The 72,089-nt window shown below is 36.7% G+C and overlaps 1 long non-coding RNA gene and 1 other non-coding gene across 2 annotated transcripts; both read right to left on the bottom strand.

The window, feature by feature from the left end:
• Positions 1-10,556: 10,556 nt before the first annotated feature.
• LOC114677260 (small nucleolar RNA U13) lies at positions 10,557-10,660 on the bottom strand. Its single transcript, XR_003728547.1, has one exon. It is a non-coding gene; the product is annotated as a small nucleolar RNA U13 (small nucleolar RNA).
• A 10,000-nt stretch (positions 10,661-20,660) lies between these two features.
• LOC106997398 (uncharacterized) lies at positions 20,661-40,240 on the bottom strand. The gene is made up of 3 exons (XR_001443565.3): positions 40,119-40,240; positions 22,848-22,919; positions 20,661-21,602 (listed from the first exon to the last, which is right to left on the bottom strand). It is a non-coding gene; the product is annotated as an uncharacterized LOC106997398 (long non-coding RNA).
• Between the last annotated feature and the right edge of the window lie 31,849 nt (positions 40,241-72,089).

Consider the following 72,089-nt stretch of genomic DNA (forward strand, 5'->3'; position numbering starts at 1 on the left):
AGACAAAGAGTTTGATAATTGATTTCTAACTCTCTTTAATTTCTCATATTGTATTTAAAAATAAACTTTTCCTAAACAAATGTTTAGCTAAATTCTACCAGTTTTATATGTTCTCTCTCTGTCTCTCTTTTTTTTGGGTTTGTGTGTGTGTGTGTGTGTGTGTGTGTATTAAGGTATATATGTTTTTTGAGTTAATATAAGTTTAGAATTATAATATCTCCCTTGTGCATGGACTCTTATCATTAAAATATCTATTTACTGGCAGTAGCAAAGCATCATGTGCTTTCTTTTGGTTAGTTCTTGTATGGTATAGTTTTATCTTTACTTCAAACTTACTTAAATTTTATAATCTTTACTTAAACTTTTGTAATTTTTAATCTTTATACTTAAAGTATGTTTCTTGTAAGCAGTGCATTTGAAAATAATCTAGCATGAAAGTATTAGTCTTCTAATTAAACCAGGGCATTTTATTTAATATAATTACTGATATATTTATCTTTTTATCAGCTTATATTATTTTATATTTGAACCATTTGTCTTTTTTTCATTTTTCTTTTCTTCTATTAGATTAATCAAGAGATATTTTATGCAACATTATTCCTCCATTAGATTGTTAGCTATATCTTTTTAAAGAAATTAAATATCTTTTCTTCTATTTTCTGAATGTGTAATACATAGCTTTTAAAGATCTTTGTTCAAAACTTCAATAACAAACTAGACCACTTCTGAAACTGTTTCTCTGAAATTGTTCTTTATACTTCTTTTTTGATCATTTGATCCTATTTATTGGAGTGATTTGTTTTCTAAATGCTGTGCATTATATTAGAAAAATTGTAGAGATTTATAAAGTGTTTTCTTCCTGCAGATACAATGGAGTTAACTACCCTAATACAATTCGACCCTGAGTTAAGGCAAAGTTTTATAGCACTCTGTCACTCTCTAATTTTCTCCCGTTTCTGGGGTTTTTCCCCTTCAGGTGATCCTGAATAATGCTAATCCTTTTTTCCTTAGTTCTCAAGAATGTCAGGTTGTTTCTTTAACTTCTTGGTCTTCTGTAACAAGCAGCTTCAGACATGAGAATGAGATTGTGGAGTGGGTTAAGTGTTGAGTTCTCTGAGCTTCCTCTTTGCTTCTAGAATCCTATCTTCTCCAATGGTTTTTATTCTAACCCCTCCCTCTAGCTCTGCCACCCTGTAAACGTTTTTCAGGTTTCTCTGGTTCTTGTCCTTATTTTTGGATCTCAATTTTTTTTCACTAGGCCTAGAATTGGCAAATGCCCTGAAGGAATACTGGCTTACCTCTCTGGAAGTTTCCTGTTCTGGAATTTTGTACTTTTAGGTGCTGGCTGGTTCAGTATCTCTCCAATGCCCTCAGACAAGTTTTTCTCTGTGTACTTCATCTGGATTTGAAAGTTGTTTTTAACAGCAGTATTAGATTGCAACAACCAAAAAAAATCAATATGGGTATTCTGATCCTGGAGGCTCCCAGGTGGACTTTTCATTGCAGTGTAACTTTCCTAACTCACTTCCAAGAAACTAATTATTGGGATGCCCACCTGTAAATATAAACACATAATGTGCTCCTGGTCATCATGGTTTTAAACAAGTCCAACCTTTAGAACTGCTGTGAGATTAACAGAAATCTACAGTCTGTATCTTTCAGATACTAGGTAGGGTAGAGGCAATTAGGCAGGATGACTCCCTGAAATCTTTGACTGTCTTTATTTGAATACTAAAATAAGCTGGAAACCAAATTAAGACTATTATTTATACAATTGAACTCCTTCAACCAGCTTGATGAACAGTACTAATGCGGTCCTGTGTATGGCATTTTAATGCATTTTTGAAAAGACATCTGGAAAGTTCTACTTATATTCCACTTCACTAACAACATACGGCCACTCAAATTAAAAGGAACAGGAAGAGAAGGATCTCACAATTTCTATGATCCACTGGGCTGCTAGTTTGACAGTACTTTTAGCACTGGAGCCTGTCACAGAAACACTGGAATGGGCTCAGTAAGAGAAACTGTGACAAAGTTAAGAAATGAAGACACTGATGAAAATATCAATGCTGGCCAGCCATATTATTGGTGTTGGAAAGTGTGGCAGCATCTATGATGATTTGTGTGACTGATGAAAATAGCTGAAGGGGCCCGGGCGCGGTGGCTCACGCCTGTAATCCCAGCACTTTGGGAGGCTGAGACGGGCGGATCACGAGGTCAGGAGATCGAGACCATCCTGGCTAACACGGTGAAACCCCGTCTCTACTAAAAAATACAAAAAACTAGCCGGGCGAGGTGGCGGGCGCCTATAGTCCCAGCTACTCGGGAGGCTGAGGCAGGAGAATGGCGGGAACCCGGGAGGCGGAGCTTGCAGTGAGCTGAGATCCGGCCACAGCACTCCAGCCTGGGTGACAGAGCGAGACTCCGTCTCAAAAAAAAAAAAAAAAAAAAAAAAAAAAAGAAAATAGCTGAAGGGTATGGTGTTATAAGCATTCTCTCATTTTACACACGTTCACACAGTGGACATAGAGGAAAGAATTATCATAAATGTATGGTAACTCACTTGTGTGAAAGAAAGCTACCAATCTCAACTATCAGATGAAATAAACCAAAAACCAAAATGAGTATGGTTGACAGTGTTCAATGTTATCTGAATTCTTTGCTCCTGGAAAGCAGGAGCAAAGGATGAGAAATTTTCTCACCCTCTTGTGTTCTGAGATGGCTAACCTAAAAAGACCACTCTATATTTTGACATAAGACCTGCCTTCACCATTTCTCAAGGCTCACTCATTTATCTGTCTCCACAAAATCCTAGATCTTCTTTCTTTTATTCTGAAAGATTCCTTATTAATGAACATTTTCTCTATTACAGTAGTCTTAATCAAGTCATCTCCTTAATTATCTGGTACATTTTTGACAACAGAAAAGCAGAAGCTTTAATGAAAATATGAATGTTTTTCTGTATAATGAATGAGCAGAGTAATATGCAAAAAGCAACCTAAGTTATTTAAGAAATCATAAGTAAAATTTCCAAAAGAATACAATTCAAAGGTAGTATTTACATGTTGGTGATCTGGATGATTAAACGGAAAGGTATTCAAAAACATAGTGTAAAAAGAAAAAGAGAAGAAACTGAATAATAAAAGTGAGGTAAATGGCATGGAACATCTATTGAGAACTTCAATATCTACATAATAGGAGTTCTGTAGGAAAAACCTTAGGGGTAGAGAACAAACAAAACTCAAAGAAATGATTGTTAAAACATTTCAAGAACTAAGGAAAGACAGACTTTTAGATCCAAAGGCTTATCAAATACCCAGGTGAAATATGTTGGGAGAAAAAAGATTCACGCTTGGAGCCATCCTAGTGAAATGTCTACGTTTCAAGAAAAATGATAAAATCTTTCCAAGTAGAAAATCTTGGAAAGGTTACTTATAAAGTAGCAATGCACAGAATAACACCAGCTATTTTAAAGAATAATGTCATCGAATAATAATGATAGCTAACATATTTAGCACAGTCTTTGTTCTAACTTCTTTGTACATGTTTCTCTTTGAATTTTCTTAACAACTCAATGAGGTAGATATTTATTATTAGCCTCTTTTTTCAGGGAAGGAAGTTTAGACACAAAGATGTTAAATAACTTGCCCACAGAAACACAGCTGGTAAGTGGTGGGAAAGGATTCAAGTTCAGAAAGCCTGATTCCAAAGTCTGTGCTTTGGACTGGCTTGAGGAAAATGCATTTATGTAGGTGAAACTATAATTCAAATGTGAAAATAAATATGTTTTTGGATATGCCAAGACTCAGACATTTTGCTGGATGAACTCACACAGGAAGAGCATGTGGACACAGAGAAAGGGTCCAGGACTGAGCCCTGTGCATGTGAATGTTTAGAGGTTGGGCCAATGACTAGCCAAGGAGATGAAGAACAGTGGCCAGAATGGAGAGAGTGCAGCTCCAGACACTAAGTGAAGCAAGTGTTCCAGGAAAAAGGAAGGATGCCAATATCAAACACACCTATCAGGCAGAATGTGAGGGGAAGTAAAATGCAACCATCGGATTTGGCAATGTTGAGATCCTTGGAGAAGCTGGTAGACCTGACTAGAGTGGATTCATGAAGGGGAGGAGAGGCCTTGGGTGAGCAGGCGTGACCTCTTCCTGACAGCAGGTCCACCTGGACTCATACATGGCAAAGAGAGCCACGTCCAACTTGATAAAAGGTCTAAACTTAAATTACAGGTTTTAAACTATTAGACACAAGTATGTAGGGATGTATGTATATCTTACAGTGGGACTTTTTTAAGCAAAGAATGAAATTAAGAAGCTGAGCTACATAAAAAGTGAAAAGAATTTTTAAAAAAAAGTAAATAGGCAACAATATACAGGTGAAAGTATTTGCCATCAATAAAGCAGGAAAAAGATTTCAATTTTCAGCAAAAGGTGAACAAATGAATATAAAAACTTCAAATAGTTGAAAAATAATTTAAAGCTGAAAACCTAATTTAAAGAAGATGAAATAAGAATACATAATACAAATATAAAACAAAGAATTTAAAAAACTAAGAAGAAAACATTGGTAGATTGAAAAGTATACAATTGATACTATTTTGTTCATTCTGAAAAAATAAAGAAAACTTTAAATATGCTGAATTGAGATGAGGTAGGAAAAAAGATTACTCTCATACACTATTGGTGGGAATGTAGGTTGATACAAATTTTTTGGAGCCAGTTTGGAAGTCTTTTTCAAAAGTTAATTGATAATTTAAATCTTAGAATTTAGTCCAGCATACATCACTGCATCTGTGTTATCGGGGGAAACCAGCCCCCAATAATTCAACGTTATTTCACATAGGTTCTTTTCTATTTCCCTAAGTGCCAGCTGGTCTGAGAAATAAAGGGAAAGAGTACAAAAAAGATAAATTTTAAAGTTGGGTGTCCGGGGGAGACATCACTTGTTGGCAAGTTCCGTGATACTCCCTGAGCCGTAAAACCAGCAAGTTTTTATTAATGATTTTTAAAAGGGGAGGGAGTGTATGAATAGGGTGTGGGTCGTAGAAATTACATGCTTCACAAGGTAATAAAATATCACGAGGCAAATGGAGGCAGGGCGAGATCACAGGACCGGGGCAAAATTAAAATTGCTAATGAAGTTTTGGGCACACATTGTCATTGAGAACGTCTTATCAGGAGACAGGGTTTGAGAGCAGACAACTGGTCTGACCAAAATGTATTAGGCGGGAATCTCCTTGTCCTAATAAACCTGGGAGCACTACAGGAGACCAGGGCTTATTTCATCCCTTATCTACAATGGTAAAAGACAGATGTCCCCAAAGCGACCATTTTAGAGACCTCCTCTTGGCAATGCATTCTCTTTCTCAGGGATGTTTCTTGCTGAGAAAAAGGATTCAGCAATATTTCTCCTATTTGCTTTTGAAAGAAGAGAAATATGGCTCTGTTCCACCTGACTCTCAGGCAGCCATACGTAATGGTTAGCTCCCTTGTTCTTGAACATCGCTGTCATCCTGTTCTTTTTTCATGGTGCTCAGATTTCACATTGTTTAAACAATTTGTGCAGTTAAAGCAATCATCACAGGGTCCTGAGGTGACATGCATTATCCTCAGCTTATGAAGATGACAGGATTAAGAGATTAAAGTAAAGACAGGCATAGGAAATCACAAGAGTATTGATTGGGGAAGTGATAAGTGTCCATGAAATCTTCACAATTTATGTTCAGAGATTGCAGTAAAGACAGGTGTAAGAAATTATAAAAGTATTAATTTGGGGAACTAATAAATGTCCATGAAATCTTCACAATTTATGTTCTTCTGCCATGACTTCAGCCAGTCCCTCCATTCAGGGTCCCTGACTTCCCACAACACTGTGTAAAATGAAGCATGCACAGAAATATTTTTTGCAATATTATTTATAATAGTAAAAAAAAAAAACAAAACTAGAAACAAATTTAATACCAATCTATGGCTGCACAGTTAAATTCACTATGATGTTGGAATATTATGTAACTTTAAAGAAAAATGAAATAAATTACATTGGAAACATGAAATGACCAAGCAAGTGTTAAGTATGAAAAAGCAAGTTACAGCAAAACTTATTGATCAAATTTGATTAAAAAAGAGGAGATCTAACTAGCTGCTACGATCTGATTTGTGTCTACCTAAAATTTATATGCTGAAACCTAATTCCTAATGCAATAATATCAAGAGGTGGGGCCTTTGGGAGATGAGTAGGTCATAATACCACTATCCTCAAGAATAGGACTAATGCCCTTATAAATGAGGCCCAAGGGCTCCTTCCACCACATGAACACACAGCTAGCAGGGACCATACCTGAAGCAGAAGGCCCTCACCTGATACAAATCTGCTGGGCCATGATCTTGGACTTTCCAACCTCCAGAACCATGGGCAATAAATTCCATTGTTTATAAGTTACCCAATCTAAGGCACTTTGTTATAGCAGCCTGAATGGTACTATGACACTAGCCTACTAATGAGATATAAAAGAAGAATGTCTGTAAGTCTACATGAAAAATGTAACCTGTAATGACCTCTGAGGGGTGGGTTTAGTGTATGAGGAAAGAGGAAACAATGGATCATCATCTCATTTTACCCAAAAGTTCATCAAATCACTTGATGTTTTTAAATAAGTAATATTTTATTTTAAACGTTTAAAGGAAGAGGTTTTTTAATTTTAAAAAGATAAAAAAGAAAGAATAATTATATTCTTTACATTACAGAATATACCAAAACCAGTAGTACATGGACACAACAGATAGATCTAATGGTGAAACCTAAAAGATCTAAAGGGTTTCTCACAATTAGAAAGATCACTATAAAGATAAAGCATCTGAAAAATCACTGACTAGAGTACTTGCCTTTTCGTTTAATGTATATGTTTGCATAAAATATGCATGTGTATTTTAATATATGCATATAAAATTAGACACACATGGGAAATATGACAACAGGGCCAATTTTCTGAATGACAACATTTTTTACCTTATATGTATTTGTGTAAAGTTTCTTTCTTTCCAAAGAACAGTAACTGTGTTTAACCATAAAGTAAAAAATTAAATTAATTTTATATGATTGCTACATAACATCTAACAATCTGGTGTTGGACAACAGCCTGCACATAAGGAAGTGTGTCTTGTTCAGCCTGACCAAGGACAGAAGAAAGGATGCAGCAGCACAGGAAGAATAGATTTTCCTTCTACCCTTGTTTGCTTTGGCATTATTAGATCCAATAATGAGAACCTGGACTAGGAGATTGGTTATTGATTATTTGCATTCTTTGTATTTAGCTGCTGGAGAAGGTGAACTGGGGAGAGAACTGTGTTTGGTCATCAACTTCGCATAGCCCAGTAAGTGGATTTTTAGATTCTGAACACTTTCCCTTGAATTGTTCGACTTTTCTGCCTTGGAATTGCATCTGTCCCATGAAGGGGTAGGGTATTGCCTTTTGCATCTGACTAGTCACCCAGTTTCTGGGGAGAAATGAGGTTACTGCTAAGCTGTGTGGATCACAGACATTTTGTTTGGTGAGTCTGTTTGGGAATCTCCAGGCAAGTGGTGGGAAAACTGGTTCCAAGTTCATTGTATCCTTGTTTTTTTCTGACTATGATTTCATTCGGTAGGAAACAAGTGAACTTTGACCTCTCCATGGGGCAGACACATGGCAGGTGCTGCAGACTCAGTGTTGAGCACCACAGTGGAGAGTGCAGGGAAGTTCAGCAATAACTTATTTATAATTCTATCTGATAAAAGCTGCAATGCAGAAGTGTGTTATGGACTGTATTTTGTTCCCCCAAAATTGATGTGTTGAAGCCTTAATTTAACCTCTAACACCTCGGAATGTGACTGTATTTGGAGACTGGGTCTTTAAAGAGGTAAAATTAAAATGGTGCTATTTGGAGGGGCCTTTATCCAATCTGATTGATGTCCTCATTAAAAAAGTTGATACAGACATCCTGAGAGACACCAGGGATGCTCACATGCAGAGAAAAGGCCATTTGGAAGCCAAGGAAAGAAGCCTTGGGAGAAATTAAACCTGCTGACATCTTTGATCTTGGACTTCCAGCCTCTAGAGCTGGGGTTCTTTCTGTATTTGAGTAACCCCATCTGTAGCACTGTTGTATGGCACCCCTAGCAAGCCAATACAAAGTTCAAGGTGCTCTTAGAAGGAGGAAGGACTGCTTTCCACCGGGAGATCGATCTGAAGAATGATTGATGGTTAACTGTAGGGGTCCTGTGAATGCAGTACAGTGAAAGGATCCTAAGTGAAGGGAGAAGTCATTCAAATATTTAAACAGGGCATTCCTATGATCTCTTTGAAATTTTTTAAGTAAATATAGCTACACCATGGTAACCAGTGAGGATCTTGGGTCAACAAAAGAGACTGAAAAGCAGTGCACTGGCATCAGGAAACGAAACAAGAAGAGTGTGCCTTACTGAGAGCCAGAAAGTCGAGTGGTCCTCAAGGCACCTTGAGATCAAGAGGTTAACTAGATGTTGGAGAGCTTGGTGACTCTGACTAGAACTTCTGATGCAAGTCCAAAGTTTAAACCAGATTCAAGTGGCCCGAGGAGGGAATGGGAGTAAGGAACTGGATGTTCTGTTATTAGACAGCCCTTTTGAGAAGGGCGACTGTCAAAGACAGAGGGAGTTTGAACAGCCGCTGGTTATTTGGAGGGTGACACAGCTAGCTTCAGAGTCCTCTAATACCGTACAATGGTTTTCAGTGTGCAGAAGCAGCAGCAGCATCACCTGGAAACTTGTTGAAATGAAAATTCTTAGGCCCCGCCTCAGACCTACTGATCAGAACCTGTGGGGGCGGAGCCTAAAAATCCCCTGTCCTAGAACAGTCTTTCAGGTTTACAGAAATAGGCTGACTATAGTCAGAAGAGCCCTCATCCCTGATGGAGTTTCCTTCCCAAGTTTTAATGCCTTTAGTTCATTTATTGCTGTTTCATAAAGGGAGATATGCAAAGTGTACCCACACTGCCATCCATACAAGAAATAGTAGTGGGTGGGCCGGGCGCGGTGGCTCACGCCTGTAATCCCAGCACTTTGGGAGGCCGAGGCGGGCGGATCACAAGGTCAGGAGATCGAGACCACGGTGAAACCCCGTCTCTACTAAAAATACAAAAAATTAGCCGGGCGCGGTTGTGGGCGCCTGTAGTCCCAGCTGCTCGGGAGGCTGAGGCAGGAGAATGGCGTGAACCCGGGAGGCGGAGCTTGCAGTGAGCCGAGATCGCGCCACTGCACTCCAGCCTGGGCGACAGAGCGAGACTCCGTCTCAAAAAAAAAAAAAAAGAAATAGTAGTGGGTGAGTCTAAGAAAGGTGAAGCTTCTTGCCATAATAGTTTTGGGAGCTTACTGTCTTCAGTTATATGTTAGAAGAAGTTTGATTTTTTTTTTTTTTTTTTTTTGGTGTGCTTGTTTCTTCTCTATCTACTTTCGAATCTCACTTGCATTGACTTAATATAACTTTTGTTATGTGCACTCAGTTTATTTGAGGCATTTTTTTTTTGCTTGTATAACCTGTCTCTCCCTCTTACATACAGTAATTTCTCCCTTGAATAATTGCTTAACACTTCTTTCAATTTTAAGCTCTGAAACACTTATCTCCTTTATATTAACATCCATATACCCATCATCTTTTCATACCTTTTATTAATTCAGACTTTTGGAAATTCTGGCATTAACCATTTATTTCTCCTATGGCTTTATTTTGTATTTATTTGTGTTTATCATATCTCTGAATTTAGCAATGTCTTCTTTACCCACATCACACTATCACCATCAGCACATGTGGCTGATGGTGAGGAATACAGAGAGGCCTCGTGCCTGTGTGTCAGTGCAGAGCTTAGCATGTAATCAGACACAATGCCTGTTAGCCGTTCTTATCACCATGAGGGGACTGCAGCCAATGCTAACAATGGCACCTCACCAGACTGTGCTCTGCACTGGAGCTTCACTGTTAATTGACTCATTCAGTCTTTCAAACAGTAGTTAGCTTTTTGATTCCATGAGCTTGATTTTGTTTAGCTTTATAGGTCTCATGTGCACAAAGGAAACACCCCTCTTTTGTTCTTTCTTTTCTCAGCAAGAACGATAAAATAACCATAATCTTTTCCTTGTGTATTCAAAATACTCTGACTGAAAACAAACTTAAATTCTAGAAAGCTTTATAATGATTTAAATTACAATGGCACCGGTTTTTTTTTCTGCTTGTCATTATCTTCCTAGGCTTTGTCACTTCCATGGCAACACATACTGTATTTTACTTTGTTTTTAAAAATTATTTATGCTGAGCCATAAACTAGTTTTTTATGAATATTCAACAATGCCTTCCAAGTGGCAAAATGTTCTGAGCCTTGTCTTAAATCCTTCCCACGCACAACTTTTAAAATAATGCTTTGAAGTGCAGTGCTGATCATGTCGCTCCTCTGCTCAAACCCCATCAGTGGCTCCCCACTGTAGAGCAAGGAAAGCCTATACCCCTTGGTCTGACCTCTGCCTCCTTTTTTTCTCATCAGATGAGTAATGCACCAACATCATAACAAGGTTTGAGGATGGCACTTCTCACACATAAGCATGAAAACCCAATCATCACGCTTAGAAACTACGAAAGGATCAGACTTCTGCCTCCTTCATAATCTTGTCTCAACTTGCCTTTAATGTCTTTCCATCTCACATCTGACCTCCTAATATACATCTGAGAATGCCTCGTCTATAAACTACAGACGGCTTATTAAAAGTGGCATCAACAATGAAGACTCTATTACATCACAGAAAGGAAGTATGAAAATAGGAGGGCAATGACTGTTTACTTTCTCTGCAATTCTCTTGGTGTTCCCTTAATAGTCCAGGGATGGTTGTTCCCCTTCTAATGGTCACCTGCTGAAGGGGCAGAATAGAGAAAACTCATCTTTTGTCTAATACCATGAATGAGACAAACCTTCTCTGAGCCTTCCAGCAAACTTTCCTTGGTATCTATTAGACAGAGTGTGTTTCACACAGACCACACACCTAGACTGAAGAAGGAGACATTCAGAATTGGCCGAAGCTAATGAGTAAGCAGCTTGTGGCTCTGGGCAGATTCCTGCTTTCCACAAAGGACATGAGTACTCAGAGGAAGATGAAGAAAACCAGAGTTCAGTTGTTGAAGAAGGGAGGAGATAGCTACTGTGTGAACAGCTTTGTTGACATGAATGACACAGTTGGTGGTCTACACCCTAGTTTTCAGACTAGGGCCAGGTGCAGTGACTCATGCTTGTAGTTCCAGCACTTTGGAGGCTGAGGTGGGAGGATCACTTGAGCCCAGGAGTTGAAGACTATCCTGGGCAACATGAAAAATCCCCAGCTCAACAAAAAATACAAAAGTTAGCCAGGTGTGGTGGCGCACACCTCTGGTCCCAGCTACTTGAGAGGCTGGTGGGAGGATCACTTGAGCTGGGAGGTCAAGGCCGCAGTGAAGCATGAGGGCGCCACTGCATCCCAGCCTGGGTGGTAGAGCAAGACCCTGTCTCAAAAATAAATAAATAAAAATAAAAATAAACCAAAACTAAGACTAAGAATCATGTATTTCTTTGTCACTACAGTTGCAATCCTGGGAGAAGGAATTGTACTCACCCCTGGAAAAGCCTGTATAATATGTACTGTATCTACTTCTTTTCGAAATCAGATTCCTACACTAGGCCTAAGATACTTGAAGCCACTTATCTCACCTAGGGTCCTTCTGACCTCTTTTGGCTAATGTCAGTCTCTTTCATGGAATCCACCTCCTGCAGGTTTCTGAGGCAGAGCTTATTTGTGACTGATGGGTCCTAGGAATGCTTCTCCTCTGGATGCTTTCCAGTGAGCAGATAGCACTCAGGCCATCCTATGAAGAGACCAAGCTGGCCCATTCCTTCCGCAGGCTTTGGAATCAACTGGCAGCCCAAGACTCCATGACAGTTATTATGCAGCAGCTCCTGGATGTATCTACCTGTATGCTCTCCTATGTTGTTGTTTATACAATTTCTTTTCCCTGGATTGCAGCTGTTACCCTTCTCCCCTCCTTAAATCCAAGTGTGTATCTGATTTGTGTAGCCAAGTAATATTTTATTTAACAAATTTTCACATGATAAAAACATAAAAAAGAGGTGATTTTTAGGGGATCAATGAAGTTGGATTTTTTTTGTCACAAAGTAGAAGTATAGGTATAATAAATTTACACAGAATTATTTTTTATTTTCTTTGAGGTAAATCAATGACAAGTATATGACTATAGACTGATATTTGTCTTTAAAACTGTTCATTTATATATGTAGAGGTACTAACTTAATAAATGCATTAATGAAGAAAAATATACAAGTTTATACATATTGGACAGAATAACTTGAATTATTGTTAATAGAAACATCTCTAGAAGTGTTTTCTTCTTTTGAGATGTTAGAATTTGGTCATATAACCAACAACATAGAGAATCACTCACATAGAGGAAATGTGATACTAGCCAAATAAATCCCTTGCATTATTTACAAGAAGCATTAATTATTTATCCACTAATTTAATTGATTTGAACTATAACCAGGAATCAAACATAAGGGCTTTTTGCAGTAGGTTTAGAGCTTGAAGAATTTAATCTCATGAGTATAGTAAATGAACTTGTTCTCCATATTACTCCATCTCCAGTAAGCATAGCTTGAGAGAAATTTCTATATTAATTCTGTCAATGTTCATATTATTTGAAATGGCATGTAAAACACACATGATTAAAGTTAAAATTATTGTTTTATTATATCATTGAATAATTGAAAATAAAACTATTCACTAATCTGAATAAGACTGAATACAATACCTATTCTCTTTTACTAGATACCCTTCCTTTTTCAACATAATTGTGTTATTTGTTTACTTGTTTGATTTTTACTCTTTAGAACCTGCCTAATAAGTAGTGTATTTCTTGCAAACACCTTTAACTTTGATAAAGTAGGCACCACACACAACATTTTAAAATGCTATCTTAAAATATTGATAATACTTCCAGGTAAGAGGCAAAATGTATGTATTTCATGTTTCCAAATAAAGTCTATTTCTACTTGTAAAACGTTATTTTTTTTGAAAATTTTCTTTTATTGGGTACTCAGTGACTAATATATAACATAAAATATTGTAACTTTTTGCAAATTTTATTTTATTATAAATGAAGAAATTGATATATACTTTCATCTTCCTCTTAAAGTGTACCTTCCTAACTAACATGGCGCCCATAAAACCAAATGATCCAGTAGTCATTTCTAATGAATTATATGATATTCACATATTTGAACTGGTCCTGGGAATTTATAGTCTGTGATGACTTTTAATCCAGGAAGACTTGATTCACAAGCTCCCTGCCATTCTAGGAAGGTTCTTGTTTTAGTCTGCACTACAGAAGTGCCCCTGCAATCTCCCACTAATCGATCAACCTGAGCCTGCCTTGCCTCTACTCATATAATACAACCCAGGGAGTCTTCTGGGGCCAGAAAACCAATTTGCTTCTCTGTGAATCTGTACAATGTTTGGAATTTGTCTGAGTTGACAGTAAAACTACTTGACTGACAAGGTATGCTGACAGATCCCCCCACCCCCGCACACACACACTGCACACACACAATCTGATAAATGGGGGGAAAATATATAAAGCTGTGGTAAATTCACTAACGGCCTAACTCGGTAGGAGAAGAGATCAGCAATTTATAATTTTAGCAAGAATTTTTCACTTGCTATCTCTATATAAAGGAGGAAGCTTTCTCTATCTTAATTATTTTTCAAAATGTAGCCTCTGACAAGGTCAATCTTGACAGATGTCCTCTATAAAGAAAAATGGTTGCGGTATGTTCTCCCAGAACAGTGCTTTCTGTTGGGGAAGCTTGATAACAAAAGCGCTCGAGTGGAATTTCAGGGCATTTTCCTGTGTGCCACTGAGGAACACTGGTCCAGCGGCTTCCTCTGGTTACTGCAGCCATCAGTGTTCTTCTCTCTTTGTCAAGGAGGTAGTCTTCATCATGGTCCATATGTCTACCTCCCAGGGATATCAAGCATCTTCTTTTGTCTTAAATGATTTTTATAGCTTCCATTTACAACGATCACGGAGGCTTACAGTCTCAGCTGAGATTCTTCAGATTTGTGTATTCTTGTGGCATTTGGGGTGAGATATAGTTAGATCTAGGTCGTATTTAAGATCTATCTGAAAACTTTCTCACTATTAGTGGACAAATGCTGCATCTCATAAGATTCCCAGGAGCCTACAAGATCATGGCAAAAACTGTGGCTGGAAATTCCAAATATCATTCCTCCCAGTTGCAAGTAAAGGCTGAAGGCTTGTTCTGATTCTTCTGACTATCCTCCCACTGCCTCTGATGGGTTGTGGGTTGTCACAATGTTGGCTCAACAGTGAGGTTTGAGTGACTGAATACTGTAATGGGTATATGAAATATGGAACTTAAAGGTTTCCTCCTTTGAGCTGAGCTGGAGGTGTCTGGTAGGCTGCATGTCATGAGTAGGAGGTTCCACTATGTGTTCTGGCAGCACCATATACTTCTCTTTTGTAGCACTACTATTTATAGCACTATTAAATTACTGTCTCCATAATAAATCTGTGAGCCTTATGAAGGCAGAGAATGTACAATTTGCTCACCATAGCTTTTTTGGTACCTAGATACACTCCACTGAATCAATGTGTGTATGTATGAATGAAAGATTTAGTAGTTCAATGTCTTATATTTTAGAGACTATGGTATGCATATATGTACATTTTCAAACCAGTATATTAAGTCATGAAATAGTCCCCACTTATGCAGTCATATTTTAATTATTTGATTACTACCCTAAATACATTTGATTTCTAATAACTCAAATGCAGATATCTCAAAATGCTAATAATTACATTACATTTTCTTAAATATCAGACCTTGTGAACTACTTAGTAAATTGGGAACACAAAAATTCCAGGGGTTATTGGATTGCTTTCAGGCTACTTCATTTAGGCTACCTTATTCAGTAAATTATTTTATTTTGCACCTCCTTTACACTAAAAGAGATTAACATATCTTTATATTTCAACTTCTGTTTGGCCCCTTGTGTCAAACATGGCGCACTGCAAAATACTGGTATGATCTACCAGATTTGTCAAAGGATAGTTGATAGTGCTTTCAACTGAACACATCCTTTGTAACTTTTAATAAAGAGTAATAACATTTTATATGCAGTAAGGTACAATAGCCATTGAAAACACAATATTCTCCCCAGGATCACTGATATAATAGCACATCCCTTTTCAGTTGCTGAGATTTTTGTAATCGTCTTTTTCGTTCTTGGTTAGATAAAAACTTAAATGTTGTTTGCCGAATAAAAAATTATATATTGTTGATATTTCTCCAATACAAGGAATAATTTAAAATTATCAATCTTTTTTCAAAAATAGCAATGCAAGTGGGGAAGTAAATGTGGCCCTGAATACAGAATAGGTGAAATCATGTCATTACTTTTTTTCATAATCAAATGGCCCTGAAAAAAAAACCAAACACTCTTCACTGGTTAACATGATTAAATGAAGATAAGGTTCTCTCATTTCCTCTGAATGGGCAACAAATAAATAAAACACAAATACAAAACGCTCACGGATACTTTGTACAAGAAGTTAGAAGAATAGTAGTGGCTGTTTTAAGTGTAAAAGAGGGAGAAGAGAAACGCAGGGAAAGGGAAAGGGAAAGTAAGAGGGAAGGAAGAGGAGGGAGGTGAGGCCTCTCCCGAGTCATAAGCAGCCCTCTCTACATATGAGCATCCAGACACACCCATGCCCACCGGAAACAGCAGCCAGCCAGTCACACACCTAGGCAAAAAGCGGAAATGAATGGCTTTTATGGAGCTATTACTTCTAGGATGTATAATGCATTGTGAATAAGCAATTACTCGAATAAAATCCTAGTTCATTCCAAATGTTAATTATCTATTTTTCTAGATATACGAAAAACAAGCTTAGTCAATTCCCCTTTTTATTAATTAATGCATGTTTAGACATCCGGTTTATAATGTTAAGTAAAGCGGCTTGCATCTTTTTCCTTAAAGCTGTACTGACTGTGAGATGCGAATGTCCCAGGAGGCAAATAACTAGGCACTATCAAAACTACTGCTCCCATATTTCATTGGTAGGGCCAGAAAGAGACAGATACTCTGTCCATGCAAGTGAATCCCTCTTTCTATGTGTGTATCGCACATGGCCATGCCACCTTCTCTTTCCGTTTCTCCTAACCAGGCTCAGCCTGCACAAGAGCATCCCTGATCATGCAGAACTGAGTACAGATCTCAAAGGGAGGAAGGAAGGGGGTTAACCTCCCAGCTACCACAGCGCCTCTCTTCTCACATCTCCTTTAGGAGTCTTTCTTCTCCACAGTTGCTCCTTTCAGCTTCTTAGCTGCCAGTTCTGTCATCTTTCTGCCTCTGGATTCAGGGAAAAGCCGTCAAAGCCTTCTAGACCCATCTCTTTCATTTCCTAATCTTCCCTCACCAACTCCACGCAGATTTTCTTCTTTCCAAAGAAGGGTAATTTAAACTATGTTTCCGTCTCCAGCTCTAAATTTTGCATTCTTCCAGCCCTACTTAGGTATGTCTTTAAAAAGAGGGAGTAACTAGGAAATATGGGGCTTACTTATGAAGCCAAAGGACTTGGCCTTTGCTAGGGGATACCATTCTGAGTAGGCAGTGGAGCCATTTACATGAGGTAGAGCAAATAAATGAGGTTGAGTCACATGAAGTGACCAGTGTTGGACTGATTTTGACCTACAGTAATGGAAACTTCATATGATCAACCGAATACATATATTTTTCTAGGCACAAGTTTAAATTCAAAATGAAGAGTTTATTGCCTGCACTAAGCCATGGTGGGTCTGATAGAATTTTGTCAGCTTTAACATACACAGTGCTGTCTGTAGGAACTTGAACTGATTGTATCATCATCACAATGTTTATCTCCTTAGTTTTCCTTCTTGGTGAGGTCTGTTAACAGGAAAGCTATACTCTAAAATATTTTAGAAAAGTTTATTTTAAACCTCTTTTAAATACACATATTTAAAATATGGTGGTCAGATTACAGTTTGGTTTTACACATTTCAGGGAAGCAGGAGTGACAGGCAAGGATGTAAGTCAGTATGTGGAATGTATACATTGGCTTGCCCTAAAAAAGTGGGGGCTTACAGGTTATAAGTGGATTCAGAAATTCTTTAATTTTCAGCTGGTTAAAGGAGTACGGCTCTCTCTAAAAATTGCTGTCAGCAGAAAGGAATATCTAAGATTAGGATGCTATGTCAGAGTCAGCCACAAGATGCTGGGTCAAAATGCCCTGTTTAGCCAGATTGATGGCCTGCAGGCAGGACTTACCCTGGTCTGGCATCACCTTACATCTTGGTTTTAATTTGGTATCTTATTGTCCATGAAATCCATTCTATTAGTCTTATAATATTTATTTTAACATTAATTCTGGGCAATTTTGTCTAAGCTCCTTAAGGGAGGGGTTATAATGAGCTGTATCCAACCTCCCTTCCCATCATGGCTGGGAACTCAGTTTTTAAGGTTTCTATGGGATCCCTTTGGTCAAGAGGGAGCCCATTCAGTGGGTGGGGGATAAGGGTTTTATTTGCAGCTCACAAGTCCTCCTGACTTCCGTGGTCCACAGTCCAGAGGACACAGGCTTCACTTAACCAGACGTCCTGACAACAGCCCACAAAGGTCAACACTATTTGCTTTCTGTATTGGTGATATTCTTTGAGTTCTCCTCTGCTATCTGCATCAAATTTTCACTGTAAGCTGTAACTTAGCAGGTAGAATTAGCCTTTTAAAAATTATTTTAAAATATGTTATTTAAAACACTCTTTCTCAATGCCTTTTAGTTCTCACCTTATCACCACGGAGTGATAATGGCCCCTGAAACCATTTCCTTCATGACCTTTGCTTGTATCTAAAATTATCTTGATTGTTTTTATTTACTTTTATTCACAGTACTCACTTGACTTAATTCTCAAATAAACTATCTGAACAAAGAGATTTTTTGTCTTATTCACTGCTAATTTTTTAGCATAGAGAACAGGACTCAACAAAGATGTATCAATGGATAAGTGGAAGATTAATTGACAATACACTGACTTCCACTGGGAAACCACAGGGAGATGAGTATCCCTGGGTGGCTGGTAGACCTGCCTGTGGTCCTCCCCACCCGGTGAGCCCACCACCAACCCAGTCACTAAAAACCAGAAGGAGACTTGCCCAACATCCACATTGAAAACGAGTTTCTCCTGCCTCAGCCTCCTGAGTAGCTGAGATTACAGGCGCCCACCACCATGCCCAGCCAATTTTTGTATTTTTAGAAGAGACGGGATTTCACCAAGTTGGCCGGGATGATCTCGATCTCTGACCGTGTGATCTGCCCACCTCGGCCTCGCAAAGTGCTGGGATTACAGGTGTGAGCCACTGCACCTGGCCCATAATAATTGTTTTTAAAAGCTTATGCAGAAATGTAGACAATATGCTGTTGGTGCACATACAAATATGCATGAGCATATACATATAATATACATGTACAAGATATGTACAATATATAGTACTCGAATGTGTATATATCTCTCATACATAGTATATGTAAATATAAATTGCATATGTGTAATAAATACAAATGTATAATGTGTATTTCATATGTACATACCAAATATATATACATATACATATACATACACATACAATTGCAATGAGATTTAAAATTAATCTAAAAACATTAAAAAATTGAAAATTAAAATTTTGTATTTTTATTATGCATTGAACATATGGCATCATGTAATGTAAAAACAAAGCAAAATTCTGACTTTTTAAAAATAAAAACTGTAATCTGACCTCAACATTTTGTGTTTCAGCAACTGGGAGACCAAGCCTGCCTCCCTGCTGGACTTTCTCCCTCCTGCAGTTAATGCTCATCTAGAGAGAAGACAGATATTGTAAATCACCATGACTTTATACCTCACTTCTCATTGCTGAAGGTTTAGCATTATTATTTCCATTGGAAACAACAGAGTTAAGGAAGAAACCAATGATTTTCCCCATAAAGGGGATCAAGGAAGTAACCAAAGGAAGTGACATTTCGATTGTTCCTTTAAAGAGAAGCATCTTTTTAACACGTAAAATGTAAGCAAAAGTGCAACTCAAGCGCTAGTATCCACATGGCTAAAAGCAAGGAGGCATACTTGTTTTTGGCATCTTTAATGATCACAAAATACTAATAGTGGTAACACCTTTGGAAAAATTACTATGGGCCAGACTCTGTAATGACTGATTCACTTTGGGTTTCACATAAATCCAGTCCCCCAACATGGTAGGAATATTTTTCTTCTTTCTAATCTCTCTTTACGTCCCCTCCCGCACCCTGCTTTGGGAAAACGAATAGTTGCATTTGGCAAACTCTGCAGAAATGTTAAGTGGGATGAAATGTCTTTTGGGTGGGGGCAATTGGTCAGTCTCTTTTTCCTTTCAAGACTCTGAGAGGTGTAGATCAGAGGGAAGCACTCACTGATGAGAGGGAAGGTTTGTTGAGGAAGCTTATGATTAAAAGCCTAAGAATAGTAGTTTTTCTATACTGAAATTTTAGGTGCATTTATTAACTACCACTATGGCAAAAAGGCATTAACTGAGCACCCATTAAGTGCAAGGAATACTAAGAAAATTCAACATAATCCTTGCTCATAGAGATCTCCTGGTGGGGACAGTGTGTTGCACATTGTTTGGTGAGCTATCTGTTAATATGCCTGGCTGGCTGACTGAATGAGGAGTTGATGCCTATGCACAGAGGAGTGCAGAATGCCTTTGTGGGCACCGAGCACAGAGTTGAGACCAATTAGAGCCTCTATTTGCAATGAAATGAGCAGATACATATGTTTTATATCTGACCAAAAAAACAAAAACAGAAAAAAGAATATTTAGAAAGCATGTCTGCAGGTGATGTAGTTTTTGTTTGTTTTTTGTTTTGTTTTTTTTTTCTTTTGATAGAGTTTTGCTCTTGTTGCCCAGGCTGGAGTGCAGTGGTGTGATATCGGTTCACTGCAAACTCTGCCTCCCAGATTCAAGTGATTCTCCTGCCTTAGCCTCCTGTGTAGCTGGGATTACAGGCACCTGCCACCACACCCTGCTAATTTTGTATTTTTAGTAGAGATAGGGTTTCACCATGTTGGCCAGGCTGGTCTTGAACTCCTGACCTCAGGTGGTCTACCCCTCTGCCTCCTAAAGTGCTGGGATTACAGGTGTGAGCCACTGTGCCCGATGTAGTTTTAATGCCAGTTTTTGCATTGCATGCTCCATTACTGCAGCCTGTCCCCAGATGAGTACCTGCTTGCCTAGAGCATGATTACAGGCGCTGCACTGCAAGGGAGACAGTAGTGAGGATGAGCCACTCTGATCATTTATTTTGGCCACATGGAGGTGAGAGGAAGGAAACATTGCAAGAGGGAACAAGATATCGCTAATACAAAAATGCTTCTTTTTACTTGTCAGCTGAGATTCCACACATAGTGAGGTTTCGTTTTCATCACACAAATGTTTGAGGAAGAAAAATTCCTGACAAGTCATATTAAGACTGTAAAATATTTTATTAAATATTAGTATTTCATTAAAGAAAGAAATGGTAATGTCAAACATTATATGAGAAAGAAAAAAATAGCTCAATGCAAATGAAAATTTGATCAAATGCATACAAATTAGAAACATTTTAAAATATGTTAATTAAAATTACAGGCTTTATTCCCATTTCATGATTTACTATCCTGGAATGCTGTTCACATGTAATGAAGGAGGTACTATTAAACAAAAGTATTGAAAAATAAAATCCCGTTTACTTATAGGCAGTGGTCAGAACGAATCGCTTTGCTCTGGATTCCCGACTGCAGTACTTGGCAGCTGTTATTAAGAGCCTCACATCCTTTCCTCACGTCTTCCCACAACTCAGTTCTTTTTCTCATTGTTCTCTGCATTCCAACCCATACACTTCATCATTCTTACATCTGAGGCATCGGCACAGAACAGGGCATTCTAGGTGCAGGTCAGCAGAAGTGTCCTGAAATGGAGCGTAATGTTCCTGCTTCATGACATTATGTCCATATTGTAGCTCAAAACTGTATTAGTTTCCTTTTGGCTCAAGTCTTCAGACAAACAAATATGTACATTATTTGGCCTCCAATAAAATCACGACTTTTAGAACTTTGCCAGTATATCTTAACATATTAAAATTTACATACTCTCAAATAATGACATGAATTATTTATTGTTCCAGGCATTTGAAATCATATAGGTTAGCAAGGAAAATATTTTGTATATTAAGTATATGACATATTATTATATACTAAATCAAGAGTATTATTGTTGCTGTTGGAAAAATGCTATATATGATGGGTGTATTAAACAGGGTAAATGCACATAAATTTTTCCTTTTCCTTCCACAGTATAGACCTCCCTTTGAAGACTGGCAACCTGGCAAGGGAGATTATTTTCCAAACTCTTGAAAACATGTGAGGACTCATAATCTGTTACATCAATAGAACTTGAAGAGAATTGAAGAATATCACTTCTGTGCCAGGGAGCCTAACGGAAAAGGTTAAGCTCTTCCGTTAGGCTCCACCCTCTTTCCTCATCCAACAGCTGTATGGAAGGATACCAAGGCTTTAGGAGAAGGTAAAATCCCATGATGGGAGAGGCCTGAGCACCTCACAGTGTGTGGAAACCAAGTCCTCACCAGGAACACATGCAGTAGGCCTATGTGTGCAAGGCATTCATCTCCATTGTTGGAGCTGACCTTTTGGGTTATTTTGTAACAGCAGTTAAAATTACCTTGTTAACACAACAGAACACTGTCAAAGGAATGCTCTATGGTGCCAACCCACTATTGCCTCGAAACAGAGATTACTTCACATATTGGTCAAAAGTCTCCAGAGAAACAGCAGCAATAGGATAGATGTGATTTTCATAGATAGATAGATAGACAGACAAATAAATGGACAGACAACTAGGCACAGACAGACAGACAGAGATATCAATAGATAGACAACTAGACACACCAATAGATAGACAGAGATAGATAGATAGTTAGACAACTAGATACAGACAGACAGATAGAGATGGTGGATGGATAGATAAATAGATATATATATAGATCTAGATAGAGATAGATAGAGATAGATATAGATAGATATAGAGAGATAGATGGACAGATAGACAAATAGACACAGATAGATAAATAGATTGATAGATATAGATGGACAGACAGACAAATAAACATAGAGAAAAACAGATAGATAGATAGATAGAGATAGACAGATAGACAAATAGACATAAAAAGACATAGATAGATAGATAGATAGACAAATAGACATAGAAAGATAGATAGATAGATAGATATTTTAAGGATTGGATTGGCTTATGTAGCTATGGGGCTGGCAAGTCCCACATCTGTAAGGTAACCTGACATCTGGAAACTCAGCAGGATTTCTGTGGTAAGATCTGGAGGCAGAAATCCTTCTTCTTCGAAAGCCTCAGTTTTTGCTCTTAAGGTCTTTGATGGGTTGAATGAAGCTCATCTGCATTATCAAGGATGATTTTTATTTTACTTAAAGTCAATTGATTGTAACATTTATAAAATACCTTCAGAGCAGCATTTAGATTAGTGTTTGACCGAAGAACTTGACACCATAACCTGGACAAGTTGACACATGAAATTAACCATCTCACCCCCTCCGCCACCAGCTCACACAGAGGGCCAACTCCATCCTTACCTTTGATCATGTAGGAATGGGCGCCTGACCCTGGGAAAATCCAGCTAGGGCCGGTGATGTACATCTTGTGACCTAAAAGGAAAAATATACGTTTTACCCAAAGTATTTTTTGCAGTAATTTTCAACTGGGAAATACGAAAGCTGGGTAAACAAACAGGAAGGCAAAAGGCAGAAGCCTGTGTAACTTTAAGACAGGACCAAGACAATCAAACTTATGTACCAATCGGCATTATGAGGAAGCAGCAAATACAAGGTGTTCAACTACTGGAAAGAGCCTGGCTTCAGAGAGCATCAGAGATGATGTAAGGTAAAAATGGAGATACCAGAAAGAAGGATGATGATGCTGTGTCAATGCTAATTGCAGCTTCCATGAAATCTATCATAACTGAAGCTTCATTTTCAAATAACCTGTATATCCTGAAAGCAACTGCTAGTGCCCAACTAGTGATGGCTTGGGTATCTGCTTTTCTTTTAAACAAAAAGCGCTAACTAAGAGAAGCCAATAGGAAAGCTTGGCTAGATTAAGTGTTGTTTAATCTCATGTTTGAGAAACAAATGGGTGCAGTAAACAGAGGCAAAAGTTCAAACACATTGTGCATTTTTCTCCCATTCCAGTCTGTGCTCCACTTCGCAAGGAAAAAGGGAGAGAAGGTCCAAAAAAGAATTCTAAGGATGGTAAAATTTATGCTGTCAGCAATAGGAAGCCACAATACTCTGCTGACACTGATTAATCTTGAGTGAGTACAGTGTAGAGGTCATTCAGTTTTCACTTAAAAAAAATTATTTATTTATTTGTTTATTTTATTTATTTATTTATTTGTTTATTTATTTATTTATTTAGAGAAGACTTTTGCTCTTGTCACCCAGGCTGGATTGCAATGGCAAAACCTTGGCTCACTGCAACCTCTACCTCCTGGGTTCAAGCGATTCTCCTGCCTCAGCCTCCTGAGTAGCTGGGATTACAGGCACCCCCACCATGCCCAGCTAATTTTTTGTATTTTTAATAGTAATGGGTTTTCACCACATTGTCTAGGCTGGTCTCAAACTCCTAACCTCAAGTGATTCACCCACCTCGGCCTCCCAAAGTGCTGGTATTACAGGCGTGACCCACTGTGCCTGGCTCAGTTTTCACTTTTAAAAAAAATTGTCATTGGATTTTCTGTGAAGTAAGCATGTATTTTTTAAGTAAATACAATCAAAACAAAAATTAGGTACTTATCTTTGTAAAATATGATACAAAGGTAAAAAGCAAAAAAGTCGAATGGTAAACATGTAAGCAATGCCTTTAGAATTAATGAATGTAGATTCAAAGCAACCAAAATGTCAGACTGGATTTGCTTAAGATCCTTCTGGAATGTGTGGCTAGATTGTGGGGGTGTAGAGATGCACACAAGCCAAAGCATGAGTTAGAGTTGGCACCACAGTCTAGGCTGACGCAAGGCCATGGAGAGCCAGTCTGCGTTTAGGGCTGGTGTGGACGATGACAGATACAAAGCATGTCAGGTAGGCTTCGTGATGCTTTCCGTCAGCTACAGTGTGGGAGGAATGACGAAGGAAAGCTAAACATGGCTTCCAAGTGCCTGACTTCAGCAATTAAGCCGATATTAATTATTTCTCTCAGAACATAAATGCAAATATGTTATGGATAGCCTGCTTTAAAAGAAAAGGCAATAGGGTTGTTTTGAATTGAACAAACACATATAAATTCTCAAGTAATTAGGAATAAGAACTGGAATTACAAACGTTTTCAAAACGTTTTAAAAGATTAAGAGAGTTGCCCTCAACGGTGCTCTAAAATTTTGTTTACGAGAGAGCATATTTGGGGGTTTATGGCTGTAACATGAAGAGGGAAGAGAGAATACCACAAGCTGCTCCTTGCTTACTCTTTATTCTTTTCGACAATTCCAGGGAATTACTGGATATTGAGTTGCTTGGATACTACCATGTGAAACGCAGACCTGCCATGACCCCCATTTAAGTAGTGGAAGTTGGAGAACTGCACCTCTGGAGTTGGCTGAACTTCAAATCAAACTGCCTGAAACCAGAACTCTAGTGCTGACTAGTTACGTATGTTCTGCTTGCTAGTGTCTTGATTGGAACACACTCCATTTTAAGTCATCTACATTTAACATAAATATTTAATCAAAGTTGTCAAGTGTGCTTTGAAGTATCAGGCAACAGTCATTTTTCAACTCAGGTGTCTAGACTAATCAAACTTTAAGAAAGAGTGCAACATTTGTAATGACACTATCATTTTATTGAATCATTCTAGTTAAATTTGATTTCAGTGCAAAAATCACAACATTTGCTTTTCTCTGATAGAAATGCAGCTCAGAACTACAATTTTCATTTTGATTGAAGGGTATACAGCTTGTGGTGTTTTGGGCTCCACATGAAATTCAAAACTATGTGACTCTCATTCAGACCCACATTCCATGACCCTTCCTCTAAATTGAGAAAGGAAAGGGGAAACTTTTTTGACATCAATTCTCTACCTCCCCACTTCTGTCAGGCTAAATTTCTGCTTTGCTGAAAGAGGTAAATCTTTTGCTAAAGCTGTTGAACTGCACAGATAATATCTCCAAAATATTATTCTCAAAATATCAAGAGAATGATGTTATTGGAGGTTATATTATCCTTCACTGACTCCCAGAGTTGAGGTGAAGATTAAGTTAGATGGTATACATGGATGCTATTGATGGAATCACTATTAGAAAAAAAGAAACTATAAAAATGTTCAACTTCCATTACAACGTTATTGAAAAGAGCATACGTTTGTTTGTTCCAGTAACTTTTCTAAAATTCTTTAAAGAACATATTTGATTATATTGAGATATAGACTTTTTGTTATTGCCTGACTCATGAAAGAGGTACCTTTGGACATTTTAAAAGTATACGAGTTTACAGTACTAACAGATTGTTAAAACTGAGTTGCTTTGGTTTGGAGCAGAATTATTATTAAATAGTGGTAAAAATGAAAATCAAAAGAATGTTTTCAAAGCCAAGTAGAGAACGTTTGGTGTAATTTTCCAGCAATAAGTCCCAGGAGAAAGCCTTGCCCAAGATTTAGCCAATGGGGCAATTGCTCACTCAAGGCCTTGGTTTTTTTCTAGCCCAAGTGTATTTCTGTGACCAGCGCACGGGGTAGTGTGACAGGAGGCAGCCAGCCAGATAAAGCTATGGTGGTAAAGTAATGACATCAGGTTCAGAGAAGGAAAACTGCATATACTCATATGGAACAACCAGTAAATAGATCAGATCCCAAACAGCATTCTTCACAAGCCACAGGCAGAGATCGTGCTTAGCATTGGGCCGCATGTTCTACCCTGCCAGGTACAGGCATTCCTGCTCAGTCAATTGAGGTTGGATGTTTTCCATCAGAGAGGAGTCTGGCTCTCAGGTCCGCAGGAAGTCGTATGAAATCAACTACAGAAAACAGAAAGTAAGCTGGTGGCGTCTGTGAGTTCTAATGTGCAAAACTCTAAAATCCAAATGTCTGAAAGTCCAGAATTGTCTGTGTAAGTTTGAGGCAAAGCTGAAGAGGAGATCGAGTGACTAAGAGTGGGTAAGCTGGTGTCACTAGGTCAGGAACCGAAGATGACATGGCAGTGAAGATGTGTCCTGCAGGGCTGGGGCTGGACAGACATGGAGAGGAGGAGTCGCAAAGCTGGAAATGCATGCAGCCAGAAGCTTAGGTTTCAAAAGGCAACATATTTTAAGATGTGGTATAATTTTGTTGGCCAGTTTTAAGCTGTTTTCTCTAAATTGTGTAAGCTTCGGCAGATCCCCTAAACCTAGATACAGCCCTGAGTACATGTGTCTGGAGAGGATTGAGTGTTTGCGGGATGAGAATAAAGCAACTCACATCAGACTGTAGCCTCTTAAGGGCAAGGTATCCCACTAGTGCCTGTAAACAGCTGGCTTCTACAGAGACATGATGTGGACATTGACTTTATCTGTAATGTATTCTGTAATTTAAGTTAATATTTACCATTTTTATCAACCTTGGCTTGAGGACTTTAGGCTACAGTGAAATGGCAGATTTAAAATAATGTACAACACTGGGCAATTTAGATGAAACATTTTATTTTCCATATTAAATTTAAAGGACAAGTTGACTGTCCCTTATCCAAAATGCTTAAGACCAGAAGAAGTATTTTAAATTTTGGATTTTTTTTTTTATATTGGAGTATTTGTATTATCCTTCCTGATTGGGCATTCTGAATCCAAAAATCCAAAATTTGAATTGTTCCAATGAGTATTTTTTTTTTTTTTTGAGAGCCTTCTTGTCAGTACTCAGAAAGTTAGAATTTTGTACCATTTCGGACTTGGGGTTTTTGGATTTGGACTATTCAACCTGTACCAATTTGTACCTGCTACTATCCTACAATCTCATGTCTCCTTCTCCCTTGTGTGGCCAGCAGACTGTGAGTAAAAAATCCATGGGGTATTTCTGTGTTCATGCATTTGTGGGATGATTCATCCCTAAAAGACAGCTCAAGGCCTCTTCAAGAATCCTCCAACTTTCTCATTTCCTGAAGTTCTATATATTTTCATTTGCTACTGAAAAAGCAAACTAAATTTCATGATTTGCTGTTCATTGAAGAGTGTATTTTTCTCTGGAACATTGTCATATGAGTGTGTGTGTATGCATGGATGTGCATAGTTTACATGGGTATGCATAGTTTACACTGTACAATTTGTTTGTTGACTTATGTTAGTGTATTTCTGTTTTAATAGTTCCATGGAACAGAGGTCTTAATTATATCAGGCTGATTCATACATTTGACATTTTGTATTTTACACAAACTTAGTGGTAATGGTGATCTATTTTTTCTTAATTTTAGGTCACTGAAAATTAGATTTGATTTTTGTAGTTCAGAGAGTAACTCCTTTATCAAGTTTGATATAAGATGTTTCTTGATATCAAACAAAAATTATTAATATTGACCTTACATGTTTAGAGAATTGGGTTTTGGAATTTAATAAATATTTTCAAAAATCATAGGTAGATTTTACCAAGTATGTATATACACAGCCCTATATGATTTTGTCATTGATGCACTTTCTGAATGGTTTATTCCCATGCATTTTGAGAATGAAAGTTTTAGAGACATTAAAAAAAAAAAAAAAAAAAAAAAAACTAAGCAGCAGAATCCTATTGACTTGTCAGCCAAAGATGAACTCATTTTCTTCAACTCCTAATGCTCACTGACTAAAATCCATTTTTTTTTTTTCAAAAAGTCGAGGACTAAGAAAAGATGTTTTTCAAGAAACACTGCAAGTTACAGATTAGAGAACATTTAATCAATCCGATGATTGGAGATAATCCTATTACAACAACAATCTTATCTTGGTTGTTTCCTAACAGGAATGAAAGAAAATCTGAGTGAAATAAACCCCAAAAATTTAAATGATAAACTTACATTTATTGAAATAGTAACTCAAAAAATAGATCGAACTTGATGAGTATTTTGTGCTAGTTGCTAGGGATACAAAGATGATTAAAATAAACTCATATTAAAATCTGTTAAACCTGTAAAGTAAAATGAATTAAAATCTGTTCTTTGAAGAGTTAGATAAATAAGCAAAATAACAATTAGTGTAGGAAAAGTGATAGTTTTGGGTTAGGGCAGGTGTGTAGGGAAGCACTTCTCAATTTCTTCTCTAAGATTCTCACTTACTCTCCAAATGTCAATGTGCCTTAGGATTTTATCCCTGGCCATTTTTCCTTTACAGACTATTAGCAAGTCTTGTGTGAGATTAGTCTTAATTGGCAGCTGTAAGCTGAGAGTGTCCATATCTCTATCTCCAGCCCAGATTCTCTGCTAAGGGCCAGTCTCACATATTCCACCTTGCATTAGCCATCTGCCAAGTAGACAGCCTAGACCCCTTTCATGTTCATAATGGAGAAACAGAACTCATCATGTCCAATTCTTTCTCTCAAATTTATGTCCTCTCTGGTCTCAATAATTTATTCATTCTACACACACACACACACACACACACACACACACACACGCACACATATATAACTTATGTCGGATCCAGAATAAGTTATTAAGAATAAAAGTTTAATAGAACAAAATATGCATTCATGGAGCTTATATTTTTTTTTTACACAAAACTAAATTATCAGTCACTTTTCTGATAAATAATTTGAATTGTGGAGTGTTCTAATCAAGCCTAATCAAGACAAGTAATAGTCATCCAGGTTACTTAGCAGAGATATTACTAGCTTTGATTGGGAAGTGCAGAAAGAACTATTTAGTAAGTTGTATTCCAGTGATCAATCATCCCCCATCATATTTTATTATAATTGCAACCCTTATCATATCTGTGATTATTTGGATAATTTATTTGTTTACTCCAATGGTTCTCAAAGTGTATCCCATGTATTCACAACACTTTCAACAAGTTTACAAAAATTGAAAACAATTTTTAATTATACTAAGCCATCGCACTCTGCGATGGCTCAGTGCATGTTGTGCAGTGGCAGCAAGCTGTACTAGCAGCTCATTGAACTCTTCATTTGCAATACTTGCAGTAAAACAAATAAATAAATACATAAAGCCAGTTTTACTTAAGAATGTCTGTTAGCTGTGAGTGGTGGCTCACGACTGTAATCCCAGCACTTTGGGAGGCCGACGTGGGTGGATCACCTGAGGTCAGGAGTTAGAGACCAGCCTGGCCAACATGGCAAAACCTTGTCTCTGCTAAAAATACAAAAATTATCCAGGCATGGCGGTGAGCACCTGTAATCCCAGCTACTCAGGAGGCTGAGGCAGGAGAATCGCTTGAACCTGGGAGGTGGAGGTTGCGGTAAGACGAGATCATACCACTGCACTCCAGCCTAGATGACAGAATGAGATTCTGTCTCAAAAAAAAAAAAAAAAAGTCTCATGATGAAGCACAAAAAGTTAATTTCACTGTATTTTGAGCTATTAGTACCGGTATTATTAATGTCCTGTGCTATGAAATAGAAGTCTGTGTTAAGCACTTCCACAGCATACCAGAGTATGACGGAATTCTTGAGGAAAAGTGCTCGTGAAATTAAGTTGTGAACTGGACTAGAGACTTTTTCATAAAGAATCATCTTTGCTTAAATAAATGACTGAAGATTCTTTATGTTTTTGAAAATGAATAAAGCGAGCCTATCATAAAACTGATGGTATTTTGTTGCCAATAATAAAATTAAAGCTTTGTATTTGCTACCGTTGACAGTTTCCCAAGATTTAAAGTCTTTTTGATGATATTTGAGATGATACTAACAAATCCGATTATATATATAGTGTAATCAAATGTGTCAACATTTGGAAGATCTTCATAAACCTGTGATTCACTATTTTTCAAATGACTAATACATGATTTTACAGAATCATGAATGGGTAAAAGATCCATTCAAAGTGCAAGATGAAAGGATTTGTATATAAAGGAGTCTGGAAATTTCGCTGATACGACTTCAGATCCCACATTGCAATTCATCTTTATGAAGCTACCCTTCAGTGTAGTATCAAATAATAACTGAAAGGTTATTAAAGGTTATTAAAATATGCCTACCCTTTCCAAGGTAGATTTTCTTTATATACTTCATCCAAAACAACATATAACAATATTTAACGCAGACACAAATATGAGAATCCAGCCATCTTCAATGAAAGTAGATATTACAAAAATTTGCAAAATTGTAAAACAATGACACTCTTTTCATTGTTTTAATTTCTTTAAATGGAGTTATTTTTTCTTTTTTTTTTTGAGGCGGAGTCTCGCTCTGTCGCCCAGGCTGGAGTGCTGTGGCGCGATCTCGGCTCACTGCAAGCTCCGCCTCCCGGGTTCCCGCCATTCTCCTGCCTCAGCCTCCCGAGTAGCTGGGACTACAGGCCCCGCCACCACGCCCGGCTAATTTTTTTTTTGTATTTTTAGTGGAGACGGGGTTTCATTGTGTTAGCCAGGATGGTCTCGATCTCCTGACCTCGTGATCCGCCCGTCTCGGCCTCCCAAAGTGCTGGGATTACAGGCTTGAGCCACCGTGCCCGGCGGAGTTATTTTTTCATAAAAATATTTTCATGTTAATATGTAATGACTTTCTTGTTATTTAAAAATAAATAAATAAATAAAATCTTAAAATTCCACAGTGTTAATTCTGACTACAGTAAATATCAGTGGATATAACTCACATAAACAAAAGTTTTTACAAGATCTCAATTTTTAAGAATATAAAGTGGCCCTCAGTCCTAGGAGTTGGAGCAGTACTCACTGGCCAAATACACTGTCTCTCCCCATTAGAAGGTAAGGATCATGAGAACAGGGACCTTGCCTGACTGCCACCTCTTTTATCTCCGCTTTGTGGAACACGGCTGGCAAATAGCACTGAGAAGAATTTCCTCAGCTGTCCATGCTTGCACATTTGGTTTTAATTCACCACACCCCAGTAAATACTGACCTGCAGGCCAGCAGCTTCTTTCCAGCTATTGGCTGAGTCATTTTTACATGCCATGTCCAGGCCACTCAAATATCTCTTCTTCTTCCCTGGGCTAATCAAGTTCTCACAGAGCACATGAAAGCCAGGAGAGATGAGATGATATTTTAAAGTTCTACAAATATTATTTCTTTATTTAGGAAAAATGTACTTGCGGATGATCAGCCACAAAAATGGAATCCAAACTTGATTGGAATACTTTAAATTACCCTGCAGTTTTTAAGCATAGGGTCCTGGCAGAACTTTTAAGAATTAACTATATCTGCCAATTTCTTTGTCTAATTATATTGAAGATCGTATTTACTTTTCCTATCTTTCTATATTGTGGATTTGTAAGGATTGCCTTTCTGAGAGTTGTCACTTCTTATCAGTTAAAACTTCAGAAATGATGCAGGCTCTCTTAATATATTCCTATGGAAAATTACTCTGCAGTGGTGTTGTAACCACAATTAATTGGTTGCAATTTGATTTGGGATCCACAGGAGGAAAAGGTGAAACATGATTTCCAAGTAGTTATGTTTACCATTATGGTTTAGTGACATGTGTTAGCCATACAAATGCAAAAGCGACATAACCTAGGGACAGGATTCTAGTACTTTATGCATAGAAGCAGCCAAGTGATTCTCATTAATGTTTACAGAAGTTAAACCCACTGTAAACCTTAAGGCAATGATTAGAACATATTGCCTGGTGTTCTTACAAGTAAACACCATCTAAGAGAGAGTAGTTTGGTATATGAATTTCAAAAATGACTGTTATTCATGTGAACACCCACTGGAGATCAAAGTGCATCTAAGCACAAATAAAAGTTTCTTAGTTTTAACTAGTAGTTAGGAGTTTTTAAAAGCTGTAACTCAGTAGAGAATGTCTAAGCAGAATGATGATCACAAAAGTAGTAGCACATATCTGCTGCAGTGACTAAATATATCCAGGACCTAATTTCTTTTTCCTTAAATCTGAAATATTGACAGATTTTCTACTATGTACTTCAGACTCAGAGTAGTACTACACGTAAGTTGCTAAGTGTAGGGTGATTATTTTTTAAATGTCTCTCCTAGAAAGCTAAAAAGAACAGAAAGAAAGCCACAAAAATAACTGTTTATAAACTGTGTACTTAAAAGGAAATTTGATTCTGGCCTTTTGCCTGGCTGAGAATAAGCTGGGAAGTTGTTACTCCATCCTAACAACAAGTGAAAAGCTGAATGAATTGAAAATCAACAGTCCTTCTTAGACTCACAGAAAAGTGAGGTCTCAGGACAAACTACTATGCCTAAAAGTGGAGAAACAGACAAACAGGTAATGAGAATCACAGCATAGTGAAGCAGAAATCTCTGCAGGAAACAGTACCAGACACTTCATGTTATACTTTCAACAAAAAATTACAAGGCATACTAAAAGGCAAAACATACAGCTTGAAAAGACAGAACAAGCATCAGAACCAGACTCAGATATGGCAGGGATGTGGGAATTATAAGGCTAGGAATATGAAAGAATAATGTTAAAGGCTTTTTTGGTAAAAGCAGGCAACATCCAAGAACAGATGGGCAATGTAAGCAGAGAGTTGGACATTCTAAGAAAGAATTAAATACATTCTAGAATCAAAAACATTGTCACAGAAAAATTTTAAATGCTTTTAATGGACTGGACATGCCTGCGGAAAGAATTTCCATACTTGAAGATATGTCAATAAGAACTTCCAAAATTTAAAAGTAAAGCAAAAATTAAAATAGAATATTAAAGTATCTGAGACAATTACAAAAGGCATAACATACAAACACAGGGAATGCAAGAAGAAAAAGAAAGAGAAAAAGGAACAGAAGAAATATTTGAAATAATAATGACTAAGAACTTCACCAATTAATGTGACACCAAACCACAATTTCAGGAAGTGAAGAGAACACCAAGTAGGATAAATGCCAAAAAGAAAAAAAAGGACAAGAGGAGAGAAGGAGAAAGCCCTACACTTATATTCAGGCATATAATATTCAAACTGCGGAAAATTCAAAATAAAGAAAAAATATTGACTGAAGCCAGAGGGAAAAATATCTTATTTATAGATGAGTAACTATAAGAATTACATCAGATGTCTCAGAAACCAGGCAAGCAAGAAGAGAAGAGAGTGAAAAATTCAAAGTATTGAGGAAAAACCACCAGTCTGTAATTCTGTACCGTGCAAAATTACCCTTCAAAAATGAAAGAGAAACAAAAACTTTCTCAGATAAACAAAAACTGAGGGAATGTATTGTCAGTAGACCTGCCTTGAAAAAAGTGGTTTTTAAAAAAGTTCTTTAGAGATAAAAAAAATTATACGGATCAGAAACTTGGAGCTACATAAAGAAAGGGAAGCTTTAGGGAAGAAATCAGTGAAGATAAAATAAAATCTTCTATTGCCTTATTCTCAATTGAGCTAACAGACAACAGATTGTTCAAAATAATAATAACTGATACATTCTATGATTATAGCTTATGTGTAAGTGAAATGAATGAGGGTAATGATACATGGCATGGGAAGGAGGAATTAGGAATATAATACTCTAGTACACATATAAAACATGTAAAATAGAATGTCTCTATAATAGTCCTTTAACATAAGAACATGTGCCAGGTGTTGTAAGAGAGTTAAACAGTGAGAAGTAATTTAAATTGGGTGGCTAGGGAGGGCCTCTCCAGGGAAGGGTATTTAGGATGAGACTGGAAGGATGCATCAGTTAGCCAGATGGAGAGCTATGAAGAGTGTTGTGAGCAGAAGCGAGAGAATGTATCAAGTACCATGCATTTTGCCTCATGAGAGACACCAAAATAGAAAGAAGCTGTGAGATATAGAAGAGGAGCCCAGGGCAAGCTGGAGAAGGAGGTCGATTCAGTTCCCGCAAGGACTTTTAGGTAATGGGATGCTGGTGTGTTGAATTTTATGAGATGTGTTGACCATGGGTATGACATGATCTTAGTTATGTTATAAGATAATTATGTTTGCTATGTGGAGGATTGATTAATTGTGACAAAGCAAGATTGAAAGTACAAAGAACAATTAAGAAGCTACTGTGTAATTTCTGTGAAAGGTAGTAGCTATTTGCTCTAGGTACTTACAAGTGGTATGGAAAAAAGTGAATAGATTTACAAACACATACACCTGACATAAAAACAGAATTGTTATTTCTTGGCTTGTAAATTTCTAGCCATATTAGTTTTACTATAACATCGGCATAGAAGAATCAGGTGACGAAGGTTAAATTTGAAGACTCTAGAGCATGCTCAGGCCCTATCACAAAGTAATGGTAAATAATACTTCGTTCTCGAACAAAATAAGTGGAACTTTCAGTTTGGTTGTAATTTCAGTAGCATAGGTTCTAAGTAAAATCTGTCTTTCTAGATAATCTCTGAAATCATCTTTTTCTTTCTCTGAGAATCTGCCTTTTAAAACTCTATTTCAAGGTTCTCTCTCATTTTCTTCTATTGGTGACATGGCCTCGTTTTCTGTCAAGGAACCAACTGTTCTAAATTTCTTGAATCCCTGCCAATATCTTTGAATCTTCCAGATTTAACCATTTACCTTTATCTTCATATGTTGCTGTTCCTACATACCTTCAATGAATTTTAAATGATGTAGTATTTTGCTTAAGTCCATGCTGCAATAAATACCCCGGTACATGCCCCCTGATGCACTTGTGCAAAACATCCCTAGGATATCTCATTGAGCAATTCTCAGCTGGCTCCAGGAATTCAGAAAATATTATCCTGCTGTCTCTGGCTTCCATTAGTATATGGGGAAGCCCATTGTTGGTCTAATCACCATTCTTTTACAGGAAATCTCTGTTCTCTTGGCTGTTTTAAATTATTTTCTTTGCTTTGCTTGTTTTGTAGTTTTATTCTGTACTTTCATGTACCTGGTGTGATGTTTGCTAGCTTTCCTGAATTTAAAGATTCATTTTGCTCATTAGTTTTAAACAATTCTCACATGTTACCTCTTAGACTATCATCCTGCTCCATCCCTACCTTTTTTCTCTCCTCCTAAAACTCGGATCAGTAGTATGTTTGACCTTTTCGTTTTCTCTCCTATACCTTTCCATCTCTCTTTTATATGCTTATTTCCTTATCTTTGGGTTGCGTTCTACATAATTTCTTCAACACTAACTTCCAATTCAGTAATTGTCTCAGATGCTGTTTATTATATTGCTAGACATTCTGCTATGCTCAATTCCTAGTCTGCCTTTTCATTTTTAGTCAAAACCTTTGTTTATTTAAAAATCATATTAAGGAAACTTACTGTATAATCTATAACTGATCACTCAGAGACCTTCTGTGATGCTCAACCATAAAGAAAAACCTATAGACATACTGAAAATAGAATATCCTTACAGTTGCCTCAGCGGAAAGTCTTGTGCATAATTTCTGCCCGCAGAATTAAATTCTGACCCTTCCACTTACTAGTGAGGTGATTTTGAAAAATTTTGTTGACCATTCTGAGTCTTAGTCTTAATATCTGTGTAAGATAGTATTAGTTTCTATCTCCAAAGAATGTGGTGATGATTAACTTAGCAAACATATATTCAGTTTTCAGAACAGAACATGGAAAACAGAAAATACATTTGCAAAAAGGAAATATGAGGAAAAAGAATCAGCAACTGATTTTTTTAAATGTCATTTAAAAGCTACAGCTTTCTCTAATGATGGCTCATTGGCTCTGTTAGCCTTTAGAAATAACTACATAGCAAATCACTAACAGAGGAACAATTAAGTCAAATTGTGAGTCACTCATTACTGCAGAAAAAATTAAATTGGAATTTTTAGAAAAAGCTATATGACAAAAAAATTACCCTTTATTAAAATGTGAGAATATCTGCAACATTTAGATGGGAAATCAATAGTACATGCTAAATCAAGCCATTGCTATGGCTGCTCACAATCCACGCTGAGGTAGAATGCCCCTATGTGGGTTCTGGGAAAGAGGTTTGTTATTCGGTAGTGATGACAGCCGGGGGCCGCAGAGAAGGGAGAAACATCAAATGAGAAATGCATCCTCCACTTGTGGGCTGGGAAATGTACTTCAACACTGCAACTGTTGTTGTTTGCCCCAATTTAGCTGTGCTGGACATTGGAAGCAGGGGCCAGACACCTCATATCCACAGGGAATATAACTGAGTCTGCTTTGCAAGAAACTCAACTTTAGATTCAAACAGCACAATTATCAAAATAGAAAACAAAGTTAAAATTCTTCCCAAAACAAATACCTTGCCCAGATGGTTTTATAGGTGATTTTTTTTTAAACCAAACATCCAATACACAAATACTTAGAATTTTATGTAAATTCTTCCAGAGAATAGAAACAAAAATACTCAGCAATTTTATGAATGTAAAAGATGCCACTCTTAGATAATTAGTGTGAGGGATTTATTGTGTCTGTGTCCCAGTGGAAATACAAAAGAATGTTTGTGGCAACATTGGTTGCCATGGCCTCAAGGGGAAACAGTTCAAATGTCTAACAACTGATGAATAAATTTTGGCTTATTGACATAATATATCCAGAGGGGAAAATAGTGAATCAGAGCTAGACATCAGCCTGGACAAACTCAGAAATCGAATGTTGGGGAACAGAAAAAGAAAGTCACAGAAGGCCTGGGCATGGTAGTCCCAGCACTTTGGGAGGCTGAGGAGGACAGATTGCTCGAGACCGGACGTTCAAGACTATCGTGGGCAACATAACAAGATCCCTTCTTTATAAAAAAGTATAACAATTAGCCAGGCATGGTGGCACACATCTGTAGTCCTAGGTATTGAGGAGGCTGAGTTGGGGAAGACTGTTTGAGCCCAGGAGGTCAAGGCTGCAGGGAGTCCTGATTGTGCCACTGCACTCCAGCCTGGCCTGGGTGACAGAGCAAGATCCTGACTTGAAAAGAAGACACACAAAATGACTGGTTTATTGTAAAGTCCAACCAGGCAAATCTGAACAACATATTGTTTAGAGAATCATTCATAGGTGGTAAAACCTTTAAAGAAATTCAAGGGAGTATTTTAGAGGAACCTAGGCTAGCAGCTATTTGCCCCACGGTGGGGGTGGGGAGATGATATGATGTAAGGTGTGCAGGGCAGGTTTTAAAAGAATTGGTGACTGTCATGTGCGTCCGTGTGAAGAGACCACCAAACAGACTTTGCGTGAGAAATAAAGCTTTTTAATCACTTGGGTGCAGGCGGGCTGAGTCCGAAAAGAGAGTCAGTGAAGGGAGACAGGGGTGGGGCCGTTTTATAGGATTTGGGTAGGGAAAGGAAAATTACAGTCAAAGGGGGTTGTTCTCTGGTGGGCAGGAGTGGGGGTCACAAGGTGCTCAGTAGGGGAGATTTTTGAGCCAGGATGAGCCAGGAAAAGGAATTTCACAAGGTAATGTCATCACTTAAAGCAAGGACCGGCCATTTTCACTTCTTTTGTGGTGGAATGTCATCAGTTAAGGCAGGGCAGGGCATTTTCACTACTTTTGTGATTCTTCAGTTACTTCAGGCCATCTGGGCCAATACGTGCAAGTCACAAGGAATGCTATGGCCTGGCTTGGGCTCAGAGGGCTCACAGTGACATCATTTCTTAAGATGGATACATTGGTTTTAGTATCATTCTTTAAGCTTAAAATACACTAGATAAAATATTTTGTAATTTTGATATGTTTAATAAATAAAAAATAATAAAAGCTAGAGGACATTTGAAGGAAACAATTTAGACAGTTATTCCATATGTCATTACAATATTATTAAGATGCCCCTTTAGTCATTCCTGTTCTGAAATTCAAAGCATTTTTAATTTCTTCAAAAGGAAAGACAAATAAAAAATATTTTGCTTACACAATTGGCTGAATGATTTGGAATACCTTTGCAGAGTGGTTTTAATTCAAATTCAAATTAAGTGGATTAACTGTGTCCTCTCTCACAGATAAACACTTCCTTTATTTCCTCCATGTTGTACTCTAAGCATTTAAACTATTTGCTTTCAGAAAGCTATTACCTTTCTTGGCTTGATACATAATTTCCAGATATTCCTGGTCATACTCGTAGATTTGAATGGGCCCAGTTGACATCCACATCTCATGTGTCTTCTGAGATACTAACTGAAGCTTGCTTCACTCTCTGACTCTACAGAGAATTCCGGTGGATGTCAGATGAATGAACTGGAAATGCAATCATTTAACAGTGAGCCAAAATAGGCCCTTTCCCTGAAAGTGATTTTTAGAAACAGTGTTTTCTGAAGCAGAACATTCTGGAGTATACGTCCCTCAAAGCATTTGGATCCTTCAGCTTAAATGCATATCTCTCCCCAAAAGCCATTACGTACTTTGAAATTCCGGAGTGCAAAAATTTGTTGCTTATAAATAGCATATTTATCTGTTAAATATCTGCAGCTTATGGGCCTTCATTCCTTTTTTATTCTTATTGCCCTGAAGACAATTTCTAAAATGATTTTAGAGATGTGGAGTAGTAAATGAGGTATTCCTGAGAGACAGCCTGAAGTGAAAGCAGTTTAGTTTGAAATGTCCCAAGTAATCATTTGGTTTTATATATGTGCTTCAAGGTAGGTTAAGGTGGGACAAGAGAATGAGGGTTTGCTCTTGCACCTGTAATTAAAATGGCAGAATCTCAGAGTTTCCTGGAATAGAATCTCATGTCAAGTTACTAAGAAACATATAGTGCACTTTTGGCGTTACAAGCCAACTACTGACAATGTGATGCAGGTTTTGAATGAACAATTTGTTTTGTATTTTGACCTAATATGCTTATAAAATCATAAACTATTTGTATTAAGAATTACAATATTAGTTTCAGAATTTATTCATTTTCACGTGTATTAATTTTTCAGTGATCAGCACTTAGCTCTGTTTCCTGCTTTCCGGCGTGCTAACTGGTTCAAAATAAAATCTAGAGTTAATGAAAACTATGTTCTTAACATAATGGTTTGAAGTATGTAATTTTCTTCCGGTTAAAACAAAATAAGAGAAATCTTATGTGAACAGTCTATGATCTGAAACATTTATTATGGCTTTATCTTAAAATAATTTAATGGGTTACTGTGTCTACTTCAACAGCTGCCTTGAGGCTTTGTTTGTTTGTTCAAATGGCTACCATCAGTCAAAGGAGACAGGCATAGTTAGCTCATTACAGCCTTAGCTGATGTACTAATATAACTTCTAAGTAGGCTTAACATTACAGACTTTCAAAATGCTTAGCTATTAAACAATAATTTTTTCTTAGCTGTATTTAGAAAAAAATGAGGATTTTGATCCTTTCTATATGGAAATGATGACCTTTAGTAGAAGAAAATTCTTTTTATGTATTTACAATTACTAAACTCTACTGCTTACAAAACTTTGATTAGAAAATAATGTTTAAATCCTGTAGGTGGATATCTATATGCATATTTCTGAATTTGAATATGTGTGTATATATGCATAATGACAGAATAAAGTAACTTACATTTAAAATGTAACATTGATATATAATATATAACAAACATATATGAATGTAAATATAGATACATAAACATATATGCAAACATATAAATATAAATATAACATATACATATAAAATATATGTAAATACATATAAAAGATTTTTTACATACAAAGTATCTTAAAAAGAGTTTGCTTCAAGCTAAATATTTTATATGTGTATTTATATTTATATTTCTACCTTTCTCACTTTAATATATTTAAAGTGACAGTTCCTTGCTATTTTTGCATAATGTTTGAGTATTAATTTACTATTAATGTGTTATTTTCTTAGTATCTGTAATAAGAAATATATATCGTTGTCTTTACCCTCAGATCTTTATCCTGAGATAGAGTTCTTAAAATCCTTGCAGTAGGGGTGCTGAAGGAATCATTTGTTCTGTATTTGTTCTTTAACCCTAGTTTCTGACACAGAGCTCCTTTGTAATGTCCTGAGTGACAGGCGCACCTTTTGTTCTAACAGCGTGGCTCTCAGTGGGCTCCTGGATAACCTTAGCATGAGGGCTGGTTTCCCTGGGAACCAATCACCTGTGTAATGAGGGGGTTGGAACTTTCAGCCCCACTTTCTAACCTCTAGAAAGGGGAGAGGAACTGAAGATTGAGTTGATCATCGATGGACAATGATTTAATCAACTATGATTGCATAATGAAGCCTCCATAAAAACCCGAAAGGCTGAGTTCGGGAAGCTTCTGGATTACTGAACACATAGAGATGCCTGGAGTTGGCTCCAATCCAAAAGAGGGCATGGAAGCTCTGCTTCTCCCCACATTGCTTGCCCTGTGCATCTCCTCTCTCTGTCTAGCACTTGAATCCTTTGCAATGTCCTTTATGATAAATGGGAAGATGTAAGTAAGTATTTAGCTGAGTTCTCTGAGTTGCTCTAGCAAATTAATGGAACCCAAGGAAGAGTCCTGGGAACCCAGGTTTATAGCTGGTCAGTCAGAAGCTTGGGACTGTCACCTGAAGTGGGGGCAACCTTCTGGGGCTGAACCCTCACTTGTGGGGTCTGGAGCTTCCTCCAGGTAGAGTCAGAATTGAACTGAATCACAGGACACCCCGCTGGTGTTCCCAGAAGCATTGCCTGTGCTGGTGGGAGAAACCCTCACACACATTTTGGTAACCAGAGGTAAAGTGTTGCATTGAGTGTGATTGTGTAAGAATGTAGGCGGAGAAAAAGTTGTTTTTTTTTTTTCTTCTTCAAATTAATTTACTATGAATGTGTAAATGTGTTGTTTCATTGAAATATTTCATATAAGTTTCTTCTGAACCCCAGAATTAAATTAAATGTCAACTATATAGACCAGCTAGCTCTATGTGAAAGAGTTAAGTGCCATCCAATATTTCTTCTGCCTCTCTGTTGTCTCAGACAACCGATCCTGCCATCCCTCAGGAACCTTTAGACAGGTACTACGAGAGTCACGCCTTGTGAGCATTTCCCTAAGTTTCTGTTGTATGTGTAATTTAAGGCCATCTAAAACATGTGTACTCATTTTAGAGGAATCTGTGGTTAAAAAACTGAGCATGTAGAATCTGTTCTTTTCACTGAGTAATAATTTTAATAATCCAGAAGAACACTGACAGGCAGGGTTTGGAGAACAGCACACTGATGTCCCCGATTTTCAGGACAGCATATTGCTGACACCTAATCAGACACCCATGACAGGTCTGGGCATGTTATCATTACACAGAAATACACTTAAAGTGATTTTTAATTTGGGGTGTATTTCCTAACTGTTGAATTTAAGTAACCTCTCAGTTGAAATGTTCAGCATTATCTGGAATTTTTTTTTTTTTTTTTTTTTTTGAGACAGAATCTTGCTCTGTCTCCCAGGCTGGAGTGCAGTGGCGCGATCTCGGCTCACTGCAAGCTCCGCCTCCCGGGTTCACGCCATTCTCCTGCCTCAACTTCCCGAGTAGCTGGGACTACAGGTGCCTGCCACCACACCTGGCTAATTTTTTTGTATTTTTAGTAGAGACGGGGTTTCACCGTGTTAGCCAGGATGGTCTCGATCTCCTGACCTCGTGATCCGCCCGCCTCGGCTTCCCAAAGTGCTGGGATTACAGGCTTGAGCCACCGTGCCCAGCCATTATCTGGAATATTAAGTGTCGGTGACTCAAGAGTATTTTAGATTGCATTTATTATAAGTGAGTTCTAACTGCCATTCAGTATTGTAATAGAGCTCTCATTTTAATTATTTGTACTTTGCCTTGTACAAATAAATAAGTAAATAAATATGGTTTCTAGTTACACTAAAGCAAATTTTATGTCTAAATAATTTGTATATTGACTTATGATTATATTTATAACTCTTTGTTTAGAGACGTGTAATACAGTAATTTTACCACGTGCATAATAAATATTTGTTTAAAAATAGAAAACAACAAAATGTAGGGGTTTTAAAATAAGAATAAAAAACAAGATAACTTTCGTTTTACCTTAGTTATCTTTCTTCTTTCCTGTATTTTTTGTGAGTTTATTGATGATGAAGTGAATTCTCTGAATCTTCCTTGTAAAATACTTTTTAAAAGTACTATATACTTCTGAAGAGGCTTTACATATTTATTTGATTTTCATCTCATTTATTTATGAAACACATGAAAATAGATATAAAAGAAAAGGCATTATTGTAAAAGCTGTTTTGAATTTGCATGAGTGGATATGCACTCCATTGTTTTAACAAGAAATGTATCATAAACTTTTGTTTGTACATTTGTGGTTGCTTTTTGCCATTAAGGCTAAAGTATAGGATGTGGTGTATTCTGTTGTTCGGCTCTCACATATCCTTTTGTGTAGCATCCTATATGCTAAGAGCAGGTTTTGCAGACTGGAGTACATGACTCAGGCTCCTGGAACCTGGAAGTGGCTATGGCCAGGAGCACGTTGTAAGGTAAAGGCTGGCCTGGTGGACACTGCCTTCCACCGTAACCTCAAATCACTTTATGTGCAGATTTGTTGACTTTCTGAAGTTGAATGAGACAGAATTAAGCGATTCTTATTCTTACTATTTTTCACTGATATCATTGAAGTCAACTCTTAATCTCCAATTGAAAAACATAATGTTTTAGCTTTATTTGCCCTGCCTGGTCAGTTGTCCAAATGGTAATGTTTCAATTCTATGTCTTTTCATCTTGGTTATTTTCCTAATTATGATTGATTTTGTATTTTAAATCTATGTGCAGCTCCCAGAAAATGTTTTAGCAAGTGGGAAATGTGTAAAATATACTAAAAATTCAAAAATAATTTATGACTGTTTTGTAACAATGTAATCATTCAATACATGAGATAACTGCTTCTTTCTTGTTCTTTGTCTCTGCAAAATTATTATTTAAATATACTAATTTCTGCTTATAAAATATAACACACATTTATTTTGGAAAGGTTAGACAATAAAGAAAATATAATAAGCCAATATTTTTATCCAACATCCCTTCACTCAGAGAACCTCTGAAAACATTTTGTGTAGAGCTTTTCAGTTTTTCTTCCTTTAAAGCACACACGGCTCTCACACTACATTGTAGTTTCATGTCTATATTCAGCTTTATTCATACAGCAACATAGCATGAGAACTTGCCCCTGTGTTGATATATATCACAAGAGCTAGTTTTGCACGGAATTTAACTAAGAATTCTCCTCTTACTGGATTATGAAGCTATTTTATAGTTTCAACAACTTTCAATAATATGAAATTAATCATGGTTCATAAATCATCCTGTGCATACTCAATTATACACTTAGGTTGTGTCTTGAGATATTAAATTAATGAATCAAAGTGCGTGAACATTTTTAAGAATTTTTATATATATTAACATGTTGTCTTACATGTGCACACACCTACACATAATAGCATATAATTTCATCAAGAAATTGGTCATTTCATCAACCTCTACTGAACACCAAAAATGACCTCTACTGTATATTAAAAGTGAAAGGGCACAGTCAATTTAGAAATTAGGCCTAATGAGCCCATTAACCAAATGGGCATTAATTTGGTTCTAAACTTGCTAGCAAGCAACAAATGGCACAGGGCAACCTTATGACTATATAATTTGTGATGCCAGAGACAGAAATTCAATAGGAATTCTTAGAAGGCAATCTTTCTAAAGAAGCTAAAAATGATTATACATATTTATTATTGATACAAGCAGTTTTTATTAGGTGGTTTCTTTTTAAAATTATGAATATGGAGTGCTGGAAACAAGTTAAAATGTAATTCCATAAAATTAATTTTCCAGAAGGTCTATGCAGTTTTCTCAAATTGCCCATATTGCTTTTGGTCTCCAAAGACAGATATGTAGAAAAGTAAATTTTAGTATAGAGTTCCAGTGCAGACGGGTTGAGCTTTCTTTCAAAACCCTGTCTTCTAAAAGCATGTCTCAAATGAGCTTCTCTTCAATAATGGGTGATGGTGAGTCAGAGATTATACACTGTATTTTCAGTGGAACCACAGAGTAAATTTATGCATAGGGCTTTTTTTTTTTAAACATAAAAGAAAGGAGTGATGTAAAAAAAAAAAAAAAAAAAAAGCATTTTACAACTCAAGAAGACATGAATTTCATCATCTTTGTTCCCAGAAAGAAAATGCATATACACAAGACAAAGACTAAAGACTTTTTTTTTTTAAACACAGCTGCAGATTCCAATATAGAGCTTGTGAATTAGATAGCTTGAGTGGACACAGCTTTTTGCCAAAATAGCGGTGTCCTGGGAGTATAGCAACCAGAGAACTAGTTGGTCATTTGTTTTTCCTCATGCTCTACTGACCTCAATCTTTCTCTTACAATGCTCGTGTTTAAAGTATTGTAGAATAGGAAAAGAGCTCAAGAACGAAACAGCAGGTGTATACAATTCTCAGACTCACCCATCCTGGGCTTTCTCTATCATTTACATATACACTTTGCAAACAGTTCTAACTTTTAACATCATAGCCGGCCTTCATTCAAAAGATTATTAGGTAATTTAGAAACAAATTAAAGTGAGAAGGGGATGATACCAGAGTACCAGCAATATTTTATTGGAGCAGAAGCGTTTAATTGGCTTGTCTATAGATTACTCCCATAGTATCGATTTCGTATGTATAGAAATGTTATTAGGATTGTTCTCTATGGAATCATAGGTCAATAAAAAACCAGTAATGTTATAGATCCTTTAATGTTATTCCTTATAAATAGAATGTTCTAAAGTAGAACAATGTGTCTGAAGCTATTCATTCCTTATGTGTCACAGATGATGTGACAATCATCATGCATATCTATTATTTTAAAACAAGGCAGCATCAATTTATTTCTTTTCTTGTCATCCTGGGGGAGAAGAAAAGGTAAGATTCTCTTAATTAGAGAAGAGAAATTGTCATCTATATATCTTCTAATATTATATACACAAATTTATAAATTTGAATATTACTCATCATGATTAATTGGGGAAAATTCCCTTAAAGATTAAAGATTCAAGGATAAGTATTCTATGATTATTACATGCTGAAAAAGAATAGTCTTATATATGTAATGCTTCATTTTTAAAACTCTATTAAATTATTTCTTTCAGTGTGCTTTCATTATTTAAAATTCTATTTCATCCAGCAGAATCAACAGCTCTTTTTTCTGTCCTGTCTGTTCTGAGATTCTCTCACAAGCAGCTGCTAATTAGGAGAGCCTGTGGTCTCAAGCCTCTGTACAAAATCTCATTTGTCAGCACTGGGTGAAACAGTGCAATCCTAAGAAAACAAAGGTGTATAAAAGAAAAAGAAAAAACATAAGACATGGATTATAGGGGGAATGCAAGATTTTGTTTCTATAAAAGTGCTGCAAATGTTTTACAGTTTGTTTATCTTTCAATTTGGGAGTCAAATATTAGTTTTTAATTTAACTAGTTAAAGATATTAGTATTTTACTTTATGGGTTCATTCCTTATATTCATGATCAAAAACACTCCTCAACTTCCGGTGCAAATCGGCCTTCCTTTTATATTCTTATAATCTCCATTCCAAAGAGCTTCTCTGCGCGTGCTCCTCATCTCAGGCCAGACAACACCCGTTCACCACTATTTGGCTCAATTACCTATAGAGTCATCCTTGACTCTTTTTCCCTCACATTCTATACCCAAAACATAAGCAAAGTCTGTTGGTTTTACCTTCAAATACACCAAAAATCTGAGAATTTCTTCTTACCACTAAAGTCACTACCTTGGTGCAGGCTGATGCTATCTCTTGTTTAGATTATCCAAGTAACCTCCTCACTGGGTGCCCTGCTGTAAACCCTGTAGTCCTACCCCTTCTGCCACCTCCTCCCATCAGCTGTGCGAGTGACCTCCTGAAAATGTAACTCAGATTTTGTGTGCTTTTTCACTAATAACCAGCCGTCGGTTCCTCTAAGTGCTTTGTTCAAATGCCACCCTATCATCAAGGACCTTTTTGACGACTCAACATTATTAGTATGTCCTATTGCTCACTCTCCCAGTTACTCTGTTTTTTGTTTTTTACTAATTTTTTTTAAAAAACTTTTGATTTGCAAAATTATTGTAAAGATAATAGAGAGAATTTCCATATACCCTATACCAACTTCCCCCAGTAGTAACATCTTATATAAGGATGATACATTTGTCACAACTAATGGACTGCTATTGAATTTTAAGGAAATTCCTTACTTTATTCACATTTCCTCAGCCTTTTTCACAATGTCCTTTTTCTGTTATAGGATCCCATCTAGGATGCCACATGACATTTAGTCATCATGTGTCATTAAGCTTCTCTTGACTATGACAATTTCTCAGACTTTCCTTGTATTTGATTACTTTGACAGTTTTGAGGAATAATGGTCAGGTATTTTGTAGAATGTCCCTGCAATGAAATTTGTCTGATGTTTTTCTCATGATTACACGGGGCTGATGTGTTTATTGGAGGAAAAACGGAGAAAAAATATCAACCTCATCACATTGTATCAAGAATACCTCTTATCAGTATGACTCATGATTGCTGGTGCTAAACTTTATCACCTACCTTGAAGTAGCTCTTGTCAGTTCTCTTCTCTGCATAGTTACATTTTTAAAACAATTAATTTTCTATATTGTATTCTTTGAAAGAAGTCACTATGGTCAGCCCACGTTTAAGAAGAGGGAGTATGCATTTGGAATTTTTCTGCATAGAAGATTTATCCTTTCTCCATTTTGTTTGTTTTTATTTATTCTACCATGTATTTATATCTACATAAATATATGGATATTTATTTTATACTTAACATTAGACTTCAAATACTACTTCATTTTCTTGCTCCAATTGTTTCAAATTTGGCCCCTCGGAGCTCTTCATTTTGCTTCTGAGTTCCTTTGATATGCGTGTATCTTTGTGGGTTTTTTCTGTTTGTTTGTTAGCACTATTTTACTTTCTGGCACAACAAGGTAATCCAGATTCATCTTGTGGATTTCCTACCACAGTACTAGATACAATCAGTCCTTTCTCCAAGGATTCCTCATATTTTTTATTGGAGAAATATGTTAGAAACCAAGATCAAGGCACAAGACTGTCTCCAGGGTATTGTTTCCAGGCCCTATCAGCTGACAGAATAAAGAAATGTACGTGTATATACACATCTGAAAAGATGTATACAAATATATATCTTGGAAAGATATCTACACTCCCATGTTCACCGGCAAAATTATTCACAGCAGGCGAGATATGGCAACAACATAGATGTTCCCTGATGTATGCATGGAGAAAGAAAATGTCATACATACATACAATGGAGTAACATTCAGTCTTAAAAAGAGAAAGAAATTCTGCCATATGCAATACCATGGATGAACCTGGAAGACATCATTCCAAGTGAAATAAGCCAGTTACAGAAGGACAAATACTGCATTATTTAACTTCTATGAGGTATCTTAAATAGTCAGACTTATAGAAACAGAGTAGGATGGTAGTAGCCAGGAACCAGTAGGAGGGGAAATGGGGAGTTGATGTTCGACAGGTATGAAGATGAATAAGTTCTAGAGAACTGTATGACACTGGGCCTAGATTCAAAAATACTATATTGTGTACTTAAAAATTTATTAAGTGTGTAGAGTTCATGTTATGTGTTTATACCACAATGAAAAATGAAATAATACAAACAAAATATTTAAATATAATGTATATTTAAATATAAATAAAAATAAGTGATAGTGAAGAAAACAAACAAACAATAAACATGGATTTTGACACATACTTAATGTATTATATTCATCATTATATCATCATGTAGAATAGTTTTACAATCTCAAAGAATCTCCTGTCCTTCACATACTCAACCCCACCCTCCCAAATCCCTTGAAAAAACTAATCTATTTACTGTCTCTATAATTTTGTGTTTTCCAGAATGTCATAGAATTGTAATTACACAGAATGTAGCCTTTTCAGACCGCCTCTTCCACTAAGCAATATGCATTTAAGATTTGTCCATGTCTTTTCATGACTTATTTATTTTAAAATTATTAATAATATTTCTTATAGATCTTAGTTTTTTAGGCCAGTTTTAGGTTCACAACAAAATTGAGCAGAAGGTACAGAGATTTCCCATATCCCTCTAACTCCTCTATGCATAGCCTATTCCATTATCAACATCCCCCACCAGAGTGGTGCATTTGTTAGAACTGATGAGCCTACATTGACACACCATAATTGCCTAAACTATGTACTATACTTTAGGTTCACTCTTGGTAATGTACATTCTAGAGGTCTGGACAAATGTATAATGACATGTATCCACCATTGTAGATCATACAGAATAGTTTTATTTCTCTATAAATTATCTGTGTTTCACCTACACATGTCCCACTCAGCACCTGACACCATTGATCCTTGTACTATCTCCATAGTTTTGCCTCTTCCACAGTTGCATGTAATTGAAATTATACAGTATGTAGCCTTTTCAGATTTGCTTCTTTCACTTAACAGTATGTATTTAAGTTTCCTCCATGTGTTTTCATGACTTCATAGCTCATATCGCCTTAGCGTTGAGCAATATTCCATTGTCTGGATGTACCACATTTTATTTATCCATTCACCTACTGAACGGTATCTTGGTACATATGAATAAAGCTGCCATAAATATTCATATGCAGGTTTTTGCATGGACATAAATTTCAACTAATTTTGGTAAATACCAACACCAAGGAGCATGATTGGTGGGCTGTATAGTAAGAGTATGTACTTTTTGTAAGAAACTGCCAACTCTCTCATTCTGTAGGCAGTTTACTCTGTTGATAGTTTCTTTTGCTGTGCAGAAGCTCTTTAGTTTTATAAGATCCCATTTGTCAATTTTTATTTTTCTTGCAATTGCTATTGGCATCTTTGCCTGTTCCTGTTTCCAGAATGGTGTTTTCTAGGTTTATCTTCTAGTGTTTCTGTATTAGACTGGTGCAAAAGTAACTGCTGTTTTGCCATTTCACTCTGTCACCCAGGATGGAGTGCAGTGGCATGATCTCAGCTCACTACAGCCTCTGCCACCCGGGTTCAAGTGATTCTCCTGTCAGCCTCCTGAGTAGCTGGGATTACAGGCACCTGCCACCGCACCAAGCTAATTTTTGTAGTTTTAGTACAGAGGGGGTTTCACCATCTTGGCCAGGCTGGTCTTGAACTCCTGACCTTGTGATCCACCCGCCTCAGCCTTCCAAAGTGCTGGGATTATAAGCGTGAGCCACCAGGCCCTGCCCAGCAATTACTTTTGCACCAACCTAATAGTTTTAGGTTTTACATTTAAGCCTTTAATTTATCTTGAGTTGATTTTTGTAGATGATATAAGGAAGATGACCAGTTTCAATCTTCTGCATATGGCTAGCCAGTTATACCAACATCATTTATTGAATAGGGAGTTTTTTTCTCTATTGCTTGTTTGTACTGACTTTTTCAAATATCAGATAGTTGTAAGCATGTGGCTTTATTTCTGGGCTTTCTATTGTGTTCTGTTAGTCTATGTGTCTGTTTTTGTAGTAATACTATGCTGTTTTGGTCACTGTAGCCTTGTATTAACAGTGTAATTTGAAGCTGAGTGATGTGATGGCTCTAGCTTTTTTTTTTTTTTTTCTTTTTGCTTAGGATTGGGTATTTGGGCTCTTTTTATGTTTGATATGAATTTTAAAATAGTTTTTTTTTTCTAATTCTGTGGAGAATGTCATTTGTAGTTTGATAGGAATAGTACTGAATCTGTAAAGTGCTTTGGGCAGTATGGCTATTTATCAATATTGATTCTATCATTGAGTATGGAACTTTTTTTCATTTGTGTTTATCATTTCTAATTTCTTTCAGCAGTGTCTTGAAATTCTTGTTGTAGAGATCTCTCACCTCCCTGGTCAGCTGTATTCCTAGGTATTTTATTATTTTTGTAACTATTGTGAATGGCGTTGTGTTCTTGATTTGGCTTTCAGCTTGGATGTTGTTGTATAGAAATGTTACTGATTTTTGTGCACTGATTTTATATCCTGAAACTTTGCTGAAGTTATTCATATCTAGGAGCTTTTAGGCAGAGTATCCAGTTTTCTAGGTATAAAATCATATTTTCTTCAAACATAAATAGTTTAACTTCCTCTCTTCCTATTTGGATGCCTTTTATTTCTTCCTCTTGCCTGTTTGCTCTGGCTAGGACTTCCAGTACTATGTTGAATATGAGTGGTATTCAGGGGCATCCTTGTCTTATTCTCAAGGGGAATGCTTCAAACTTTTGCTTTTTCCATATAAGGCTGGCTGTGGGTTTGTCATAGATGAATCTTATTATTTTGAGGTATGTTCCTTTAATGCCTGATTTGTTGAGGGCTTTTAACATGAAGATTGCTGAATTTTATTGAAAGCCTTTTCTGCATCTGTTGAGAAAAATCACATGGTTTTGTTTTTAGTACTGTTTATGTGATGAATCACATGTATTGTTTTACGTGTGTTGAACCAACCTTGCTTTCCAGGGATAAAGCCTACTTAATTGCAGTAGATTAGCTTTTTAATGTGCTGTTTGATTCAGTTTGATAGTATTTTGTTGAGGATTTTTGCTTGTATATTCATCAGGGATATTGGCCTGAAGTTTTATTTATTTGTTGTGTGTCTGCCGGGTTTTGGTATTGGGATGATGCTGGCCTCATAGAACAAGTTAAAGAGGAGTTCCTTCTCATCAATTTTTTGAAATAGTTTCAGTAGGAATGGAACCAGCTCTGCTTTATGTATCTGTTAGACTTCAGCTGTGAATCCATTTGGCCCTGGCCTTTTTTTGGTTGGTAGGCTTTTTATTACTGATTCAATTTCAGAGCTCATTACTGTTTATTCAGGAATTCAGTTTCTTCCTGGTTAAATGTTGGGAGGTTGTATGTTTCCAGGACTTTATCCATTTCTGTCTCTGAGGGATATTTTGCATCTCTGTGGAGTCAGTGGTAATGTCTCCTTTGTTGTTTCTGACAGTGTTTATTTGGATCTTCTCTTTTTTCTTTGTTATTATAACTAATGGGCTATTAATCTTATTATTCCTTCAAAGAACAAACTACTAGATTCATTGACTTTTGTATGATTTTTCTCTTCCTTCAAGAAGAAGTTTTTACTTTTAATTCCAGCCAAATTTGTTTTTCATGAATTTTACCTTCATTATTGTAACTAAAATGTTAGCACGATACCCAAGGGGAGTAGGTTGCCTCATGTTATCTTCTAGATAGTATTTTCAGAAAAAAATTTGAGGGGACATTATACTTAAAATCAATAATACACTGTTAAAAAGAAACTGAGAGGGAAAAACATCTTACATATTAGGAACACAAATTCAAAAACAGTAAAAATTATATTTCTGAAAATTGGATTAGATATAAAGAATATAAAACATGGCCATTCTACCATACCTTAAAATAACAGAAAGAGTTCAAAATTAGGAGTCAAAATTTCTAGGATAGATGCAAGACATATAACAGTACTCTATATTGTAAGAACATATGAGAAAATATAAAGAAGACAAAAGAAAAAGATGCCATCAAAAAAGCCAGGGAAGAAAACTTTACTGAACTAAGAATAGATGTAGTACTCAAATGGAATATGTCTATTGAATATTGAGAAAATTCTCACTTGATAGGATAAGGAAAACCAAGAGAATCTCCTACAAACTTTCAGAGAGGAAAGAAAATAAGCAAGCACTTGCAAAAGAACAACAACTAGCTTAGCACAGGATAAATGCAATAAGGTGATGAAAACATTATATAGAACTCATAGAAAAAATATATAATTTTAATTTATTATTCTACATTCCCAGCCAAACTTCCATTAAAGTGTAAGTTTAAGTCAATAGGAACACCACAATGCACAAATTTTGGAATCAGAAATACATTTCTCAATTTAGTAATAATGTAAATAATGCAATAATGAAAAAATTTTAAAAATAATAAAATAAGAAAGTCATGAGGTACAATTTTAATAATGAGAAAGAAATACTGATCATACTTACCTCTTACATATAGCAGTAGAGGGTTGTGTTGATGAGTTATAACATACATTCTACAGTTTTTTCTTGTACATACTAGAGTGGAAAGAGAAGGGGACCATAAAAACTTTCATGTGTCTGCTTGTGTGTTGCTTCTTCTATAGGATAAGACTTATTATAAATTACTTAGGAAGTGCATTTATAAGACACTTAGGTAAATGAAGCCTGGAGCCAAGCAGAGGTTATGCAAGGAGGGCAAGAGGGAGAAGGTGAGTAGATGTGGGTGTTAGAACAGCTGTATTTTGTGGCTACTTTAAGCTGATTATCAACCTAAACAATTAACAAAGTATGCTCGGATACAATACCTCACGTGTGAGATTGAGGGATTGATGTTTGACATGATACAGAACTGCACTGCACCTAGACTGACCAGATGAGTCCTACATTGGACACATCTGGCAATCAACTAAAGTGGAGTTTGGATCCAAAAGTTGCAGGGCAGCTGTGTGAGGCACTACCACTGCCTTTAACACCCCCGCACCGTCCTTCCATCACACCTGGGAGAAGTCATCTAGGTTTAATCTGAACCACAAGTTACAGTATACATTAGCTAACATATGAGTTGATGTTTTTTAAGTATAAGAAACATACTTTTGATCATATAATTGTGATGCTCAGTGCGTTTGTCAAGCATATTTGTAAAGTGAAAGAGGCATGATGCACCAATTGCTGACATAAACACAAGTAATAATCTAGAACTCAAATTTCAGAAGATTTAAAAAAATTCACATGAAATAAGGGAAGGAAATAATTCTACATTCTTCTATTCTTGCTTGCATGGACTAATTTTTTAGTTTGTTAGAAAAATAAAGACTGATAACAATTAGTAAAATATGGAAGGTATCCATTAGGAGAAAAAAGTAACATCCAGAGCAGGCAAAGGTTAGTTGTAGTCTAGCAAAAGTTGAGAGATGGGAAAAGTAGAAGTGTAAAATATATGTAAGACAAAGTAAGAGCAGAATTAAGAAGTACATAATTACTTGGTTTAAAGGCAAATAATGCCGGGCGCGGTGGCTCAAGCCTGTAATCCCAGCACTTTGGGAGGCCGAGACGGGTGGATCACGAGGTCAGGAGATCGAGACCATCCTGGCTAACACGGTGAAACCCCGTCTCTACTAAAAATACAAAAAACTAGCCGGGTGAGGTGGCGGGCGCCTGTAGTCCCAGCTACTCAGAAGGCTGAGGCAGGAGAATGGCATGAACCCGGGAGGCGGAGCTTGCAGTGAGCTGAGATCCGGCCACTGCACTCCAGCCTGGGCAACAGAGCGAGACTCCGTCTAAAAAAAAAAAAAAAAAAAAAAAAAGGCAAATAATTTCTGATTGAATAGTTTTTTTAAAAGAGATACATACTACACTCAATGATTATATTTAAACCATAGAAAGACTAGTGTGAGAAGGTGATACATACTACACGCAATGATTATATTTAAACCATAGAAAGACTAGTGTGAGAAGGTTATGTGTCCCCTCCAAATCTCATGTTGAAATGTGATCCCATTGTTGCAGGTGGGGCCTGCTAACTCGTGGGTGATTGCATCACAGGGACGGATATCCCATGAATGGTTTAGTGCCATATCCTTTGTAATACGTTAATTCTCACTCAGTTTATGTGAGATCTGGTTGTTCAAAACCCTAGGACTACCCCTCACCACTCACTCTCCATGTGACATGCCTGCTCCCCCTTCACCTTCCACGATGATTCTGAGTTCCCTGAGGTCCTCACCAGAAGCAGATGCTGGCACCACACTTCCTGTACAGCCTGCAGAACAGTGAACCAATTGAACCTTTTTTAAAAAGTAAATTACTCAGCATCAGATATTTCTTTAGATACAGCAAAAATGGCTATAGGCAAAAGGACATATTTGGGATGTAATGGCCCAGAAAATAAACCACCTGTATTATTTTTTTCCATAAAATTAAACAAACAAAGAAAAAAAAAAGCAAAACAAAATGAACCATTATAGTTTAGCTCCAAAGTTTTGGGACAAGTTTTCTCTGTTTTGTCAGAATATAGAAATGTGCTTTTCATTTTGACTTAAAATATTTTGTACTCTGAAAACTTAAAGTTAACCTGCATAAGTATGTATTTTCATTTCCAAAATGAACAAAAAAAGAGGAAAAGGAGAGAAATAGAGAGTGAGGGAGACAGTGCAGAAATGTCTCCATTACCCTGGTGTGTAGGGTGAGAGCCTAGTTTTCAAAATTCAGCATAAATTTAATGGTAGATCAAAAGAGCAAGAGAAATGGAGCAAAGACAACCAATTTGCTGTAATGTCTAGCCCCATAACTCAGAGCTAGATTTGCTTAAATCCTGAGCTTCAAGGAAAGATGGGCTTAAGGCTCTGTGAACCTATGTGTAAGGAGCACCTGGCACATTAGAACCAGCCTTGCATGCAATTTCTGTCAATGGCACCACTCAGTTCTGTTAGAATTAAATCTAGTTAAGAGTCTATGAAATATCAGACTTCTTTCAAATCTTAGCCTTATCATTACAGAATCCTGGGTTGTTTCTTTTCTATCCCACACTTTCTCAATAAAATCCCTTAACATCTGACTCTAATTTTGTTCTACTCTTTTATATTAAAACAATTAGATAATCCATTAAACAAATGGGAGGAAATAGCATTAATGATATGTTGCACTTGCATTATGAAGTTAATTGGATTAACTAAATTAGCTCTTTTATATTCAAGCTTGCATATGTTTTTAATGTTGAAAGCAAGAAATCATCAAGAAAACTCCCATTTCTGTGATTTTCTCTCTTCATTATAAAGCAGAGGTCAGTGACACCACATACTGTCAACAAGCCTAAAGTTTAAAGAAAACAGAGAGAAAAAAATAAAGTTAAGGAGAATACAAAATAAACAAGAAAAGAATCATAGAAGTTTAAACAAGATATAGGATCTGTAATTCCATCTAACTTTGCTTAGGGAGTAAGAGTAGCAAAACCGTGCAGCAAAATGATTCTGGACATTTTGTCTGGCTTCAAAATAACACGACATTCCTGGGTAAGACAGCATTGGGATCACGGATAAATTCAGGGTCCATAGTTTTCTGTGGTATGAAAGGGCTTTGCATGAGAGTAAAACCCTACTCAGGAAATCTTGGATACCTTGCCTCAAGGCCCGGATCAGCCTTAAATTCAAGTTATTCAGACACTAACAACTGTGGTTGTTTCATGACACAGCCCAAGTTTCCCAGTGAGAGTTAATGCTGGAAATTTCGAGTCCAGGTAGAAGCTGATGTGTCCTCACTATCCACCGGAGAAGCCTGATTATTCACCTGCACATCAAAGAGCACATTGCACTTGGAAATTGTACTTTCTAAAGTATGTAGATGATTCATTCCATGGAGTGTTCAAAAATAATAGTCTAGTTCTAACATTTGTATTATAATATTCAATTATTTTATATTTAGAAATAAAAATTGTTTTTGAATTATATTAAAATTTTCTGTTAAGAGGCAAACTTGGAATGCCTGTGAGTATACAGTTCTTGATTCAGAGCAATGCTAGTCATCACCAAGGTGCACAGATACCCATTAAAAGGTAAAAAGAGGTAAGAACTTATGATGTGCAATACTTTCATTTTATTATTATCGTTCTAGTGAATAAAGCTTGGTGTTCTTAGTCAAAGACTGAATCTGACTTTTATAGAGGAAGGTAGTAAAATTAAATGATTAATTATGTATAATACTTTCAATAATTTGCCTAAAAATTCAGATATTAAGATGCAAGTCTGAGTTGCAAATAATAAAAGACTTCAGAAATTCAGAATTAAGTGTGTTTCTATATTGTAGATAATTATAGGCATTTTTTCCCATAATTGTCACACTGTACACACACATGTATATTAGCATATGCAGTTACATTTGAACACTTACTTTATTTACATAACATATAGCATATGTACATCTTAAAACAAATCAGGGATCTCAGTCAATTGTAAATTTTTTATCCAAATGATTGCAACTCTCAACAAATTACTTTTTGCCTTCAATTTTTTCACGTAAATAAAACCTGGATTATGTCTACATAAAAATATAGTAGATTGCCCAGATAATAATAGAGTAAAATACTAATTCTGCTTCTTTTTGTTCCCTCAAACTAATCACATGCAACAAAGATCACAAGAATCAGTAAACTCTTTTTACTCTGGAACTGGGAAACATTCATAACCAGAATTCCATTTATAAGAGAGCTCTGACAAGTGCTTTGGAAATAGGTTAAATTGCAGAAATGCTGAGAGAAGACGGAAGCCTCCTGGGTCACAGACAGACTAGGCAGAGTTCAGTGTCCACATGCAGTGGGAATGCTCTGTGAGGCAGGACCAGTGACCCCCCACTCCGAAGTTGCAATCATGTGGACAAGGGACAGGAGCTGCCTGAACCTCCTGTGCCATTGCTGATAGATGGATGTGTTAGCAGATACCATAAATGAAGAGTTTTATAAGTGCAATATTACATTTTGGCAAGAGTGGCTTGAGATTAGTCCTTCCATACACTTACCTTCTGAATAAACTATTCTAGTAAAGTGCAATTTGGTGAGAACTGAACTCTGATCATTTTGTCTAGCTCAAATTCCTTTCTAAGGGGCCTGGGGAGTCACACCTTACATACCATAAAATCTCATTAAATAGGTTTTGTTGTTGTTGTTGTTGTTTGTTTGTTTGTGTTTTGACTTGGAATATTGTGGGTGACTTTCCAACCTGACTCTGCTATGGCAGCACGTGACGGATAGCAGACTCCATTTACTCAACTTACGTATTCCTTTCTACTGAGCCCAAGTCTTTAGACAAAGCTGAACTTTTTCAACCAATTGCCAAATAAGAATTCTCAAACCCACCTATGACTTGTAACTTCCCACTTCAAGATGTCCCACCTTTTCAAGTTGAACCAATGTATACCTTCCATGTATTCATTTATGATTTTGCCTGCAATTCCTGTCTCCCTGAAATGTGTAAAACTAAACTGTAACCCCACCACTTGGGTGGTCTTTTTTAGGACCTCTTGAAACTGTGTTACCTGAGCCGTAGTCACTCATGTTGGCTCAGAGTAAAAATCTTAAAATATTTCAGCAGAATTTGGTTTCTTCTTCATCACTGGCAATCCACCCTTAAAATGTGAATCCAGTTGGAATCCCACACTGAGGATATGCACTGGGTGTTCTCATTTTGTTCATTTTGCTCCAGTCTCTATCCTTTACCCCAAGCCCAGCCCTGGGAGGCTGACTTCTGTTTGCTATGTTCTCCCTTCTTGCTTCCGGTTAATTCGGTCAGCAGCAACATAGGTAGAAGATTAAGACTCGGAGAAAATTAGAGCTGTGCTCCTCCAGGGAAAGATAATCACATGGAGCGGCTATGTGGTATGTGTGCTTTGTGTGATAATGTTTAAAGGATACCTCCTCCCACCAAGTGGAATTATTTGATGGTGTTTTCTACCCACTTTGCCAAATTATAAGCAAGTAGTTCTTAAGAAATATAAACATATTGATACAAAATTTGCTTTTGAACAAGTTGTTTTTGAAAATCTTAAAAAAATGTGGAAAACATGCTTTTACCTTCAACCTGTTTACAAGTTGCTTTTGTAATGTAAAGCAGTGTAACTAAGTGGCTTGTGTTTGAGACAACTGAAGCACTGACAAGGAGCTGTGAGAAGACTCCAGGGGGCTCCTTAGCCAAGTTTCAGCACAAAGGCTTCATGACTGAATGCTGACAAAGCATCAGTCTCAGTACATCTCACAGAGAATAGAGTTTTCAGCGGATCATCACACAGACTGCAAGCAATTCCAAACTCCTCGTGCAGACTAGAGAAAAATGTTATACAATGGATGCATGTATCAAGACATCAAATTGTACCACATAAATGTATACAATTACAAAGTATCGATTCAAAAAACTTAAAAAGAATAGAGAAATGTTGTTAACAGAGGTCACTGGAACACAAGCTGAGATCAGCAGCTGGGGCAGTGAAACACTGATTTCCCTGACAGCATACTGTTATCACCTATCCTCATCTCCTTCCGTCTCCCTCATTAGCTCACTACACGCTTTGCTTATCAAGAACATAGTCGTTGTACTAACGAAGTGTGTATGTTATTAGAAACATGACAATGTATTGCCTATATTTTACAGCCCAAAGCCAAGGGTTTTACATTTAATTTTGCAATAATAAAAATAAAACAGTCAAAGAGAAATTTGGTTTCAGACCAGGTGTGGTGGCTTGCATCTATAATCTCAACATTTTGGGAGGCTGAGGTGGGAGGATCACTTGAGCCCAGGAGTTAGAGACCAGTTTAGGAAAACATAGAGAGACTTCACCTTTATAATATTTATAAATAAATAAATAAATTTGGCTCAACATCCAAATAAGGGGCGTAAAGTTAAATTCATAATATATATATGTATATATATACATATTTTTTGAGACGGAGTCTCACTCTGTCACCCAGGCTGGAGTGCAGTGGAGTGTTCTCGGCTCACTGCAAGCTCTGCCTCTGGGTTCATGCCATTCACCTGCTTCAGCCTCCCGAATACAAAATTTTATTTTTAAATGACTTTTTAATTACATAATTAACATATGAAGAGACACAAGCAAATAAGCACAAAATCCATTACAGAGGATGATTAATTCTCTCTGTTGGCTTCCGATCAAATTCTAGTTCCATATTTATTTTCTGGAGCTGATCATATATGTTAGTTTCATATGATACATTTAGACACGTGTCTATGCATATGTGTACTGATATAAATATATGTTACTGTGTTTAGGTGTCTTTTTAAAGGATATATGTTGCAACATAAACATATTTTTTATAATATATTTTGGGAAGCTATCCAAGGAAGTTTATGTGGATCTAGCTATCTACTGTCAACTATGAAAAAGTATTCCACAGTACAAATACAGCAAAATTTAATAGCCAAAAATTAGTATTTAGCATACGTTGTATATTTTGAGTAAATATGTATATACATACACACAAATGTATTCTCAAAATATTTCATTTGTTTTGAATTTTATGAAGTCCTTTGTTCCAAAAATTTACTTAATTTAAGTAAGTTAATAATAATAATTCATTTTCATTATGGCATTTTTGCTATTTGAGAAAGACTTTTCCTACCCCCAAGATTCTATATCTATGTGGTTAGTAAACTGCATTTTTTTGTTTCATTAATTATATTCTTCACTATTCAAATTATATAAATACTTTCTATATATTAATATAAATAACAGTGGAGTTATAAAAATTAAAAATAATAATAAACATAAATGATAAATTTACATAAATCTCAACCTCATTAGAAAGTAGGATAAAAATTAGAACAATAATGAAATAATATTTTTCATTGCTAAAACAAGACAGTTTAAACTTTGATTATATATTAAGTTTTGATTTATGAAATATTAAATTGATACAACCTCTCTCAAGAGCAATTTTGAAGTAATAAATTATTTCTCTCTGCAATATAATTTCTAGTTTGATATCTAAAAATATAACTACACAAAAAAGCACAATGTTATCTATTTAACAATTTTTAATAGCCAAATTTTTGAAGCAATGTAATACCTTTAACAAGAGAATGTTAAACCTTTTGTGTGATTATGCAGTATTTGTCTTTCTGTGACTAACTTATTTCACACAGCATAATTTTCTCTGGGTTCATCCACATTGATACAATGGTGGAATTTTCTTCTTATGTCATATTTTCTTTAATCATTCATCAGTGGATATTTAAGTTGTTGCCATATCTTGGCTATTGTGAAAAATGCCACAATGAACATGGAAGTTCAGATATCTCTTTAAGATAATGAATTTATTTCCTTTGGATAAGTATCCAGACTGGAGTTACTAGATTATATGGTGATCCTATTGTTAATTTTTTGTGTAGCCTCCGTATCGTTTCCATAATGGCTGTACACATTTACATTCCTGTCAACAGCATATGAGGTCTTCTTCACATCCTTGTTAACACTTGGTGACTTGTTGTCTTTCATAAAAATATTTTTATTTTTGATGCATTACATTTGTATGTATCTATGGGGTACATGTGAAATTTTGTTACATGCATAGAATGTGCAATGATCAAGTCAGGGTATTTAGGGCATCAGTCTCTTGGGTATTTATCATTTGTATGTGTTGGGAACATTTCAAGACTCCTCTTCTAGATATTTTGAAAAATGCGTCACATCGTTGCTAACTAGTTACCCTACTCTGCTATCAAACATTAAAACTTGTTCGTTTTATCCAACTATGTACCCGTAAACCAACTGCTCTTCATCTCCCCTTCCTTCAAAACCATACACCTCTCCCAGTCTCTGGTATCTATCATTCTACTCTCCACCTCCAAGGGATCAAATTTTTTTATTTCCCACATATGAATGAGAACATGGGATATTTGTTTGTCTGTATTTGGCATAATTCACTTAACGCAATAATGTCTAGTTTCATCCATGTTGCTGCAAATGACATAATTTCATTCTTTTTTATTATGGCCAAATGGTATTTTATCAGGTTGTATGTATATCATATTTTCTTTATCCATTCATGCATTGATAGACACTTAGATTGGTTCCATATTTTTTCTATTGTGACTAGTGCTGTAATAAACAAGGAAGTGCATGTATCTCTTTGATATATTAATCCCTCTTTGTTTCGATAAATACCCAGCAGTGGGATTGCTGGATCCTACAGAAGTTCTATTTTTAATTTTTTGAGATATCACCATACTGTTTTTGATAGTGACTGTCCCAATTTAAATTCCCAGAGTTTTCTTTTCTGCCCATCCTTGTCAAAATCTGTTATGTTTTTTCTCTTTGAAAGTAGTCATTCTAATGATTAGTGATATAAAGTGTTTTCTCACATATCTGTTGGCAATTTGTATGTCTTCTTTTGAGAAATGTCTATTCATGTCCTTTGACTGTTTTTAAGTTTTATTTTTTTTTTTACTGTTGAGTTATTTTTATATTCTGGATGTCAGTTTCCTGTCAAGTGAGTAGTTTGCAAACATTTTCTCTCATTCAAAACGTTGTCTCTTTACTCTGTTGTTTCTTCAGCTGTGCAAAAGATTTTTAGTTTAGTCTCATTTGTCTATTTTGTTGTTGTTGTTGCCTGTGCTTTTGAGGTCTTAGCAGTAAAATCCTTGCCTAGACTAATACCAACCAATACCCTGAGAGTTCTTACCAGTAAAATCGTTGCTTAGACTAACACCGTGAAGAATTTCCCGTATGTTTTCTTCTAGTAGTTTTATAGTTTTAGACTTATGTTTAAGTCTTTACATCATCTTGAGTTGATTTTGTATATGGAGAGAGATAGGGGTCCAGTTTCATTCTTCTGCACATGGCTATCAAGTTTCCTCAGAAGCATTTATTGAAGAGAAAGTTTTTCCCCCAATGTATATTCTTAATGGCCTTGATGAAGATCAGTTAGCTTTAGTTTAGTCATTCTAACAGGTGAGGTGATATTTCATTTTGGCCTTAATTATCCCCTGCCTATTTGTTTGTCTTCTTCTAAGAAATATCTATTTATGACCTTTGCTTATTTTTAATCAATTGTTTGTCTTTTTTTTCTATTAAGTTGTATGAGTTCCTTATTATATTTTGGATCTTAACACCTTATTGGATATATGGTTTGAAAATATTTTCTCCCTTTTCATAGGTTGCCTTTTCATTTTATTGTATGTTTTGTTTGACATACAAAATCATTTTAGTTTGATGTAGTCCCACTTGTTCATTTTTGCTTCGGTTGCCTTTGTTTTGATATCATATCCAAAAGACAATTTTTGAGACTAATATCAAGAAGTTTTTCTATTTTGTTTTCTTCTAGGAGTTTCACAGTTTCAGGTATTATATTTATGTCTTTAACCCACTTTGAGTTTACGTTTGTGTGTGGTTTAAGACAAGGGTACAATTTTATTCTTTTGCATGTGAGTATCCTGTTTTTCCAACACCACATATTGAAGGGACTAACTGTTCCACATTGTGTATATTCTTGGAAACTTTTTCAAAGAGTAATTGACCATACATAAGTGGGTTTATTTCTAGGCTTTCTATACTGTTTCATTGGTCTGTTTTTATGCCAGTACCACACTGTTTTAATTACTATAGTTTTGTAATATAATTTGAAATCAGGAAATGTGATGGCTATAGCTTGGTTGTTGCTAAAGATTCTTTTAGTTATTCAGGGTCTCTGGGGTTCCATTCCAGTTTTATTTTTTTCTATTTCTGTGAAAAATGTCATTGGAATTTTGATAGGGATTGTATTGAATATGTTGATCACTTTAGGTACTATGGATATTTTGCCAATATGTATTCTTACAATCCATGAGCATGAGATATCTTTCTATTTATTTGTGTCTTCTTCAGTTTTATAATCTATATTTTAAAGTTTTCAGTGGACAGATTTTTACAATCTTGGTTAAATTTCTAAGCGTTTTATAATTTTTTATGTTGTGAGTTTGTTTTCTTACCATATTTTTCAGATAGCTCTTTGTAAGTGTATAGAAACACAACTAATTTGTGTATGTTGATTTTACTAAATCAACTGAATTACCAAATCAACTTTACTAAATTTGTGGATCTAACAGTTTTTTGGTGGCGTTTTTAGTGCTTTCTGTACGTAAGTTAATGCCATCTGCAAACACAGAATATTTTACTTATTGACTTCCAATATGGTTGCCTTTTATTTCTTTTTTCCCCCTTTTTGCCTAATTGCTTTGGCTATGATTTCTAGTATTTTATTGAGTAGAGGTAATGAGAGTGGACATCTTGTCTTGTTGATAATTTTAGAGAAAAAAATTTAGTTTTACTTCACTGAGTACATGGTAGGTATAGTCATATATGTTCTTTATTATTTTATAGTACATTTCCATCTATACCTAATTTGTTGAGAGTTTGTATAATGAAAGGGTGATGAATTTTATCAGATGCTTTTTATGCATCTATTGAGATGATCATATGACTTACAATCCTTCATTCTATTAATGTAGTGTATTACATTTATTAATTTGCATAGGTCAAACCATCCCCGCATCCCAGGGGTAAATCCCTTTTTATTTATCATAACGTATGATCCTTTTAATGTAGCTTTGAATTTGGCTTAGCAGTATTTTGTTGAGAATTTATGCATCTATGTTTCCAGGCTGGAGTGCAGTGGTGTGATCTCCACTCACTGCAACCTCTGCCTCCCAGGTGCAAGCAATTCCCCTGCCTCAGCTTCCTGAATAATTGGGATTACAGGCAGGTGGCCCCCGCACAGCTAACTTTTTGTATTTTTAGTAGAGATGGGGTTTTGCCATGTTGGCCAGGCTGGTCTTGAACTCCTGACCTCAAGTGATTCACCTGCCTTGTCCTCTCAAAGTGCTGGGACTACAGACATGAGCCACCCCACATCTGGCCACTTTGTCTGGTTTTGATGTCTAGGTAATATTGGCCTTGTAAAAGGAGTTTGGATGTGTTTCCTCCTTGACAACATTTCAGAAGAGTTGAGAAAGACTGGTTTTAATTATCTAAATGTTTAGTAGAACTCACCAGTAAAGCAGTCAAATCCTGGGTTTTTCTTTGTTGTGGGTTTTTAAATTACTGATTCAATCTCTTTATTTATTATTGTCCTCTTCAGATTTTTTTTTCTTCATGATTCACTGTTGGTAGTTTGCATATTTCTAGGAATTTATCCATTTATTCTAGGTTATCCAATTATTGGAGTATAATTGTTCATAATAGTCCTTTATATTTGTGATTTATGTGCTATTAATTGTAATGTTTTTCTTTTTTTTCTGAGTTTATTTATTTGAGTCTTCTCTCTTTTACTCCTGGGACTTCCATAATTCATATATCAGGTCTCTCAATAATCTAATAAATTCCATAGGCTTTTATTTTCATCCTTGTCATTCTTTTGTCTTTTTCTACCTTGACTGGATAATTTTATCCACAGGGTTCCATATTTTCCATATGCTTCCCAAATTCTTTCTATTTCTTTTTTGTTGTTGTTGTCCTCTGGATTGTTTCATGTGACCTGTCTTTGAATGTATAGATTCTTTCTTCTGCTCGATCCAGTCTGCTGTTGAAACTCTCAATTGCATATTTTATTTCATTCAATATATTCTTCACCTCCAGAGTTTCTGTTTGATTGTTTTTATAATTTCTATTTCTTTGTTGAATTTCTTGTTTGTTAATATATTATTTTCCTGCTTCTTGTTGAGTTGTTTATCTGTATTCTTTTGTAACTCACCGAGCTTCTTTAAAATTATTTTGAGTTATATATAAGGCAATTTATAGGTCTCAACTTTTTGTGTTTGGTTATTAGAAATTTGTGCTCCTTTGGTGGTGTCATGGTTCCTTGACTTTTTGTGTTCCTTTCAGTCTTGCCTTGTTGTCCTTGCATTTGAAGAACAGGTAACCTTCTCTCCTCTTTACTGACTGGCTTCAGGACACAAATGCCTTCATATGTCAGCCTGGCTAGAGATTCTTAGGCTCTTTCTGACCTTTTCTATGGATTATCTTCTCCACAATCTTTGATCCCTTTTGAAAAATAATTTTTATGATTGTATGCCTTCTCTCAATCCTGCAAAGCCAGGCTGGTTGCTTGAAGTCTTCAATTTGTTTTTCCTGGAGTGATGCCCTGCAGTACATAACTTTGTGTCCTTCTTCCCATCTCACAATGTTAAGCCCACTGTCTAAGCATGCTCGAGAGCTATTTGTAGAGGCTCACAATTGCTCTCTGCTGTACTGTGTGGGGAGCCAGCCTTCGAGTGACAGGGAGTGAGGTGTGTGATGCATTGGGTATGCCCGTGAGGCCTTGGCAGGTCCTAAGGTAAGTTTTTTTGAAGTGGCTAATGTGTGGACTTACTGATGTAGTACACTAAGTGGTTAGTAGGATCCAGCTTTGGTTGAGTTCTGAGCCTCTGTGGCTATGTCTTCTCTGTTCCCCACTCCCAGCCCCTCCCAACCGTGATGATTACCTCAGCATTCTGGGTGGGATGAGAAAAAGTGGATTTTTGGGGCAGCATCTCGCATAGCTGGGAAAGCTGAGTGCTCACTCACTACACTCTCACTTTATCCTGTGAAGGAAATCGTGTGTCAACAGCGTTTGTTGACACGGAGCTGTGCTGCCTGTGGGAGGGGTGACAGGAGTAAAGTATCCTCTTCAATCCATCTATTCTCAGATTTTTTTTGCTCCAATAGTGTGTTGGATTTTCCTGATTTGACTCCTGGACTTTCATATAGGTACTCTCGTCTGCCAGTGGCTGTCAAAATTGATGCTTCTGTGCAGAGATAACAGCAAAATGCTCCTATTCTGTCATCTTGCTGATATTACCACAACTAGCAGTGGTTTTAAGCATCTTCATTTTATCGATTTAATATTATTTTAATTTTGTTTGCATTAATTTACTAAATCGCTTTAACTCCGTATTTTCACAGAAATCCAAAGTCTGAGAAATTCGCAGTTTACATTGTGAATATTCAAGTAACAGTGAAATAAAGATAATTCAAGTTAATATGTAGATTCCACAATAATTTAATATATTTTTAAACACATTACTCAGAAGAGAGAAATACTTTACTCTGAGGGTTATAGACACCTGAATTTGGATGTCAGATCTAACACATTTGTTGTTCATTCTTATTAATGAAAAACTATGTGGGAGAGGAAGTCACTATAAATTATTCATCAAGGAAGGACAAAATTAAGAAAACACACTAGGAAGTATTAACACATGTGCTGTGAATGTGGAAGAAACTTGGCAGGAAGTCAGCTACAAGCTAGCCAGACTGTCTCGGTACAAGGGGCAAAAACCAGCATTCAGTATTTGAGAATGAAGAAGTAGTTAAGACACTGGAAGCTATGGTCAAATGCTTCTGACTGATTCAATTTGCAAGTGACATAGAATATAGGAGAACATGCCCCATGTCTTCTTTAAAAGCATTGAGGCTAATTTCATTATTCTGTTAAGAATTTATACCATTTTGGCAGTCCTCTATGCTATGACAGCAGTTGATTACTTTGCTATGACAGCACTTGATTTCTCTTCAGTTTGCCCACAACACACAACAAAGGAAGATGCAGATAGTGAGAATGAGGGAAATCCTAATGAAAAATAATGTAGATGACAGATACAAACAAAATAGTTCACATTGTCATGGCAAAAATTTAATACTGGACCCAATAATAGACTATATTGATAGCAAGAGGATCTATTTTACTTTTCACTCCTTTCTGTGTTGCTGTAGCATAATTTAATAGAAGGAAATACATTTAACTTTTTAATCATAAATATCTATGTATTTGAAAATGTTTCTGAACCGCTCAATATAGTCACATCTAGGTAGTTACAATAATTGTAAAAATAAGTAATGTAAGATATAAAATTTTAAATAGTTTAACCCTAAAATAACCTATTTTATTTATTATTTAATACTATTTTAATATTAAAATAACCAATCATAATAAACAAAAAATATTAGCCACATTAAAATTCACCTTAATAAATATTGAAGAATTTAGAAGTTTAAAAAACTCTCAGGACAGGCCAGGCATGGTGGTTCACACCTGTAATCCCAGCACTTTGGGAGGCTGAGGCAGGCGGATAACCTAAGGTCGGGAGTTCGAGACTAGTCTGACCAACATGGAGAAACACCGTCTCTACCAAAAATACAAAAATGAGCCGGGCATGGTGGCACATGCCTGTAATCCTAGCTACTTGGGAGGTTGAGGCAGGAGAATCACTTAACTCCGGGAGGCGGAGGTTGCAGTGAGGCATGATTATGCCATTGCACTCCAGCCTGGGCAACAAGAGCAAAGCTCAGTCAAACAAAACAAAACAAAACAAAATCTCAGAACAAAAAGTTGTTATATGACTATAAAAGCTGTATTTTATGTTGAAATTCCTAAGATAGTATGAACTTTTTTATTCCTTCTAAAAATATCAAATGTAGTTGTTTTTATAAATGCTTGTAATAGAGTTATTTTGGAAGTCGAGATTGTTACACATTTTACCTTGGATATTTAAACCCTTTTTTGTTGCTTTCTCATTTAGTAATGATAAAAAGCATTCATTTCTTGTTTCTGTATGCGAAGCTTTTAAAAATTTCCTGGTATATTGTCGGCAAGGGACCATTAGAATACTAATAATGGTGGAATAGTAACTTTGATTTTGAAATTCTATTGCTTAAGATTTTGTTTCATTCCCTTAACATGCTGAATATTGAAGCATGTTAGTACAATAATTACAAACATTTCCTTGAAGTCATTTTATCTGTCCAAATTTAAATAGGGAATTGGCTTCTGAATATAGAGCACTAGTTCTTTTGATTATCCTCTGAGTGCTAAATTTTAAAGCAGTTTTTATGAAAGCCAGTGGAAGTTTTTTCTGGTACCAATTCATTTTTATTTTGACTTGATAATGAGTGCTTATGATCCTGATATGAACTTGAAGCAAAATACTTGAATGTATAATATTTGATGAATTAACAGCAAGGATAAGAATGCATTATTATGTTGTATGGATTTACCTTTAAAATAAATCAGTAAGTATTTAAAGCAGATAATTATCTTTTTATTAAAATGCAATACTATTCTGTTGGTCAATTTTCTAGAAATCGTTCTGAATTGCTCTTTTTGTCATTGTGCCAAATTATTTGTGACATAGTAGAAATAATTATGGGAAGTTATTCATTTTGCCATTTTACTTTTAAAAATCACACCGTATTAAAAAATTGGTGCCACAGTTCATCTCATCTCCTAGCCAAATGAATAGTTTCTCCCCACGTACAAACAACGTGATTTAAACTTCCAGGATAAAATTGATCTAGTCAGCAGTGGATTCTCAAAATATCCTTCCATCTGGGCTGGGCATAGTGGCAAGCACATGTAATCCTAGTGCTTTGGGAGGCTGAGACAAGAGGACTGTTTGAGGCCAGGAGTTCCAGATCAGCCTGGGCAATGTAGTGAACCCCCTCTACCCTCCATCTTTAAAACAACAACAAAATGCAGCATCTGTAGTCTTAGCTACTCCAAAGGCTGAGGTGGGAGGGTCGCTTGAGCCTGTGCGGTCCAGGCTGCAGTGAGCTATCATTGCGTCACTGCTCTGCAGCCTGGGCAAGAGACTGGGACCCCATCTCAAAGAAAAGTGCTACCACTTGGGAAGGGATAGGAAAAAAAAAAAGCTGAGAGTCACAACAAAGAAGGTAAAGGTTACCTGTGCACTTATTTCTAGATTTTGGAAAGGATTTCCTCCAAAAAAAGGGACAGTGAAGGAGGAAGCAAACACATAATTAGCTGCTGAAGGTCTAGTCCTATACATAGGAGGGATTTAGGCCTCCCTGTTTCCAGCACTTCAGCTTAAAGATTCATAAAACCAGGCAGCCACACCTTCTCTGCATTTGGGATGCCCACAGTCCTCTGAGTCCAATTTTACCCATCGTGGTTCAGTGTCCCACATCTATGAGGAACTCATGTTCAGGGACAGAGCACAGGATGGGTAGAGAAAAACAGGCCTGCCCCTTGCACTCTGGGACCCATAGCAGGGGCTCCTGGAGCTCCCCGAATATTTTAGACCACATGAGCCTCTGGAGAGAACAGCTGAATCAGGAACAGCCTGGTTCCATAGAAAGGGAGTCAGCGGCAGAGACCTTGTTGTTAATCTTAATGGGGGAACTGAGCGCTGGAGGGTTTGGGGTATCGTGGGAAGGAAGGAGGATCAGGATAGAGACCCATGATGTTGCCCTTCAAGGAAGAATGAGGTTGTGTTTGTGTGTGTGTGACTTCATGAAGCATTTTCCCACTAACTCTAGTCTCCTATCTGCATCAACAGTGAGTCCCAGCAGCAGGCAGGATTTGGGTTCTGCTATAGTTTAGATTTTAGCCTCCAAACGTCATGTTGAAATGCGATCTCCGGTGTTGAAGGTGGGGCCTAGTGTAAGGTGTTTGGCTCATGGGGGTGGATCTCCCATGAATGGATTGGTGCCGTTCCTGCAGTGCTGAGTGAGCTCTTACTCTATTAGTTCCTGAGAGTTACTTGGAGAGCTGGTTGTTAAAAAGGGCCTGGCATCTTCACTCTCTTTCCCTTGCTTCCTCTCTCACCATGTGATTTTTACACATGTGGATTGCCTTTCACCTTCCATGGTGCCTGGAAGCAGCCTGAGTCCCTCATCTGAAGCCAATGCTGGTGCCATGCAGTACAGCCTGCCAAACCATGAGCCAAATACATGTGTTTTCTATATAAATGACCCAGCCTCAGGTATTCCTTTATAACAACACAAGTGCTGAAACAGGTGCTTATAGAAATACATCTTTCCATTAATCAGTAACCAGGTAACCTGGAGCTGTAAGGAGAACAGAGGCTGGAACAAGAAACAGTGGGCCAACGTCAAAAAAAGTGGTGTCTGATATTTGAATTAAAATGAGAGAGCACTGGTATTAAAAATACAAAAATTAGCTGTTTGCTTAGAGCTTGATGATGTGTAGACAGATGTTTAAAAAGTCAGAAAAAACCTAAATACTATGTGCATGTGAAAAAAATGCGTACAAGTTGTGGGCAGCTTCAGTATGCTAAATCAGTATTAGTTATAATGCTTTCTATTTTCTTATGTAAATTTTTTGTATCTTTTGTGTTCTCTTCAAAGAACAATTATTTTAAAAATGAAACAGGTTATTTAAAATATGGAGGATTAAATGGGTCTTAAGGTGTTTAAAAATGCAATCCATATTTAATCTAGAGAAAACATTTGGTGTCTTCTTCTTCTTCTAATATAATCTTTTACAGTTGCATGTTCTTCATGCTGTGTGATTGACTTTGTCTTTACTAAAAATCTATTTTTCTTTTTTATTCATCTATTCTACATAATCTCACTGTTGTAGGAAAAAAAATGGGTTCTTGCCACATGACCAGGACAATTTAGGCACCTGAACACACTGTAGGGTGAATAGGGCAGGGGCTGTCGGGTGAAAAGGAAAAAAAAAGGAAACAGGGACTCTTAGCAAAGTGAGAGAGAGTCCTGCCTGAGAGATTGAATCCCAGGTTCCCACACAGGAACAGAGAGACCACACTCCTCCCCGCTGCAAATGGCATGAACTTCCGGAGGCTCCACCTTGTCCTGCCAGTGTGCAGGTAGGTCCCTTTTTACTTGGCTGTTTCAACACCTAATATTGGAAAGACTTCCCTAGTTCACAAGACAGTATGTATAACTTCTTATTTAATCTTTGCAACTGTACTGAGACATAAGTAAAGTGGGACTGACTCTCACTGCTTTAGAGATGAGGAAGCCAATCAAGAGATAGAGGAAGAGATTGCCTGGTAACTTAAAACTTCACTTAAAAAAAAAGCTGGCTCAGATAGCTTCATGAGTGAATTCTACTGAAACTAGGCCTCATAAAACTTAGAAACTAGGCCCCATATAGAAAAAATTAACACCAGGTGGCTCTGGATAGGGTCCCACCCTGATAGTGTCCCACCCTGCCAATTCCGGGAAACAACCTCATGGGGTCCCACCCTGCCAATTCCGGGGGTCCCACCCTGCCTCGAAGTTCCCGGAATCAACAACTCCAGGAAAAAAAACCTCATAAGGTCCTGCTCTAACCAATTAGCATAAGACACCTTGCTCAGGCCATAGACAGACCCAATTACCACGCGCCTAAAGCTTTGTTTGAATTTCGCGCCCTAAGCTGTGTTTGAACTTGTATTTGCCTATATAAACAGCCTGTAACAAGCAGTCGGGGTCCCAGGGCCAACTTAGAGCTTGGGACCCTAGCGCGCTAGTAATAAATAACTCTCTGCTGTGAATCTCGTGTCGGTGATCCTTCGCGGCGACCCCTGCCCAGGAGGGAATCGACAGTTCGGTTCCAACACTCCCATGCATTTAAAGAAAACCAGTCCTTAACAATCTCTTCAAAAAAAAAAAAAAAAAAAAAAAAAAGAATAATACTCTACACTTCCCAACTCATTCTATGAGGTCATCATTACCTTGATAACAAAACCAAAAACATCACAAAGGAAATAAAGGAAAATGAAATAAAAATAAGCAACAAAGCTACACCCTAATATCTTTTATTAATACAGAGGCAAAAATATTCAATAGACTACTACTAGCAAATAAATTCCAGCAACATATAAAAATCATTATATAACATAATCAAGTGGGATTTATCCTAGGAATGCAAAATTGGTTTAATATCCAAAAGTCAACTAATGTAGTATACTATATTAACAGAATGGAGGGTATATTAAATGTGTCTTTTTATTTTTCTGTTTGTTTATTTCTTCTTTTTGATGCTTTCACATGTGGGCCTTGTAGACACTGGAGGAACTGCTCCTCCCAGGGCTACCCACTTCCTAGAGACAGCAAACCATCTACCTCCAAGAACACATTTTCTGTGGAAAAAACCCACCCAGCGCCCACACATCCACCCACCTTTTCCCTTGGTCTGTCACTATTCCCCAGGAGCAGGTGTCCAACAACTAGATTACTGGGACAGTTCTTAAGCCTCAGAGCCTGCTAAAATGATTCAAACCATCCAATTCCAAGCCTGCTTAACCTTCCTTGCCTGATTTTTGTGGGAACCAGAACAAAAGTCGCCACCCACTTTTCTCCTCAATCCCTCTGTCTTCTGACAGATCGCATTGCTTCCCCGTGTGCCCTGCATGGCAAGCCATCCATCCTGCTTCTAGGAAACTCTGAGGAAACTAAACTTTTTGCTTCATGAAAGTCATTTTCATGTTTGTGTGTCTTACTTGTGAAAGGAAAATATCTTGGCCCCTTTAAGCTGGGAACTGCTCAGGGCAAATCTGCCTCCCATTCTATTCAATTCTACCTCTTTTTAC

Source organism: Macaca mulatta, chromosome 3 (genome assembly GCF_049350105.2).
Source record: "Macaca mulatta isolate MMU2019108-1 chromosome 3, T2T-MMU8v2.0, whole genome shotgun sequence".
NCBI lineage: Eukaryota > Metazoa > Chordata > Mammalia > Primates > Cercopithecidae > Macaca > Macaca mulatta.